The sequence below is a fragment of the Lactuca sativa genome, chromosome 5, assembly GCF_002870075.4.
Source record: "Lactuca sativa cultivar Salinas chromosome 5, Lsat_Salinas_v11, whole genome shotgun sequence".
Classification (NCBI taxonomy): Eukaryota; Viridiplantae; Streptophyta; class Magnoliopsida; order Asterales; family Asteraceae; genus Lactuca; species Lactuca sativa.
Window position 1 is genome coordinate 310783619 of NC_056627.2, and position 72089 is coordinate 310855707.

The 72089-nt window shown below is 37.9% G+C and overlaps 2 protein-coding genes and 1 long non-coding RNA gene across 3 annotated transcripts; 2 read left to right on the top strand and 1 right to left on the bottom strand.

Moving 5' to 3' along the window:
• Positions 1-35064: 35064 nt before the first annotated feature.
• LOC122198140 (uncharacterized) lies at positions 35065-37902 on the top strand. The gene is made up of 4 exons (XR_006192010.2): positions 35065-35823; positions 35927-36042; positions 37318-37480; positions 37575-37902. It is a non-coding gene; the product is annotated as an uncharacterized LOC122198140 (long non-coding RNA).
• Positions 37903-38706: 804 nt separating this feature from the next.
• LOC111890749 (probable LRR receptor-like serine/threonine-protein kinase At1g67720) lies at positions 38707-42527 on the top strand. Its single transcript, XM_023886836.3, has 8 exons — positions 38707-39544; positions 39777-40228; positions 40312-40447; positions 40553-40624; positions 40734-40802; positions 41143-41214; positions 41374-41445; positions 42289-42527. Exons 1-8 carry the CDS (start codon positions 38919-38921, stop codon positions 42329-42331), a joined length of 1542 nt encoding a protein of 513 aa, XP_023742604.1. The 5' UTR covers positions 38707-38918; the 3' UTR covers positions 42332-42527.
• LOC111890750 (uncharacterized) lies at positions 42505-43571 on the bottom strand. Its single transcript, XM_023886837.2, has one exon. It carries the CDS (start codon positions 43351-43353, stop codon positions 42664-42666), a length of 690 nt encoding a protein of 229 aa, XP_023742605.1. The 5' UTR covers positions 43354-43571; the 3' UTR covers positions 42505-42663.
• Between the last annotated feature and the right edge of the window lie 28518 nt (positions 43572-72089).

A 72089-nucleotide genomic window follows, 5' to 3' on the forward strand; every position in this document is an offset into this window, starting at 1 on the left:
GAGGCGCACAAATCCCGATTCTCTATTCATCCAGGGGCGACGAATATGTATCGGGATCTTTGCCTAGACTATTGGTGGCCCAACATGAAGCGGGATATGGCGTGGTACGTCGAGTAGTGTTTGACCTGCAGGAAGGTCAAGGCCGAGCATCAGAGACCACACGGCAAGATGCAGTCGTTGGATATCCCGTTATGGAAATGGGAGGATATTACGACAGATTTTATCACAAAGCTTCCACGGACGGCGCGAGGAGTAGATTCGATTTGGGTCATCGTGGATCGGTTGACCAAGAGCGCCTATTTTATTCCGATTCAGGAGAGTATCTCGACCGAAAAGTTGGCCGATATCTATATCAGGGAGATAGTGGCGCGGCACAGGGTGCCAGTGTCAGTGATATCAAATCGAGATGTGTGGTTCACTTCCAGGTTTTGGAAGAAGTTTCATGATGAGTTGGGCACTCGTCTGCATTTTAGCACCGCCTTTCACCCACAGACAGATGGTCAGAGTGAGCGGACCATCCAGACTTTGGAGGATATGTTGCGGGCATGCGTGCTAGACTTCGGTGGTAGCTGGAATACCTATCTTCCCTTGGCTAAGTTCTCGTACAACAACAGCTACCACACGAGCATTGACCGTCCTCCATTCGAGATGTTGTACGGTCGGAGGTGCATGACCCCGATATATTGGGGTGAAGTTGGCCAGAGGTTCATGGGGAGCACCGAGGTGGTGCTCAAGACGACCGAGAGAATCCAGCAGGTTCGGAGCAGGCTTCAAACTGCGCAGAGTCGGCAGAAAAGTTATGCAGACAAGCGTCGATCAGACCTGGAGTTCCAGGTCGGGGATATGGTTCTCCTGAAAGTGTTGCCTTGGAAAGGCGTCATTCGATCCAGGAAGCGGGGCAAGTTGGGCCCGAGATACATTGGTCGTTCAGGGTGGTAGTGTAACACCCGTAGATCAGGGCTAGTCAATTTAGAGACGATAAGCGTCAAAAATGACTTTTTGATAGAAGTTTATTTAGAATGAATAATCTTAACTAAGTTTTAGTATATGTTACAAGGATTCCGTATATATAAAGAACGCCGAAATCCGAGTTATAACGAAGAAGTTATGACTTGTCGAAGTTTCGCGACATAACCGGCACGACACAATGCGACGTAAAAAGTGAATTTACGTTAGAGCGATATTTAGCCTTAGCGATCTAAACGAAATTCGTAGAATACGTTAAACCGTGAGCGTGCATAAAAAGAACGTCCGAATCTGACTTCGTATAAGGAAGTTATAATTTTTCTAAGTTTCGACTTAGCGGTATGCAGCCCGAATACTCGATTTGAGATCGAGCTGTTTTTAGCCGAAACAATCTAAACAAGAATCGAAGATCTCGTTAATAGTAGTAAAACGATAAAAGATAGGAGAAAATGGACGTCAGACGAAGAAGTTATGAATTTCTAACGGAGTTTTCCTATCCCGGCCTACTAAAAATAATATAATAAAAATAATATCAACATTAGCCGACGGAGCCTATATGAAAGTTGTAGAGCATAGTCTCACCTACGCGTGGATATAAAGAACGTCAAAAACGGGGCTCGTATGCAAAAGTTACGCAATTTTGAAGTTTGGTATGTCGGTGTACGCTAAGAGTAATGGAGTACGCCCAGCGTACCCATATGCATGAACTGAAATGGGCCACGTCGACCTGACCCAACACTCGAGTACCCGAGATCGTAAGCGATAACGTATCCGGCCTGATCCGAAGCGTACGCCCAGTGTAACGCTTAGTACGCCCAGCGTACCGAGTACGCCCAACGTACTCCGAAATTACGCCCAGCGTAATTCCAGATCCAGCACCCTATAAATAGAATGCGAGGGCAGCCGATTCCTTTGCTCATTTTCTCTTCTCTCTCTCCTGTTTTGCATCATTTTGCGTGCAAGAAATATCCCGAAGCCCCGGTATCATTCCCGAGACCCGAAGCGAGTCCCGAGACCCCGAAGATCCCGAGAAGTGAAATTCCCGAGCCGAAGCTCTGCCTGCGAGGATCCCGGTTTTTGTGAAGATCTTCCAGAACTACCGAAGAATACTACTTCTACAAGTCGTAGTGCTGTCCGGGGATCGTCTAATCAAGTGAGTGTGTAGTTACTTTCTTCTAACACAAAAATATGAAGTATTTGCTATGAAATACGTGCTATGTGTTTATATATTATTTGTCTATTTGAGATGGACGTGGAATTGATGTTGTATACAAGTGTTAAATGATTTAAACTGTGTAAGTATTTATATCTACAAAAATGTTGGGTAGAACTTGGGTAGATGGTATAGTTGGTGACTATGGAGTTAACGCCTATTGTATAAACCTTGGCGACTATGGAGTTAGCGCACGTTGAGTAAACCTTGGCGACTATGGAGTTAGCGCTTGTTGAGTAAACCTTGGCGACTATGGAGTTACCGGTTGTTAAGTGAACCTTGGTGACTATGGAGTTAACGCCTGATAACTATGGATTTAGTACTTGATAAATAAACTTTGGCAGCAATGGATTTCGTGCCAATTCCTTAGGAATAAATGAATGAAGGATAGTTGGTTCTTATGGGTAAAACCTTAAGAAGATAATGGGGAGGGGTAATTGGGTTGATTGTTTGCTGATTAAATATAATAATTATATTATTGTGGGTTAAAAACCCTATATGCTCACCAGGCTCCCAAGCCTGACCCACTCAGTTTTCTTTTCATTACAGGTAATGGCATAAGGGTATAGATTGGTGGACTTGACGAGAGATTTTGGATTATAGATCAGTAGTCATAAATAACTGTTGTAAGATCAATTTTATATTGTTTATGCTTTTGGTCTGTATCAGAACATGACATCCCGAGGTTTTATTATTTAAGGAAAATACATTCTCTTTAATAGATGCTTTTGATAAATTCTTATCATATTTTATTTTGGGAACAAATTCCATAACTCTTTTAATCAAAAGATTACTCTTATTTTATAAAACAAAGCATAAACAAATCGGTCTTTTCTGGCCGTGAAATTGGGGATGTCACAGTTGATATCAGAGCATTAGTTTAAGCGAACTAGGAATTTGTAGGATTTTTAGACTTAAACTTAGAATGCTAAGCGATGATTGTGAGATGAGTGTCTACCATATTTTAGACACGAGCACTAGTTTATTTTAGGAAAATTGCCTCAAATGCTTTTATGTGCTAATTGTTATATGTTTTCCATATATGATATTATTTGTTCGGATCTATGATCTGTTGCCGACTGGATCTGGAAACCTTATGTGTGTAGGATTCTAAGCATACGTCTACGATATTAGAACTAACATGTAAACATTTTGGAGTGATAAGGATGATTTGAATATCTACCATGAATAAAGATCTAAAATCACCTTATTCGGTGTATAGATCAAAAAAATGACAAGAACCAGGAGTGGAGCTGGAAACGTGAACGAAAATAGGAATCAACCACCTGTGGTTGAGCGAGTAGTTGTGGTAGCAGCAACACCTGAACCAATCACAATGGCTGGAGTGCGAACCATGATTCAAGCCATGATGGTTGAACAAAAGGAGGAAATGAGACAACTGTTGCTGAACAACAGGAGTGAACCCTCAATACCAGTTGAACAGCCTGAGCTGAATGAGGGGCAGTCGGAAGAAGGGAACTATAGTGGCACCATTGGTCAAGCCAACCCACCAATAGTTCGCCGAAACAATCAGGATGGAGGCAATGATGGACGTGGATGCAAGTACAAGGATTTCATGGCATCCAAACCACCATGTCTTTCTGGGAGCCCGACACTGGTGCAAGTCATGGACTGGATCTCCGAGATGGAGACAATGTTTGAAAGTTGCGAGTGTAGTAACAGATAGAAGACCGCTCTTGCAATCCCTCTGTTAAAATTTGGAGTACTGAGCTGGTGGAAGTTACTGGCCGGTTCAATGCCCAAGGGGGAAGCTAGCAAGATGTCTTGGGAAGAGTTCGTGGAGCAAATGAAAATGCAATATTTCTCTGAGCATGATCTTCTGGAAATCAACAATGAGTTCTAGAATCTAAAGAAGGGAAAATTGAGCGTCACTGAATACGCTACAAGCTTTACAGAGAAGATGAAGCTTATTCCATACCTAATTCCAACTGAACTTTCCAAGCTCAACAAGTTTGCCAATGGATTACCTAGGGACTTTGGTCCGATAGTCAAGCAAGCAATCACTCTGAAAGCCGCCATCTGGGCAGCCAAGAATATTGAGACCCAAATAAAAGAAAAGGGTCTGGAAAGAGCTGAAGTTGGAGAGAAAAGGAAGCGTGAAGGATCTTCAATAATCGACAAAGAAAGCAAATTCTCGAAATCTGGGGGAAGAGATGAAGCTAAGTGGTGTGAGAAGTGTAAGAAGAAACACTTCGGGAAATGTAGCGAGGAAATGACTTGCTACAAATGTGGGAAGACAGGGCACTACGCCAACAAGTGCGCACCTATCAAGAAGGTGTGTTATAGATGTAACGAAGAAGGGCATATTTCTAAAGACTTACCAAAGAAAAACACACTGCCACAGTCAAGGGCATTCCACATGATCCTCGACGAAGCGAATCAAGGATGAGGATTTTATATCCAATAATCAAGTTATGAAGTAGCAGTGCGAATAGTAACTTATGATGTAGCCTATTAGAGGCATAGTATAGGGTGAACTTGAACTTTTGTGTAATAGTTTCAAGAATTAATATAAACCCTGGTTTTGTTATCTGATGTGTTGAATGATTATATGATTTATGTATGGTGACTTGGTTAACTGCGAGACAATACTTGGGACGAGTATGAGTAGGTGTGAATGGTAGTAGAGATCTATACTACCGGAAGCACAGGACTCACGATTGGATCATGGGAAGTCGCAAGGTTACCAAGAAGCTAGTAATTGATTCCATTTTATTCTAGTATGTCATTACCATTGTTTCGGTAATGACTAGTAAGATGGTTGTTATTCCGACCCTAGTGGTCATATCAATTGAGTCCGACTACGATGAGAGGTCATCGGGACACGACCCATCGGTCTATTACAATAGATAAAGGAATGTATTTATCCCAGGAAAAAGAAGGAGTCCGCAATAAGGATTTATTTTGTAACTTGAAGGTTACGATTGAAATTACAACATAGTACGAAAAGTAGATGCAAGATTTGGGCATCGTCTGTAGTTAAGAAAGCCATAGAGTTAAACACTCTTTCAAGGAAATGTAGAAGTTAAGGTTATTACCCAGGATGAAGAAACAACGTGTGGAATCATTATGCAAGCCCTATTTTGTTGATGATTCCAGGACGTAATCATCCTAAGGGGGAGATAATTGTAACGCCCGTAGATCAATGCTAGTCAATTTAGAGACGATAAGCATCAAAAATGACTTTTTGATAGAAGATTATTTAGAATGAATAATCTTAGCTAAGTTTTAGTATATGTTACAAGGATTCCGTACATATAAAGAACGCCGAAATCCGAGTTATAACGAAGAAGTTATGACCTGTCGAAGTTTCGCGACAGAACCGGCACGACACAACGCGACGTAAAAAGTGAATTTACGTTAGAGCGATATTTAGCCTTAGCGATCTAAACGAAAGTCGTAGAATACGTTAAACCGTGAGCGTGCATAAAAAGAACGTCCGAATCTAACTTCGTATGAGGAAGTTATAATTTTTCTAAGTTTCGACTTAGCGGTATGCAGCCCGAATACTTGATTTGAGATCGAGCGGTTTTTAGCCAAAACAATCTAAACAAGAATCGAAGATCTCGTTAATAGTAGTAAAACGATAAAATATAGGCGAAAACGGACGTCAGACGAAGAAGTTATGAATTTCTAACAGAGTTTTCCTATCCCAGCCTACTAAAAATAATATAATAAAAATAATATCAACATTAGCCGACGGAGCCTAAATGAAAGTTGTAGAGCATAGTCTCACCTACGCGTGGATATAAAGAACGTCGAAAACGGGGCTCGTATGCAAAAGTTACGCAATTTTGAAGTTTGGTATGTCGGTGTACGCTAAGCGTAATGGAGTACGCCCAACGTACCCATATGCATGAACTGAAATGGGCCACGTCGACCTGAACAAACACTCGAGTACCCGGGATCGTAAGCGATGACGTATCCGGCCTGATCCGAAGCGTACGCCCAGCGTACCGAGTACGCCCAGCGTAATCCCAGATCCAGCACCCTAAAAATAAAATGCGAGGGCAGCCGATTCCTTTGCTCATTTTCTCTTCTCTCTCTCCCGTTTTGCATCGTTTTGCGTGCAAGAAATATCCCGAAGCCCCGGTATCATTCCCGAGACCTGAAGCGAGTCCCGAGACCCCGAAGATCCCGAGAAGTGAAATTCCCGAGCCGAAGCTCTGCCTGCGAGGAGCCCGGTTTTTGTGAAGATCTTCCAGAACTACCGAAGAATACTACTTCTACAAGTCGTAGTGCTGTCCGGTCATCGTCTAATCAAGTGAGTGTGTAGTTACTTTCTTCTAACACATAAATATGAAGTATTTGCTATGAAATACGTGCTATGTGTTTATATATTATTTGTCTATTTGAGATGGACGTGGAATTGATGTTGTATACAAGTGTTAAATGATTTAAACTGTGTAAATATTTATATCTATGAAAATGTTGGGTAGAACTTAGGTAGATGGGATAGTTGGTGACTATGGAGTTAGCGCCTATTGTATAAACCTTGGCGACTATGGAGTTAGCGCACGTTGAGTAAACCTTGGCGACTATGGAGTTAGCGCTTGTTGAGTAAACCTTGGCGACTATGGAGTTAGAGCTTGTTAAGTGAACCTTGGTGACTATGGAGTTAGCGCCTTATAACTATGGATTTAGTACTTGATAAATAAACTTTGGCAGCAATGGATTTCGTGCCAATTCCTTAGGAATAAATTAATGAAGGATAGTTGGTTCTTAGGGTAAAACCTTAAGAAGATAATGGGGAGGGGTAATTGGGTTGATTGTTTGCTGATTAAATATAATAATTATATTATTGTGGGTTGAAAACCCTATATGCTCACCGGGCTCCCAAGCCTGACCCACTCAGTTTTCTTTTCATTACAGGTAATGGCATAAAGGTATAATTTGGTGGACTTGACGAGAGATTTTGGATTATAGATCAGTAGTCATAAATAACTGTTGTAAGATCAATTTTATATTGTTTATGCTTTTGGTCTGTATCAGAACATGACATCCCGAGGTTTTATTATTTAAGGAAAATACATTTTCTTTAATAGATGCTTTTGATAAATTCTTATCATATTTTATTTTGGGAACAAGTTCCGCAACTCTTTTAATCAAAAGATTACTCTGATTTTATAAAACAAAGCATAAACAAATCGATCTTTTCTGGCCGTGAAATTAGGGATGTCACAGGTAGCCCGGGTGGGCAAGGTGGCATATAGGCTGGATCTGCCAGCCGAGCTCAGTCAGATCCACAGCACCTTCCATGTCTCCCAGCTGCGGAAGTGCCTAGTGGATGATTTAGAGGTGGTGCCACTAGAGGATATACAAGTTGATGACATCCTGAATTACATTGAGCGCCCAGTCGCAATCCTCGACCGAAAGTCGTAGGATCTGAGGAACAAGAGGGTGGAATTAGTAAAGGTGCAATGGCAGCACCGAAAGGGTTCGGAATGGACTTGGGAGCCGGTGGAAGAAATGATGGAGCATTACCCATCGCTGTTTCAGGATCGAGCAGCAGATTTCGAGGACGAAGTCTAAAATAAGTGGGGGAGATTTGTAGCACCTGGTTCCTGGTACGTAAAAATTTATCTAAGTATTTTACATTTTGGCCTTGGACTCGGCGAGTTGTAGGCCTGACTCGCCGAGTAGAGACGAGTTTGGGGGCACGTTTAAGTTGGCGACTCGGCGAGTCCCCGTTGTCTGATGAAACCCTAAATTTCAAGGGATTGCACCCTATTTAAACCAACCTTATGCTCCCCAATCTCGCCCCCTTCACCCTCAGAGCTCCCAACATCGTTTAAACCCTTATTCCTTGTGAGATTGAAGTACTTTGGTGTGTTTCTTGAAGATTTTGAGAAGAAAGAAGAGTATATCAAGAAGAGAAGAAGGAGGCCAGGCATCCTTGTGCTATCTCAGTGATTTCCTTGAGGTATAACTCGGTTTCCCTCTTTTTTCATGCTTATTGTCCCTTATAGCTCCATGAAAGTCCTTCTTGAGCCTTTCCCCAAGCTTGAATGTGTATTAGGGCTTGTAATAAGTTGCTTAGCCTCTAGATCTAGGCATGATTGAGCTCCAGGAGCTTGGATCTACTGCCTTTATGGAGCCATATTGCATGAAAACCCTAGATCTACACTTTTAGTGCATTTTGAGCCCTAATACCTTCTTTGGTGATTATTTACACGTAAAGTTGGAAACTTTACGTGTTATTCATGCCCTAGAAACCCAGATATATGAATGGCAGGAGCTGGATTCAAGCAAAATTGAGTATATAGTATTTGCACATGACAGACTCGACGAGTCGTTCATCGGACTCGGCGAGTCGAGTCGCGAGTCCCCAAGTTTTCCCCCTTTTCGTGTTTGCGGGGTGGAGTAGTGAGTCATGGGGTGTGACTCAGTGAGTCTAAAGCCAGACTCACCCATGAAGGAACTCGGCGATTCAATGCCCTGACCCGGCGAGTTCAAGGCAATCTTCTTGCCTCAAGAACAGACTCGACGAGTTGTTCATACAACTCGGCGAGTCTCAGCGTAGCATGTTCTTCGGATGAAGATGAACTCAGTGAGTTGTTCATACAACTCGGCGAGTAGGATGAAGGACTTTTGGCCTTTGGTTTAGAAGGAAAACTCGTCGAGTCAATGCCTAACTCGACGAGTAGAGACGGGTTTATGGTCAGACAAAGGGATAGGAACTCGGCGAGTTGGCAAGTCAACTCGGCGAGTCGGGTCAACTGGCCGTTGACTTTGACTTTGACTTTGACTCTTGGCTTGGTCAGGGGTAAATGGTCATTTTACCCTAAGGTCTATTAGCAGTATTTGACTGAGTGTTTTGTGGGGGTTATAGCCGGAGGATTTCCAGGGCAGCAGCAACAACAGACAGTCAGTTCCCACGCAAATCAACAGCTACTTTGAGGTGAGTTACCTTCCAGTAGCGGTGGGTCTACGGCCACAATGCTGGCCCACCAGTAGGAGTTGTATGATAGATGATTGTCTCTGTGATACTCATCTAAGGTTGCTACTACCTGTAATATGTTTATGTGCTAGTATGATATGATGGTATGTGCTAGTGATAGTAGGGGGAGATAGTCCCCAGGTTACCGGTCGTAAGGACCGAAGGGGTAGGTCGGGCACCCAGATATGCCCGGTAGTATCCGGTCATAAGGACCGAAGGGGTAGGTCGGGCACCCAGATATGCCCGGCAGTATCCGGTCGTATGGACCGAAGGGGAGGCCAGCACCCAGATATGCTAGTCAGTATCCGGTCGAGAGGACCGAAGGGGTAGGTCGGGCACCCAGATATGCCCGACAGTATATGTATGTTATATGATTATATGGTATGTGGTATAGTGGGGGAACTCACTAAGCTTCGTGCTTACAGTTTTCAGTTTTGGTTTCGGGTACCTCTTCTTCGAAGGGGAAGGAGCTGGCGCGGTAGCGGTACATCACACACGTGCTTTGTATTCCGCATTATGAGATCTTCCTGGGGATTTGTACTTTGACACTTTTATATTTTATAAAAATGTTTTTCAGACATGCAATATCTTTGTGAAATGATATGATCGTTGAACGTTTTATTCCTAATGTTTTGCTAAGTACATGTTTTAAAAATGAAATTTTTGGCTCGTATTTTTGGGATGTCACACTTTTCTTATATAGCCCAAAACCAAGGCCCATCTCATCTGCTTAAAAGCCTAATTTACTAAATGGCATCCCAAGGCACAATATGGCACATCTTCCCAATTAGGCTCAAAACTATCATGGACCTATTTCCAATAAAGCCCATAATCTATCCAAGGCCTAAATTCAAAAGTCCAATGGCCCATCAAGGCCCAAAATGGACACTCTGGGGAGTTTGCCCTACGTACCAGAAATGTACGCCATGTGTACTCACCCCTGAAGCACCACGTACAAGCAGACGATGCATAAACTAGCATTACGTTGCTCTCCACGTAAGCCCAACGTACTCGTCAAAGGCCCAAAAATCCTTATTAAGCACTTACTGGGTTAAGTTAAGTCATCGAAACACAAATCTGATCCCTAAAAAGGTCTTAAACCATAAAGTTGCCTACTTTATTCCCTTGCATACCTCAATGGGACCCAAAACCCGTTTTTATCCTTCTAAACCCATAATATGAAAACCAAATTAATCATGACTCACCCAAACCCATCAAGATGACATTTTTATGCACCACAACCTCATAAGTGCTAAGATCCAACATTCTAAGCTCTTAGAGTAGCTCATAATCACAAGGATGACTCTAAGGAACAAAATAAACCCAAAACATACCATAGACTAGATCTTGTTGGATTAGTGTCTAAGTCCATAACTATTTTGGTATCTACTTGACCCGATGGTGCATGGTCCTTTTGGGTTGCCTTCACCAAAGCAACTTGATAGGATGAATTATGGAGAGAAAGGATTAAATATGATTTATTAATATATTATGAGAATAATATATTATAAGAGAAATCATATTGTTTAATTAATATTAGTCAATAATTAATTGGTAATTAGTTTTGTGACTAAAAGAGATTAATTAAACTTAAGGGACTGGAATTGTAATTATAAGATAATTGCAATTTGGGCCATGGATTGCCTTTTATTATAAGGTGGACGAATTCTATGGGGAAGCCCATAAGGAAATCGTCCAAGGCCTTAAGGAAAGGGCTCCATGGGTTGCTTAGGGCTTAAGCAACCAAATTAGGGTTTCCTTGTTAGATAACCCTAATTGCCTCCAATATATATGGATCCTTTATGACCCAAAAACGTGGCTAAGACTTCTCTAGGGTTTGTACACGTATTTGGGCAGCCTCTAACCTCTCTCCTCTTCATCCTCTTGCTTATGGTGTTTGTGAACCATTAGAGGAGTGACAATTGTGACTCTAAGCTTTCTAAAGTCGATACAAGGAGATTTGGGATTGTTATTACTACATAACAATCAAGGTAATATCTTAAACCTATTATCATGTTAATATGATTACTTGAATGCTAGAATTAGGGTTTATAGTCTTAGATAACTTGCATGTACAATAGAGAAACCTAGATCCAAGCATTAGGGTTTGTATGAGCGCATAGGATGTTCTTAGGACCAAAACCCATCAGTGGTATCAGAGCCATGATTGGTTTCTATTGTATTGATTCCTTGTTAATTTGTTCATGCTTGAAAAAAATCGTTTTTTGCCTCCTGCATGATGTACTCGGCGAGTCCCATTGTGGACTCGGCGAGTAGGCCCTTACTCGACGAGTCCATATGGGGACTCGGCGAGTTTAGCTGTCAGACAGGTGGATTTTCGGGATTTTTACCTATTTTGACTTATGATAATTGCCATAATTGTTTAAACTTAATAAAATTCGAATTTTGTTAATCCCTTATGATTATCCTTGTCAAAATAAAAGATTTTGGTCATCTAATTAGATAATTGTTACCTTATTTGATATATGTTAAGTTATGGAAATTATTTGATCATTATCTTGCAAAAATTTGAACTAGATCTAATTAGATAACCACCAATTATAGTTAATTACCTTATTTGAATTATGTGATCTAGAATATTCTTGACAAAGTTTGGAATAGTTTCAAATTAATCCCTTTAGGTTTTATAGTTTAAATTTGAACCCAAAAGTTTTGTTGTTTTGAAATTTAAATAGTTAAAACCCTAATGTTTTGAAAAAGGTTTCAAAACTTGCCCTCAAGTTTTGGAATTTAAATTTTGAATTAATAGGTTAATTTTAATGTATATTTAAATTCTAAACCCTAATGTTTCGAAATGTTTCAAAACTTGCCCTCAAGTTTTGGAATTTAAAAGTTGATTAAAAGTTTAATTAGGAATGTTAAATTCTAAAACCCTAGTAATGTTTTGAAAAAGTTCAAATCACTCCCTTATGGTTTTATTAATTAATTAAGGTGTATAATTAAAAGAGGTTTAATAAATCCATAAAAGTTTAGGTTAACAATTTAATTGAATTAAAAGTATAATTGTTAAATTAAACCACCTAGTATTTTAAAAGTTGTAAAATACACCCTATACTATATATAACATTAAAAGTCTAACATTATATATGTGTATGAGTAAAAGTCAGTCTTACCGTTAGTAGGCCTCATTCACGAAGCTGGTCTACAAGGGGTGTTTAAGGAAATTGCCTATAAAATGGCGATTGAATGGGTATCCACTCTTACCCACCGCACTCTTGACTAGTGGAGGGTCGTTAGCCGAACGGGTAGGATAGGACGAAACCTTCCATTATAAGTATAATGAATTATTAAAGTAACTAAATGTTTTCATAAAATTCCCAATCTTAGTTACTTAGGCAAAGTGAATTGATGCAATTCCATGAAATCACACTTTGTGCCCTTGCGAAGGCGTTAGTGGAGCGTGTGTGGTTTACCGACACACTAAATGGTTCTAAGCAAAGGTAGCAAAGGGTGACTCAATGTTTGTCATAGTTCGATGGAGCGTGTGTGGTTTACCGGCACATCGAATAGGTGACTGTAACATGTGAGGGCGCCATGTAAGTTTGCATGGTTATTCACACCCGCTTTGTGATCCTCGGCATCCCAGTCACAAACAAGAGGGGCATATCGAGATTTAAACATGCCATTGAAAGTTCAATGAATCTCAAAGGATCTAGGAGTTTTCAAAGATTTAAAACTTAAATTTCTTTTTCGTTTTTCATGGTGGAAATTAGTGAATCGTCATTCATTTACCTTTAAATGTTCTGCAATAAGGGTTACGACATCCCTCTCCCGAGTTGTAGAATATTGTGTTGGATCCTAGCCTTGGAATTGCATTTGGGTGATTTACCAAGGACTCTATCAATCAACTAACTCGAATTCGTTTTTCTCCCGTTTTGTAGATGTCAAAGTTCGACAACTATGGTCTTCCCAAATCCCGTGGAACAAGCATTCCACATGAAGATGATATTCCACGATTCGATCGAGGAACAAGAGATCATGCTTCGCTTCCTACACCTCCTCCAGTTATTCTCCCTAACCCACAAGATCGAAAAATTGAAAGGTTCAATATCACTCAAGCCCTTTTGGAAAGTAAACATAAAGAAGGAAAGTCGGTGTGTGCACACGTCCTAGGGATGAAGTCACACATTGATAGGTTAAGAATGTTGGGATCCGTTGTCTGTGAGGAAATGGCTGTTGATTGGGTTCTTCAGTCACTTCCTAACTCATATAGTGAGTTCGTAAGAGAGTACTATATGATGAACCGCGACGTGACCCTTATAGATCTCACCTATATGCTTATTGGAGCTGAATCAGCAATGGTTTGGCGCAATAGAAAAGAAAAGTTGATTGGTGAATTTGCCTTCAAGACCTCTATGGATGTAGACGATGGCAACAAAAGACATGCTATGATCGAAAGGTTTGATCATAATAGAAAGGCAATGTCTGAAGTAGTTCCATGTCCTGTTCCAAGAGAGTCAATCTGCTTTTATTGCCAAGAGAAATGGCGTTGGAGACGAAGCTGCCCCATTTACCTAAGAGATCTAAGAGATGGGAGAGTCAAAACGTATGGCTTTGCTTTAGGTAAACTCCATTGACTAACTCTTTTAAGCTCCTATTCTAAATTCTTAATACATAATGTGATAAGATTACAATTAATGTTTTTGTAGGATCGAAGAAAAGAAAGGAAGCTTAAGGGAAGAAGTGAGCAGAATCTAACCATGAAGGAATGGATTTCGATCGCATTTCTTGAAGATTAGATTTCTTGAGCTACTACTTAGAGTTAGAATTAGATTGCTAAGAAAGATGTATTAGCATAGTTTTTCAATGAATTGCATTGTAAGGACAGATTGTTTCTGCAATAAAATAAATTTTGATTTTATATTATTTATTTATCCTTGCAATGGCGTATATGAAAAATTGATGTTTGAATGTTTCTATTATTACCAATAATGGATTTGGTTCTTGTTATGTTATTTATGGAAAGTCGAGAATTTACCAAATAGGGAGAGTTTCTCATCGCCTAAGTTTCAATTGGACAGAAACTTGGAATCATGCAACTTGGTTGCATGATGAATGAGAAATTTCATTTTTGGAAATTAGACTAATTCATTGACAAAGTGTCAAGTGAAGGACTAGGAGATCGAGCACACAAAGTTGCGTATTTATCAAGTCCACCATAAGAGTAACAATGATATTCGTCATGATTTACTAAAGGATTAGTAAATATGATTATACTTACAAGATTAAGTGTAATTATGAATTGATTTAAAAGGTTTAAATCAATAACAAAACAAATAAGAAGAATCAAGTAGGCAGAAAGATAAAAGTTTCTCCATTCTAAGAAGAAGGGAGAGTAGCTTTTATGCTTTATGATAGGTCTTAATGATTAAGAACCATATCTCAATTGATCCTCTAAGTGAGTCTTAGTACAATTGTATGTTTAAGAAGAGGAATCAAGGATTGTAGAAATGGTTAAATCAAGAAGTCAATCATACTTCATTCCAAAACAAGTCTTAGAGTTAAGATTGTGACATTGAGTGAAAAAGTATTAAGAAGGTTTATAACATTCATCAAATGTGGAAAGTTGTGATGTCTTGGATAAGACAAAGACCAACTAGGACCAATTTATGAAGTGTTTTGATAAAAGCTACACTAACTTCTTGAATATTTGTTTGTCAAGAAATGTTTATTGACAAAAGAATCTTATATGTCAAGGAGTCAGTGGGAGTCTTAATGGTCTTGAAAAGTTTCAAGAACAAATAAACCTTGTCGATCATCACTAGCACACGAGTTGAGGTTTACAACCTATCGTGTTGACATTATTTTGTTTTTGTGATGTTCCAATTAAGTTAATTATGCACATGAGTCCTATGAGTTCTCATTTTGAACGCATAAAAGGCAAGGCACCTTAATCAATGAAAGGTACATTGATAGGAAAGGGTGAGCTACTTAACTACTTGGAAGACATGGTGGGCAGTTGTGCTACCATAAGGCAAGAAATCAAGATTAAGAAAGTTCGGTCCATATGAGTTTGAATTTGTCGTAAACTTTGGTTTTAACAAATTCACATGGATATGAACACATACACCGTTTAACATCTAAGTGTCATAAGATTTCCTCCTTCATGAAAATGATTGTGAGGAAATGCTTTCACTAAGAAAGATTTTAAGAAGATAGTCATTGTAAAATTGCATTCTCGAATTCGATTATGGTTACGGTATCCCTTTCCATAATTTGAATTGTGAGGTTTGGCAATTAGTCTTAAGTGTTTATACATACATATGAACTATCTAAGGCACAGGTGTATAAGTTCAAGAAGCCTTGATAAAAGATGATCAAAGCATTTAGTATTAGAAACATGGACTTAAGAAATTGAATAGGTATTGTTTTTCTGAAAGTTAAGATGTTTATGAATACATGTCGAAGCTAGTGGGAGCATAAGTTTTATGTTTTATAGTAATCATCATGATAGTGGGAGCATAAAAGTTATGATTGTATGATTATTATGGAAAGTATTGCAAGTTGGCAAAATTAATTATAGAAAACAAAAGTTATACCTTGCAAAGTCGTAAGGGTTGTAAAGTTGTTTTGTTATAATTAAGGGAGATAATATTATGCTTCATTTCAAATCTAAAGGCTTAGGTCGAGAAATGTTAATAAATTTAGTCAAAAGTACATAGTGTGTTCTTAAAATTTCGATTATGATTACGGCATTCCTCTTCACAATTCGAATTTTGAGAACATAGCAAATAAAACATTGTGCGTCATGTCCCATACGCTTCGAGTATAGGATCGATTGCAAATGTTTTAATGTTTGACCATTCTAAAATTTTCCAAATGTCTAGCGCATTTAGAGGGAAAAAGGACTAGAATCGGTTTTGACTAAAATAATTAAACAACTATCAAAGGACAATCCAAAGTTCGACGAGGATTGGTTGCTTGTGAGTAGTTGGAAGCATGGTATTGGATGGACCATATCGACATCATTACGAATAGATAAGATTCTATTAAGAATGAGTTGTCATGTGGAAAATATGGAAGCGTGTCCATATTGGGAATTGAATATTGAAATCTATGTCTAGATTAGAAACCTTTATGCAAAAGGATGTTCAAAGGAATGTACTTTGAGTGAGAGACATCATATCTAAGGAATTGTCTTGTAACAATGTCCGATAGAGGACTTTGTAATATCATTGGCAATAGTCTTTGTGACTTTGGTGCAGTGACATTACGAAAGGATCATTGTATAGAATGTTAGAATCTAGCATATTTTGTAAGTGACAAGAATTTGATATTCTCACACTTATGAAAAAGGATTTGGAGTTGTGAAATGAGAATGATTGGAAATGTGTTCAATTTGATCTATTTCACAAAAGTAAGAATCATAGGTAAACATTGTGTACATGCTAAGAGCATGGGACAAGTGTAATAATTCAAGTAAGAAGTTGATTACCCGAAACGATAAATAATGAGTAATCGATATGGTGATAAATAAAAGGAGTTTTATTTATACTCAAAGGTTTGAGCCTATATGGGATTAGTATTATTCTTGTGTTTCACTTTGCATGTTTTGACTTCCAGAATAATTGAGTTTATTAAGAATAATCGAATTATTCGAACGGGCCACAGTCGTTCATATGTTGGAAGTAGATATGAATGAAGACTGTCGTGAATTGGTGTGTGGATTGTCTAAAAGAGTATTAGACATAAACAAATGTTTGCTGCAACGTTCATGAGTGCTTATGAATATGAATTTGAGCATTGGATTAAACCCACGCTCACTTGGATCACTCCATGAATTGTATCACAAGTGATTGGTGAGACGATAACATCTTATATTCTTGAAACCGAGATGTGTGAGTTATATCTTGCAAATCGGTTGCACATTGATAATATGTAAACGCACTAGTAACTTGGTGTTATAAAACATATTGTTGTGTGTGATTCGGTGAGTAAGTGCAAGCAAGCATTGTATCAAAGTTTATCCGTTCCTTTTATCCAAAGTAGGATAAAAGCGATATCTTTGGGCCCCTCGATGGTTTAGTGATGACAAACGTAAATGCTCGGCCGGGCTAGGGGTAATTTGATTTGTTCAATTAGCAGTCGTTATAAATCGGAAATCGAGATATAGTACAAAGAGAATGATTTGAAATCATATCTCATATGATATCTAGAATGGAGGAATATATGATCCCTTATCTAAGGACACGCGTATCTGATATGATCAGAGTTGACAGTGGCTTTGGAAAGCTACGATTACAGATTAGGATCTGAAGTCATACGCAGAATACTTATTAGACTTATCCAAGTGGGAGACTGTTGGATTAGTGTCTAAGTCCATAACTATTTTGGTATGTACTTGACCCAATGGTGCATGGTCCTTTTGGGTTGCCTTCACCAAAGCAACTTGATAGGATGAATTATGGAGAGAAAGGATTAAATATGATTTATTAATATATTATGAGAATAATATATTATAAGAGAAATCATATTGTTTAATTAATATTAGTCAATAATTAATTGGTAATTAGTTTTGTGACTAAAAGAGATTAATTAAACTTAAGGGACTGGAATTGTAATTATAAGATAATTGCAATTTGGGCCATGGATTGCCTTTTATTATAAGGTGGATGAATTCTATGGGGAAGCCCATAAGGAAATTGTCCAAGGCCTTAAGGAAAGGGTTCCATGGGTTGCTTAGGGCTTAAGCAACCAAATTAGGGTTTCCTTGTTAGATAACCCTAATTGTCTCCAATATATATGGATCCTTTATGACCCAAAAACGTGGCTAAGACTTCTCTAGGGTTTGTACACGTATTTGGGCAGCCTCTAACCTCTCTCCTCTTCATCCTCTTGCTTATGGTGTTCGTGAACCATTAGAGGAGTGACAATTGTGACTCTAAGCTTTCTAAAGTCAATACAAGGAGATTTGGGGTTGTTATTACTACATAACAATCAAGGTAATATCCTAAACCTATTCTCATGTTAATATGATTACTTGAATGCTAGAATTAGGGTTTATAGGCTTCGATAACTTGCATGTATAATAGAGAAACCTAGATCCAAGCATTAGGGTTTGTATGAGCACATAGGATGTTCTTAGGACCAAAACCCATCAGATCTAACACATAGATTCATCAAGTTAGAAACTTTATACCTCCTGGAAGTTGATGAAGATAATTAGACCTTGGATCCACAAACTCCAAGCCAAGCAATGCTTCCAACAAGAACTCCTTCCTCTCCAAGGCACATCAAAATCACACCAAAAGCCTCAAAATGCTCAAGTGGAAGCTAGGGTTTCGAATCTATGGTTAAATGGGATGGAGGCTGAAGATAAGGGGGTTTGGAGTTGAGTTAATATCATTAATTAGGGTCCAAGACCCTAAATTAGGTTTTGCATGAGGCTAGAGAACGCCCCCACATACTCCCAGTATGCCCGATGTATTACGTGAGGTGGCGCAATCCCCCTTGCCTAGTACGCCTTCCATACTCCCTATATATGCCCCGCGTACTAGGCTTAGCTTAAAGCCATAACTTCTTTGTTCCAACTTTGTTTTCGACGATCTTTATATCCACGAAAATGTAATAAGAAGCTCTACACTTCTATCATCCCCCCTTTACGTAAAACTTTATGAACTAAAAGCAAAAATTCATAAAATGGCCCAAACTGACACTTTATAGATTTACCCTTGGACTCCAAAACACAAACCGAACCCCCAGATGATCTAACCCAAATTATCCACACTCAAATGGATCTAAGTCTCTTTCCCAAAGGATCTAATCATTATGATAACCGGTCTTCGGGTCACGGTCCCGAATTATGAAACGATTCGAAATAAGGTGTTACAACTCTCCCCCACTTAAATTAGATTTTGTCCTCGAAATCATTCCTTACCACTTCCTCCACCGCTAGTCGGTCCTACCCAGACTTCTTGAATTATAATTTAGACAGAAGAATCATCCAATACCAACGAACGTCTCCTAAACCCGCCATCCAAACCCCGTCGTGGTAGAAATTGCTTATACCTCCAAAAGGATGAACCTTAACATTTTGCCCTCAAACAAAAGGAAGGAAGCCCAATAGCCCCACATGAGAACTGAAACAACTACCTTACTCTTGCCAACTGGAAACCCTCTTAATACCGCGACAACCACTCAATGCAGGAACTTCCCGAAAACACAAACCCATCAATATAAACCGCAACAAATTATTCCCTACGACAACTGATCATTCAATCATCGCACCCACCCCTAGCCCCAAACTAGGAATATCATTTTACTATGCAAAATGATTGCTTAAAATACATTGATAGCGAATTACACCAAATCCAAATTCGGAGGTTGCACCTACAACCTCAAATTCACGCATGACTTCCTGACAAGTTATCATCAACCTACTGATCTCACGAGCATAAGGATGTTCAATCCAAAAATTCTCAGGCTGCAACCAAATCCCATGCTAACTTAGTGTTGGGTTATGAGCATAACAAAATTCTTATGGTGTTCATGCAAACCCGAATGCTTGGATCTAGTTTTTCTAATTGTACATGCAAATTGTCCAAGACTTGCATAACCCTAATCTAGCATACAACAAAACTAATTGGAAATCAACTAAACAAGTTGGATGAATACCTTGATTGTTGATTGTAGATCTTGAAGCTTTGAGAACCTTAGCACCCCAAATGTTGTGCCTCTAATGAATCACAAACACCAAAAGCAATTGGATGAAGCAAGAGAGAGAGGGGGAGAGGGAATTCGGTTCCAAGACTTCTAAGGTTAGGTGTAGCCAAATTCTCATGCCCAAGGGGTCTTTATATAGGTGTGGGAATTAGGGTTTCAATCATTATCCTTATCTGGTTACTCGGCCACCAAGCAGCCCATATGATTCGTCCACCCTATCCTGTAGGGTTTCCTTGCCCAACCTTGTAACTATCACATAATTACAACTCAGTCCCCTTAGTTCAATTAACTTCTTTTGACCACAAAATTAATTCTTAATTAATTCTTGACCAATGTTAACTAAACAAATATGATTTCTCTTTTAATATACTATTCTTATCATATATTAATAAACCATAATAACCTCTTTCTCTATTATTCATCCAATCAAGTTGCTTTGGTGAAGGCAACCCAAAAGGACCATGTTCTAACCGGGTCAAGTACATACCAAATATAGTTATGGACTTAGACACTAATCCAACACTTAGGTGTACCCCCACCTAATGAATCGCTCTAGACATTCATAATGACTTCATGGCTCAAGAAACCCAAGTTCATAATTCAAACACTCATCAAATGGCTACCGGTGCACAACCATCATTCCTAACAACCTTTAATTACCCACATGTTCCAAACTAGCTGATCACCAAATCTCCTAACAACTATAGTGCGCTAACACCCAAATAAGCCAATAAAGCTTGCGACTTCAGACCTAAGAATCTTAATCAAATACTATGGGGTCTTAAATCATACATCCACTGGCTTACGATACAATATGACACCTTCTATCCATTGAATAATAAGCTCATGACACTAAACCGATCTTGCCGTCATCACATCCATAGCCTGAAGGTAACATCCCATAAATCCAGGGTAAAAAGTTCATTTTTGTTATAGCCAAACACTAATGAAAACTTATCCAAACATTGAAAACATTTTAAATAAAACAATTATCAGAGTTCATTCCCAAATATCACATATTGCGGAAAACACGGGTGTATGCGCTGCGATCGTCCCAAACTCTTCATTTGAAAACTGGAGTACCTGAAACAAACGGAAAATTATAAGCACAAAGCTTAGTGAGTTCCCCAAAACACACCACACATGAAACCACATAAGTCCACATGAAACCACATAAGTCCACATAAATCATGCATAAATCATGCATACAAATATATAAGGATGCCATTGAAACCCTCCACGGTCTTATTCCGGTTCCATGGGAACCCCCACATGGTCTTAACGAACTGCGATGGGAACCCCGACATGGTCTTATCCTGGAATGCCATGGGCTCTCCCATGGTCTATTATTCAATTGCCTCAGGCACCCCCGGGGTCTTCAATGCAAGTATCACAGAGACAACTAACATACCACATATCACAAAAACAACTAGCATACCACATAATGGACCGAAATTGGTGCCTTCAACCCGTGGATATGGTGAGGAGACTCACCTCGACTGTAGAAGCTTTCAGAAAGAATCCTTAGTTGCTGCCTTGACAACGTCCTGAGCTAACAATACCAAGAGACACCCAATTAGAAATTGGGTTCTAATCCATAGCTATTACTCCCTCCGTCCCAAATTAATTGTCCACTTTTGACTTTTGAAGTGTTTTTTCTTCAACTTTGACCTTAAATATTTGTATTTGTGTAATATATTAGTTGATGAAACTTATAACAATAAAAAGACATTTAAATTACAATTTGTTCATATATTTTGTATTAAGTATTATCTATCAAAAAGAAAATTATTTAAGGTTAAATTTTAAGAATAAAGACTGGAAAAGTCAAATGTGGACAATTAATTTGGGACGGAGGTAGTACTTTATACCCACGCTAAAAATACCATTTTACCCCTACCATATCCCTGTCACAAACTATGGCCCAAGCTATAATCTAAAAGGCCTAAAGGCCAATTAATCAACAATGACCGATTTTTCCAAATTAGGCCAAACCTCTACATGGGCCTTACCTTAAGGCTCAACCATTATTTCTAGTCAAAACACTTGGCATTCCGATGTCCCATTAACCCATAATCATCAAAACCCAATTATGGCCCACTTATGGCCCAATTTTCCAAAATAGGCCCAGAACTTTCCAATGGACCTTATCTTAAAGCCCAATCATTTTCTTAGTCCAAGAAATGGCCAAACCCAAAACCCAAAAATGCGAAGTCCAATTGTATATTGGCCACAAGGCCCAATAGACCCAACCATACCAATATTGGCCCAAAGATACATTTGGGCCCAATCACCAGCAAGTCCAGGCCCAAAACCATTAGGGCCTAAAGGTCCGAAGTCTGCCAAGGCCTAAATCTTCCTGAGAGCGTTCGCCCACGTACCTCTTCTGTATGCTTAGCATATTGTGCAAAGGGGTTGTACACGCAGCATACTATGTGGTACGCCCAACGTACAAACAACTCATACACAAAATCCATTAAGTGCTTAAAGCATGTAGATTCATCACTCAAATTCCAGATCTTTGTTGGTTGAATGATCCTAAGGCATAAAGTTGGCAACTTTACGCCTTTGCATGCTATATAAGGACCCAACAACTCAATCTACCCCATTAAGACCCTTCAAAAGGTCTTAACTCGTGCATGAAACCATATAAGACGTCAAGATTACATTTTTATACCATAAACAAGTCCAAGAGTCTCATATCTAACCTTCCAACCCTCTGGAGTCCCAAACTCACAAGAGATAATTTATGGACTCACAAATGGACTCTTTGAAAAACTTAACTCAACTAGAAAGGAGGATAGACAAGATGCAAGCTTTTTACCTTCAAAAGCTCTCCAAGAGGCTCTAGATGCAGGATCCAAAAGCTCCTTCCATGATCTAAACTTGAACACCACCTTCTTGTTCTTGAACACCCTCTAGAAAAGCCACCAAACACACTTTCAAGCTCAAATCTCACACCTCCTTGAAAAATTAGGTTTTAGGACGAAATGAGGCTATGGAGGCTGATTAGGGTTAGGCTCAAATGACATAAGGTTGTTTAAATAGGGTGCAAGACATGAAATTAGGGGTTTACACTGAAGGGAGTATGCCTTGCGTATCCCTTAGTATGCTATGCGTACTCACGAACCATCCGCGACCATGGGACCCTCTACGCCCCGCGTTCAGAATGAGTATGCTCAACATACTCATGGAACACCCAAAACCCTAAACTCTAATTGGTCATAACTTCTTTGTTCTAAGTCCATTTCCGACGAACTATCTCTTCGGTATTGGTTGTAGAAATAGAAGGAAGGCAGACACCGATTTACTTCGTTAGCACTCATCTATGCGACACGACGTTTGAGACACTATTTCCAAGTGCATATGATAGAAGTGCTAACAAATTGTTCGATCAAACAAATACTGCTCAACGCTAAAACATCTAAGCGGCTAGCGAAATGGGCAATCGAGTTGGGGAGCAAGACATCAACTATCGCCCACGTACCAGTATCAAGGGACAAGCATTAGCAGAATTTCTCCTTGAAATCCTAGGTAATACAAAGATAGAAATTCAGACAAGAGAGTTATTGGGGATAGGCCAGTGTAGGGACGACTAAAAGTGGGCCATATCCACCGACGGAGCATCCAGTAAAGAAGGGTCGGGAGTTGGCCTGATCATAACAAGCCCAGAGGGGGAAGAGATCACATATGCTCTCTGCTTCGATTTTCACACTTATAACAATGAAGCTAAGTACGAGGCCTTACTAGCCAGCTTACGATTAGCAAAGCATATGGGCGCAGAAGCGATAGTAGCCTTAACGGATTCGAGATTAGCAGCTAATCAAATCAACAGAGAATTCGAAGCGAAAGACAAGTGAATGGAGAAATATGTGAAGGTCGTGCAACAGATTGTCGATCCCCTCAAAGAGTTCACCATTAAGCAGATCCCAAGAGGAGAAAATAGAAGAGTGGATGCCCTCAACAAGCTAGATTCAACATGTTTCGATCACTTATCTAAAAAGGTCTTAGTGGAAGTACTCAAAGAGAGAAGTATATATGAACGACGGGTACACACTCTAGTGTCATCCGGACACACATGGATGTCACTGATAGTCGAATACCTACAACACAACATTTTTTCAGATGGCCACGAAGAAGCTAGAACAATACAGATCAAAGCACCATTGTATGCAATCGTGAACAGAGTATTGTATCGAAAGGGATTCATGACACCATGGCTAAAATGCGTAGAGGAAGCCAAAGGCAAGGAGGGACTTCGAGAGACGCATTCCAGCTCAGCTGGTGCACACGGAGGGGCAAGGACCCTTACAGGGAAAATATTTCGAATATGCATCTACTAGACGACCATACAACGGGATGCGTTGGAAGTAACACGAAGATGTGTAGAGTGTCAAAATTACTCCCCGGTCCAAGGGAATCTACCGGCGCCTTTGACGAGTATCTCTAGTCTGTGGACCTTCTATCTGTGGGGAATTGATATCGTTGGGCCATTCCCAGACACCTCGGGCAAAGTAAAGTACCTGGTAGTCACGGTAGATTACTTCATAGAGTGGATAAAAGTTGGGCCATTAGCATACATGATAAACTTTTTGTGGAAAAATATTATAACAAGGTTTGGATTAGAGTTAACGGTTGGTGCTCATCAGTGATAATGAATTGCAATTTGCCGAGAACCCGTTCCATGGTTGGTGCGCTGACAAGGGAATTAAGCAAAGATTCACGTCATTAGCACATCCCCAAGCAAATGACCAAACAAAAGTGTCCAATAGGACTTTGGTAAATGGAAATAAGAAGCGCTTGGGAAAAGCCAAGGGAAATTAGATCGAAGAGCTATCGAGAGTGCTTTGGTTGTACAGGATGACGCCAAGAGTGAGCACGAAAGAGACTCCATTCAGCTTAACCTGCGGCACGGAGGCAACACTGCCAGTAGAGTTAACGGTTGGGTCACTCTGAACGACCCATTTCAAAGAAGCAAGCAATAACAAAGATCTAAGAGCAAACTTAGACCTCATCGAAGAGAAGCGTGAACGGTCAAACATTCGTCAGGCAGCTTACAAAAATGTTGTGGAAAGGTATTATACCCAAAGGGTCAAAGAGAAAGTTTTCAAAGTAGGGGATTGCGTCCTGAGGGGAATGAGGCAAGCCACACCCAACTGCAAAGAAAGTTAGGCCCCATGTGAGAGGGACCATAAAGGTCATTGAGGCCGATCGCAGCGGCGCATACGTGCTCGAAACGATGGAAGGAAGGCAAATCCCAAGAACATGGAATGCCATAAATTTAAGGAGGTTTCATTTCTAACTCTCCACTTGGACTGATCACCCGAGGGACGTTCAGCACTGAAGGATCAGTGCATTTAGGCATGTGACTTTGTCTTTCTTTTTACAAAGTAGTCAATGTAACTGCAAGGCTAAACACAGCCGCTTTGCTAAAATACTCAGTGTATTTAAATGGCCATCCTACTACAATACTCATCATATTCAAATTTAAATACTTCATGTATTTACAAGGCTCAAAAGAGCCATCAAATTAAAATACTTAGTGTATTTACAAGGCTCAAGAACAACCATCAAACCAAAATACTTAGCGTATTTACAAGCCTTAGAACAACCACAAAATTAAAATAATTAGTGTATTTACGAGGCTAAGAATACACCACATTATATGGTTTACATCAGTACCCGACGCCCTAGCAGGCATAATAACTAGTGAACCCGCTCCGCCCAACGATTGAAAGTAATCGCCCATCGCCACATTACAAACCTCGCATAACGAAAAGAAACGATAACATGGGATGAAATCAAAACTATTGGCATAAGATACTGATGGGTTTTGAGCATTCTAACACTTCCTAAGTGTACATGCAATCCTAATAACCTTGGATCTATGTTTGTCTAATTATCATGCAAAGTTGAATTCCAAGGTTATATTCCTATCTAGCATACATGGGGGACATTTTTATCTTGAATAAAAGATAGAATAACATACCTTGTTGTTGATTATGATCCTTGAAACCTTGTGAGCCTAGCACCCCAAGTGTGATGCCTCAAATGCTTCACACAACACCAAATGCAAAGGAGTAAACTTTGAGAGAATCTTAAACTTGCAAAATCGGCTCTAGCCCTCTTGTTTCTTAGTGTAACCGATTTTGGGGAGAACACCTTTGTTTATATAGTGTGTTGCATTAGGTAAACCCTAATGTAACATGACTCTTCATTTCATGATCCATGGGTTAACTCCATGGAGCATCCTATGGGTGGAACCCAACTTGATAATCCATGGAGCCTCTTAGCCCACTATATAAGATATGGAAGATTTACATAATCTACCCATATATTTAATTAGTTATCTTTTGATCACTTAATTAATTCTAAATTAATTCTTGATCAAAACTAATTAAATAATATTATTAGTATATTAGAACTTATGATATATTAATAAACCATAAGTGTTATTTCTCTCATTTTAGTTTATCCAATTGCATGGTGCCATGCAACCCAAATGGACCATGTCGGGTTAGGTCAAGTACATACCAAAAATAGTTATGGACTTAGACACCTTATCCAACAGATACAACATATCACAAGCGAAAACAGCAACAACGAGCATAAGCAAATAACATTCATATTACAAAAAATTGAAGAGTTATTACAAACAAGCTAGGAAGGCCACCACTAGCAACCACTATCACCATACAATAAAAAGTAACAAGAGCTTCATATATTTCTTCCACACCCCTAAGGGTCAGCACACGATACGAAAGTACCATAAGAATCAACTAGGTCACCACCACCACCACTGCACCACCATCAGCACCGCCATCATCACCATTGTTTCCACCACCGTTGTTGTAATCGCCATCGCTACCATCATCGCCGCCATCTCCACCAGCTCCCTCAATTAGAATGCCATCAGGAATTTCATCAACCTCATCCAGAGCGCAAAGCTATTGCATACCCTCCATGTCCAAATGCCCTAAGCCCATGAGGGAAGCATGATCCATAGTGGCAAACGCAAGCAGGGCCATCATTGAGACTAGTAGTGTGGCTGGACCAGGAATCACTAGCATTGGGCTCATAAGAGCCATAATCCACCTCAACTTTCAGCCCGCTATTGTCGGATTCCTCACTGGCGATGAACGCAGCATGCCGGATCCGGCTAACAACAATAGTGAACTTCGGATGCTCAATTAACTTGTCCATAATGTGCATAACTCCCACCTGTAAGAGCCAATCCCGGTCGCGTCGAACAGCCTCCGCCTCAACACGAGCCTCCTCAAGGAGCGTATCACGATCACAAACATCACGCTCTAGGCTCTCATTCTGAGTCATGAGCCCCTCATTTTCTTGGGTCAAGAAGTCTATGTTGGCTTCTAGGGCATATCGAATTTTTTCTGCAGCAGTTTTTTCCAAAGCAAGTAGGGCACACCTCTGGTCAAATCCATGAACATCCTTCTCGAGCTCAACAATCCGACGTTTCAGTTTGACCTCCTGAACACCGCAAACTGTATGGGTAATTTCCATCTTGTTAAGCACTTGGATACAATGGGCACCAACGACGAGATAAAACATGGCCTAGGCAGCAACATAAGAATTATTATGAGCCAATACGGGGCTGCCCAAGGCCTCCATGTCGGCGACGACAGTAGGCAGAAATGCATGACAAAAAAATTCTACAGCGTTAAGGACAGACAAACGAGACTCATTCTACAAACTCCAAGCAGGAACAAAAATGTTAGACCCAACATCACCCCCAGGGACCCCCTCACGAGGCGGGGTTTGATGCAAATCAGCATCCCCGGGACCCCTGGGGGGAGAAATATCAGAAGAAGACTGCGAGATAGGTTGAACAGAAACAACGGGTTGCTTACTCTCCCCTTGATCCCCTTCGGACTGTTACGCATCGTCATCAGGGATCACAACAACTTCCTGGGGCATAAAGGAGATCATGTTCAATAAACGAGTAAAGTTGCATCTCGATTGAACTCACCTCCCAATGTTAAAGATATCAGTGGAGGTGTCCCCCATGGCCAAGACGACCTTCCTCTTAGAAATGGCCCGCTGGACATCAGAAATGATGCCATCCTTGTTGCCTCGACTACCTCCGTATGGCCAAAGTCGATAGTAGAAGATGAAGCAACCGTCGCGATAGGCTGGGCATGCAGGGGCTCTTCCCTGACAGCCACTGATGACCTTTCCACAACTGGAAACACCGTAGGAGCAGTAACGGCGATCCGATCGACCTGAAAAGGCCGAGGAAGCGTTTTAACTAGATTAGTTTCACGGTGTTCCAGCTTCCCCCGATATCGCTTTCGCATGACTTCATCCATAGAAAGAGGAGATTCGGCCCCTGTAAACATAAAAGCAAGTCAAGATTATATGAACAAAATCAAAATGGCCAAACATGAAGCTCTACCCTACTCTTTTTCAGAAAAAAATGGGGTGGGGGAAGGGAGAAGGAAGAATAGTAGAACTACTCACCATCAGTAACAGTGTAAAAAATGGGCATCTTCCCTCGGCGCCTCCAAGAAGGATCATACCAACACCGGCGAGCAAAACCTCTAAATACTCCTCAGGAACAACCTGAATAATCTTGAGAAGATCAACAATAGCCTGGTTGTGAGGATATAGCTTATGAGTAACATCAACAAAGTTGTTTGACCGGTACCGCCCATGGCCGACCCGATCGTGGTTGACCCACAACCACTTGTCTTGCCAGTTCTTGGGGGTCTTACCATCAGGAACCAAGGTATGCCCCCTCGCCGAACAGAGAATGTATATTTGTCGCATGTAGCACAGAACCTGAAGATGTACTTGAAGATAAAGTAGTCGGGGAGCACCCCATTGGCTCGACAAATCATCTCAAACATCACTACTTTGGTGATAACATTTGGAGTGAGAATTTGGATACTACATTCGTTATTCTACAAAATCTCCTCTTGAAAGTCAGCAAGGGGAGGTGCAAACCAGTGTCGTGGGTTTTCATATAAACACCCACATTGCCTGGGGGAGGAGATAAGATCATCAAATCAAGAAACGGAAACTCAACCCCATCAGTCATAGAAAGGCCATAAGCATCACTGAGGAGCTTGAATTCGACTTCAGATGGAATGGTACCAGATTGAGTAGCCATGGAACCAAGAGAAAAGCCATAGAAGAAGAAGAAAGAAGAAATGTGAAAGAAGTGGCGTGAATAAGGAGTTCCCTTAACTTTATAAAGAATAAGGAAAGACGGGATATTCGAAATCCCTGAAGTGATGATGTAACTGACTGCCATAATGGACAGTCACGTCGCCGTAAAAATCAAAGCGACAATTGAATCAGAGCTCCACGCGTATACCGAGCAGTTAAACCCAGAACATCATAGCTAGTCTAGCAATGTTGTGATTACCGGACTAGGTGACTTGATGACATGACCCTAGCGCATACGAAGAAGCCGCACACAAACGCGCCATAGAATGCCCCAAAGCATGTAGCGCTCGATAGGTTAAGCTCGACGAAACCTATTGTCGACAGCGCCCCTAAGAGCAGGGCGCTCGCGGAGAAAGGCTCGGCCCCGCAAGGGGCGCCTTCCACTCTATGACAAATGTAACGGTCTCAGCCGACAAGGCATATTCTCAGAGCATTACCGCCTGAACCAATCGTTGGCTCTGACAGATTAAGGAGCACAATCACCTAATCATTATCCTCGATCCTGTAGGGTCTAACGCCCTTGTCCCGTATGGACTAGCAGAAGGACTCAGTATAAAAGGCCACCCAAGGTGCCTTGAAAAGTAAGTCGTCTTCTCTCAGTTTACTCACAATACAACCTCAAGTCTATACACTGACTTGACTGTCAAAGCATTTTCCCAGAAGCCTCCTCCCGGAGAACGGCTGACGATCCTTTCTCATTGTGACTTCGCAGGTTCATCGGAATCACTACATGCATAAACCATTGTCATGGAAGAACCGGGTCACATCAAGAAGGTTGTTCATCAGCTTTAGTTTTCCAGATCATGATTTTTAGAAAACATGGGGGAGAAACCATCGTAGGGGAGGTGTTGCTGGTGTAAGAATTCAAGAGACATGTCTTTCCGACGGCGCCATCACCGGTTGTAACGCACTTTATGAACCTTGATGCGCTTATATTTCTTCATATATTTGTGTACCTTCAGAAGACCTGATTACCGAAGACTCAAGAATTCCCCTTTTGTCCTTTTCTTTCATTACCTTTTAGAAAATTTCGACCTTGTTTTGTTTAAAATAAACAATAAATTTCAAAGTTTTCCAGCGAAAAACTAAGAACAAACCCTAAGAAAAAAATACAAAAGGGGGAATTTCCATGGATGTAGCTTCAAACCCATTTTCCAAATTTGACCTTCAAATCGATTTCATCCATGGAGTGTGTGTCGGATCCGAGGAAACAAGCAGGCGTGTGCATGTATGTGTCTGTCGGAAATCGTTCCAAATCATTCCATATTGTTCATCAGCTTTGGTTTACGATTTCTGAGGTTTCATAAATTGTTCCAAAATCCATGAATACAAATCTGAAATCATTCCAAAAATCAGATGAATCAGATGAACACACATATGAAATCAATTTTTGGACAAAATCTGACTCTGAAACTTGTTTTCTAGGTTGAAGTGGTTGAATGATTTTTGGGTTGCCAGAGAAGATGATTGGGACCTCATCAGAACTCACAAGAACGTCGAGAACCTTCTAAACCTCCGATAACAGATCATAAGAATGTTTTGTGAACAATTCAACAAGTTTAATGGGAAAATACGGACAAAAAAATCAATAACTAAATATATATTAATCAAAAAATATGTTACCATTTTAATTCATTTATATACATACTAATTTACAAGTCTTGGTGAACAGGACTTCAATATGATTGGTTGATTTTTTTTTTGTTTTTTTTGTTTTGTGTATTTGGTGGTTTTCTTTTGTGTTGGATTACAGATGTAATGAACTGGGTGTCTACCATCTACGTCTATGTGTTCTTTGTAACGCCCGAGTTTTGGGGCTAAGCATTTTTAGACGATGTAATAGTCTAGGTCAACTATTGTAACTCTTTTTGGTGTAATAAAGATGAAATATTTTAATTCTATGTGAATTATGTGTATTTGTGTGCTTATCACTTTATTATAAATATATATTTAATAAAGAATAAAAATAAGCGTCAAAATTAAAGTGTAAGATAAGTCCGATATCTTTACATAAAGTTGTATTGGTCGAAAAAAGGATTCCGGGGATATAAAAAACGCCAAAATCCGAGTTATAACGAAGAAGTTATGGCCCGCCGAAGTTTTACGGCAAAACCGGCACGGCTCCGGGAGACGTAAATAGTGAATTTACGATGGAGGATTTTTTAGCCTTAGTGATTTAAACGAAATTCTTAGAATATGTTAAACCGAGAAAATCCATAAAAAGAACGCCCGAATCTGACTTCGTATGAAGAAGTTATGATTTTTCTAAGATTCGGCTTAGCAGTGCACGACCCGAAACTCGAATTTTAGTTCGAGCCGTTTTTGGCTTACGCGACCTAAATGAGAGTTGAAGATCTCATTAATAGGAACTCAATGGTAAAAAGATAGACGAAAACGGAGTCCGTATGAAGGAGTTACGAATTCTTCGCGGTCATTTAACAGTCTAAACGCCTCCTACTGTTAAATTTGAGATCGGTCGAGAATTGGGTGACGGAGTCTAAATGAAAGTTGTAGATTTTGATTTTACCTACGCGTGGATATAAAGAACGTCGAAAACGGAGCTCGTATGCGAGAGTTATGATTTTTCTAAGTTTGAAGGCTGAGGCGCGATAGGGGTGACGTGGCACCACTAGAAGGGTGCCACATGCACCAACTCGGCGAGCCCACCAGTCAAGCCTCCTATAAATAGAGGTGTCGGGCATTCACTTCTCTTCACACCTCTCCAACATTCTTTCTCTCTCTATACTTCTCTCTTTAGCCCCCTTAAGCCCCTAAAGCCTAGGGTAAACCCCTTAGCACCCGAAGGAAGCCTCGAGGCTCCCAGAGTGCCTGACGGCTCTGACGAGAAGAGCCTCCGGCTCAGAAACTCTGCTCCGGCAGAGCCCGGTTTTCGAGAAAACCCGCTGTAAGTGAGCTATGTCTAACCTATCTTTAGTATAGCTTATGTTTTAATATAGTAACATTATTAGGGCCTTAAAATAATTATTTGGGCTATTATTATGATTTATATAGAGTGTTGTTTAATGCTTATACAATAATAATAATAATAATAATAATAATAATAATAATAATAATAATAATAATAATAGCTAGACTATTAACTTGTCGCGATTATCGTTAGACTAAACACTAGTGGTATTGGTATTAGGTTTTATCGAACGAAAATTGTTTTGAGAGTATCGAAGCGCAGCCCGAGTGCTGAGTCACAACCTTTCAGGTGAGTGCATAGTTACTTTCAACTTACACATAGATATGAAGTATTTTATATAAATTCGTGCTATATGTGCATATTATCTGAATACTTGCTATCTATGCCGGATGAACATTGTTATACATGTTTTCAATGATTTAAACTGTATATGTATTTTATATCTACGAAAATGTTGGGGTAAAACATGGGTAAATGTAATAGGTGATGTGTGATAAAATGATGAGAGGTCTCGATGTTGATGTTGTTGATTCTGTCATCTAGCGGACTATGGATGACGACCACAGATTCTTCTAGACAGTCTAGTGGAACACTAGCAGGCTCGCAACCTGTAGGTGTTTGTGAATGATGTGTTCACCGTTGATTGTTTTCATCTCTTACCTTCTCTCTCATTCTCTCTGATTTCTTCTTTCGGTTTTGCCATACCCATCTCCAGCGACACTAGCTTCACCACAGCCTCCGCCATCGATACTGTTATTTTTTTGTTTGTTTGAAGATAGTGTGAAAAGTCTTAAGATCCCGAAATCATTACCATATCAAACTTTAACAAAATCCCAAATCGATTCATCGCTCGAATTATTAGCAGATTGGGTGTATGAAAATTGTGGGTCGGTTCCTTTTTCAAGTTTGGAACACCCAAAATTTAATAGTTTCTTAAACCAAATCGGATTACCAGCAGTGACCCGGAGTGACTTAGCCAAAGAACAACTCGATTCCAAGTACGAAGAGGCAAAACGAGAATCCAAAGCTCGAATTCGCGAAGCCATATTTTTCCAAATCTCATCAGATGGGTGGAAATCAAATAGTAATAATCATCATCCATGTTAATTCGCAAATCTGGTGAATTTATCTGTTAATTTGCCAAATTGGACTGGTGTTTTTAGACAAGCTATTTTCACAGGTGGTTACGTTTTCCCAAAGTATGTGGAAGATGTTTTAATGGAACAATTAGTGAAATTTGTGGCAACAATTTGCAACAATGTGTATGGAAGATGTTTTAATGGAAACAATGAGGGAAATCTTACGTTTTCCCAAAGTATGCTGAAGATGTTTTAATGGAAACAATTAGTGAAATTTGTGGCAACAAATTGCAACAATGTGTAGGGAGTTTCTGATAAATTCAAGTCTACAGTTTTAAGAAATCTCGAAAACCAACATCATTGGATGATCAACATTTGTTGCCAATTTCAAGAAGTTTATGGTTTGATTAAACTGAATACTAATAGTTTGTCTATGAAATTTTGCTGTGTTTCAAAACAATGAACACCATGGAAGATACAAAGAAAGAGGCTCTTAAAACTGGTGAGTTTTGCAATTGTGTATTTCCCTGTCTGCTTTCTATGTATTATTAAAGAGGTTCACTTGTGAATTTTGGATTTCAGATTGAAATGTCTCGATTTTCATAGTCATTTTTTTGAAATGGTCTAAATTAAGATTATTTTGATCTTACAATTTCTAATTCTTTACCCTTCTCTCAATCAGATTCAGCTAAGGGTGAGCATGGTGCAGTTTGGTGTGGTTTTCAGACCAAACCGAACCGCAAACCGCATGGTGTGGTTTTTGCATTCTTAAAACCGTTAGGTGCGGTTTTGCAATGGTTCGGTTTTTCGGTTTTTAAATGAGGTTTCGGTTTGTATTGGTGCGGTTTCAGTTTTTAAACCGTGTTAAGAATTTGGTGCAGTTTTTTTATGTTTTTTGGTGCGATTTTTTAAAACTGTAAGAACTGAAAACCATGTGCATATAAGCTTGTATTGTGCTGTTTTTTTAATACATTCATTTTCAGCTCAAAACAAAATTACATAATCAAAAATTGTAAGTCGCTTAAAATACAACTTGTGACCACTCTTACAAACTAATTAATAATTGAAGGTTGGTTGATTTTGACTTAATTTGTTACAAGCTTATTACATGTAATCGATTAGTACGTTTGGCTAACAATAGAACATTTCTTTTGCACCCCATATAGTCTTATACAAACACAAAATAAACATATAATAAATATATTATCGTTTATAACTATTTTAAATAGCATGTATATAATATACATTGATTGATTTATTACTATACACGCTTGCGGTGCGGTTCGGTTTTGGTGGACCAGTTTTTAGGATAGAAACCGCATCGCACCGTTGACCTTCGGTTTTTGCAAAGATTAAATCCGCACCATTGGGTTTTGCATCGGTTTCGGTTTTTCGGTTGCGGTTTATTGTGGTTTTGTCGGTTTTTCTTTAGTCAGTTCGGTTTTTTCTCACCCTAGATTCAGCAGCCACTTCACCTTCTCTTCCAAGAAGTTTAGGGAGGCCTGATAATTTAACTTACATCGGGGTCAAGATGGAAAAAAGGAAATGTTATGTGTAGAGCCTCAGCTGGTCCTGTTTATGTTAGTTTTAATAAGTATGAACTATGATTACTCTTTTTTTTATTTAATCTCATTGTCTTTTTAGTTTATTTTCTTATTTGCTCTCATCTCTTATGTTGTTGTTGTAGCAAAGTGGGTGCTATGAAGGAAGTTTCATTATTCTCTAATGATCCAAAGTCATACCATATGGATTTGCTGCATGTGTTATGTACTCTTTCTTTATCTTGAATCTATATATAAGATAGTGTCTGATATTGATGGAATGATGGAATGGAATTGTTCATTCCATTGGAATCATACAATTAATCCCAATCGAAAAAAATGTTGCATTCCTTCCTTCCAGTTTATTAATTCTCATTTCTTAAGTCGAAGGTTTTATTTATTTTTCATTCCACCATGAAATGGAAGGAAAAAAATGCAATGTAACCTATTTTTATAATGTAATTTTCTATGACACATATCCTTTTTTTTTATTATTTTAATTAATTACTTATATGAATTTTAGAGTAAATTACAAATTTGGTCCTTATGTTTAAATAAAAGTTCCAAGTTTATTTCAAATTTTAAAATTGTGTCGACGTCATAATTAAATTTGGATGGAACTTGCAATTTTAAGTGTAGACTCAGTGCCGGCCCAAGCCCAGGGCGAGAAGGGCCATGGCCTAGGGCAACAATTTCTAATGAGGCATCAATTTTTCATAGCCTCTTATAGGTATTATGTATTAGGGTATATTTGGGCCTGTGAGGCTGTTAAGAAGACTGAACACTAGTCCAGTAAACCATCACGTTCAAGACTTGGGGCAACAAATTTTTGGAGACCTAACAGCAGCAACTACAACGGTACAACAATTACGACTCTTCGATCTATACTTCTAATAATTGAAGATGAAGAACACGAGGCGTCCCTAGCGTCCCTGCTGGAGAATGGAGATGGACAATCAAGATTTAGTCTGCATCAATTCAATCGCCTACTGCCCTATTATCTCTTCCAGTCTTCCGATTCATTGCTTCAACACTCAACAGTTCAGCACTTCTCTTGCCCTCTCTCTTGATAAATCGACTTCTCCAGTTCTCATATATTCTTCTTTCTTTCTTTCTTGAATCGTCCTCTACTGAATGTCTGAATCGTCCCTACTAGTTTATCTATTGCTCTAATTCTATTGTGCTAAAGACTTAAAGTGAAGATTCAAAGGTGGAAACAGTGATTGAATGAATACTTCTCCTCTTAAGGTCCTAATCCGGTAAGTTTTTTCTAGTATTTCAAATTTCTTGCATAACCTACTTGAATACTTTATGTTTCGAAAATTTGATAGTGAGTATTGGTTAAATTTTTTGAAATTTCAGTTTTTTTATTAAGGTTCCTGGAGTCTGGAGAAGTGAAATTTTCGGTCCAACTCATCCAAAATTGCAGACTTGCATTGTTGTTCATCTTGGATTACACTAAGCTTCATTATTTCCAGGTAATTTCTTTCTTCTCTTGTGATTTATGATCAAATTAAGTTGCTGATTTTAATTTTTTTATATAATAATATAAGTTTTGTCTATTGTTGAATGTGATATTTTTAGTTAATTTCTGAATTAAGTTATCACAATTGCTAGAAATCTGATGTAGTGATATGTATGAACCTGATTTTGATTTTTCTGAGATGTGAATTCAGAATTCTGAATAATTGGATTTATATAATCTGTTGATTTCTGAATTTTTGAAAATCTGATGGTTTTCTGAAATCTGAATAATCTTATTGTGTTTTTGATTTCTGAATAATATCTTAATTTAATTTCTGAAACATTGTGAATTTGTGATATATATGAATCTGATTTTGATTTTTCTTAGAAGTGAATTCAGAATTCAGAATAATTTGATTTATATAATCTATTGAGTTTTTTAAATTCTGATTTTTGAAAATGTGATGGTTTTCTGAAATCTGAATAATCTAATTGCGTTTTTGATTTCTGAATAATATGTTAATTTAATTTCTGAAAATCTAAAAGATACTTTTTTTTGTTTAGGTTGTGGATATGGATTGTTAACTTCAGGCTTTGGATACGGATGTTTTTGAATTTTATGTATGATTTTGTTTCTGAAAATCTATTGAGTTTTTTTTTTTTTTTTTTGAATAATAGATGTTTTTGCTTCAAAAAATACAAGGAGACATCGTTTTAGATGAATTTTATGTATGATTTTGTTTGTATAACCTTGTTTTGGTTTGACTGTAAAATTTATTTCATTTTTGCTATTTTTTTTAAATAAATAAAGGCATTAGTTTAGAATCTCGCCCCGGGCATTAAAAATCAATGGACCGGCCCTGAGTGTAGTATAGGTACCAAATTTGTAGTTTGCTCTAATTTCTATTATACCTTATATCTTTTCAATAAGCTTCTATTATCTTTAGCTTTTAATTTCTTTTTAAATATAAGTTAGTTAATAACTTATATAAAAAATATATATTAAATAAGTTTATTTCATTTCTACCAAAACAACATTGTTTATTCCATTTCATCCATCTAAAGAGACTCAAATTCCATTTTTATTCTGTTATTTTAAATCATGGACTGTGTTCTTTTTCTATCTTTTTAAAACTAATTTATTTTCTACTAACAACTTTTAGGATTGACCAATTGCATGAGATATAAGTTTTGGCCCCATGGTATATTGCTGAAGAAGGATTTGTTTTTCATCTGTTTGTTTAAAACATGCTTGCTTTTCCGTTTTATTGACTCATTTCATCTCCTAGGGTTTTTAAAGTGTTTGGACGACGTTGTGGCAATCATATGGAAGCCATACGTGAAGTTAATGCCAAGCTATAACGTTGGAGGAAGGAGCTCAACCTGTGAATTGTTGTAATCTACAGCAGCTCAAATTTCAAAATTGTTTCTCTGTCCCATAAATAATCCATGGTACTTTGTAAGGTTATTTTTTTTTACAAGGATGAGGGCATTTTTGTCTTTTTGCCCAAATTGACATTATTATTTGGTTTAATGATTTCAACAGGGGATGAGTCTAAGTGGAAGACAAACGAAGAATTTGAAAGAGAAATAATGACAGGAATAAACCCAACCCTGTTTTAATTTGATGTTATCATGTTAGTGTCAAGGAAATTGAACCATGGTCGGCTAGACTTCTACTTTGAAGACACGTTAGTTTAATGCGGACATGACTTAATTTGATAACCTTTATATATTATTGTTTTCTTTTTCTTTTCATTTACAAATTTGCTCTTATGGCGTGTGTTTGTTAATGTGTAGTTTGATTACATTGTATTATTATCTACATCGGTTGGAATCATAGATTAGATTACTTTTCTCTTTTGAAATTGAATTTTGTAAATGCAAATTATGGTTTTGTTTTCTTTTGTGTTAGTTGTCTAGCATCATACGACTTTAATTTGTATACAAAAGATAAGGGAGGGATGATGTCAACGATCTATAAGTGGCCATCTAAACTGGTTTGATAATATTCTCAGATTGTAATGATTTTATTTTATTTTAAAAATTAAAATACATTATTAGTTATCGGTATTTGTGAAAATATTGTTCTCGCATTGTGTGATGTCGGGGATTCAATTGTTATTTTTGCACCATACCACTTCAATGCTTTAATGTCATTTTTAGCATCAAAAAGCAATGTAGTTTGACTTTTTTGGTTTTTCATCTCCTGATTATATAAAAAGATTTTCGTATATTCAAACCAATCTTGACCATTCAAACAACAACACTTGAGGATATAATTGGATTTTTCAAACTACAATGGTCTAATAAGAAAAAACCCGGGGAAGTTGTGATTAGAATAGACGTTTCTACATGTGAATGTGGTCTGATTTGTAAATAACTCATCATCCATGTATAAATAAATATTTAGTAACAGTAGTAAAAGGGTATGAAATACCTGTTTACCTCTGCAACTTCAACCCCACAAGGCAGGATTTTTCATTAGTTATCCCCTAATTTTAAATCAAAAAAGATGTTACCGTTTTAAATCATTATCCCCTAATTTTTACGAGTGGAAGAATTATTAGAAATATACCAAACATTTGCAGTCAACTCTATACCAAATTTTTATCACATTTGTTGGAAACGAAATTTGCCGCTTTTGCTCAAAGAAACAAATAATATAAATATTTAAATAACAAAGTTGCCGCTGTTTGTCGTCATCGTTGCAATTAACCGCGTCGATTCCTTCCCCAATCACCTTCACCAACTTCACATATTCCTTGCTTCCATTACTGAGTCAACTAACGACCCTTTCAACTCCACTACATTTCTCATTCTTCCCACTCCATCACAATCAAAAACCTATGATGACCCTGCAACTCTTCAATCTTCATCAAATTCAACCATGCTCCTCTACCTTTTCCCTCTTCTCCTCACCCTCTCTCTCATCCCCTTTTCCCTCTCCCAACCACCCAGGGCTCTACTCATCGACTGCGGCGCCACCGTCGCTTCTGTGATCGACAATCGACAGTGGGTTCCAGACACCGCTTATATTTCCACCGGCACCTCCAAACACCTCACGCAAACGAACCTCTCGCATACTCTCTCCACCCTTCGATCGTTTCCCCTCCTCGATAACAACTCACGCCGCAGAAAATTTTGCTACGTCGTGCCGGTTTACCGCACCGCCAAGTATCTTGTTCGGACGACGTATTACTATGGCGGAGTGAACAATCAAGCTTCGCCTCCGGTGTTTGATCAGATTGTGGATGGAACCTTCTGGAGTGTGGTGAATACGACTGAAGATTACGCCAATCGATCAGCGTCGTATTACGAAGGGGTATTCCGTGCCGGCGGGAAGTCAATGAGCCTCTGCCTCGCTTCCAATACGTATACTGAGTCTGATCCCTTTATATCCGCTTTGGAGTTCGTATTATTGGCTGATTCCTTGTATAACTCGACGGATTTTGGGAATTTTAGTCTTAGATTGGTTGCGAGGCATAGCTTTGGATACAATGGACCCATAATAAGGTATGGCCACCAATTCTCATCAATCAATTCCAGTAATTAAACTAGATGTTCTAGTCTTGGTTGTCTTCATTCTGAATTGAAAAGTGAGATTGATAACTTATCAAATAAGAACAAAAACGACTCCGATAGTTCCAATTACATGCTTTTGATTGTGATGCCATGAAATTAACATAATAATGTGAAGATTTTTGTAGCATATATACTAAATCTAACAGATTGATTGTAACTTCAGATACCCGGATGATCAATTTGATCGTTATTGGGAGCCATATGGTGAAAACAATCCAACATCTTCAAGAGGAGAAAACGTATCCATTACTGGTTTCTGGAACCTCCCTCCACGGAAAGTGTTCGAGACACAGTTCACAGTCGGCCAACCACAACCCTTGGAGCTTCAATGGCCTCTTTCACCTCTCCAGCTCTCGACCTACTACATCGCTCTCTACTTTGCAGATGACACCGGGACTTCTAGGGTTTTCAACATCACCATTAACGGTATTACATATTATAGTGATCTAAAGGTTCCTCAAACAGGCGTCGCTTTGTTTGCTAACCAATGGCGACTTTCTGGTCCTACAAAGATCATACTAACTCCTGCTCCTGGTTCTACTCTTGCCCCTTTGATTAACGGTGGAGAAATCTTTGAAGTGCTACGATTTGGTGGAAGAACTCAAACGCGAGATGGTCTGGTTCTTTGCCCTAATCTCATTATCTTCTTGGCATACTGCTGAAAGAATAAAAATTAATTTTAATTTCTTGTTTTGTAGTGATTGGATTGAAGAGTTTGAAGGACGGATTTCAAAATCCTCCATTTGATTGGAATGGCGATCCCTGTTTACCCCGGGAAAACGCATGGACTGGAATTTCATGCTCTAATGGATCTAATGTTCGTGTGATTGGAATGTAAGTACATCACAATCATTATAGATTCTATTCATAATAAGTCAATAACAACATGTAATCTGTAAAATCGTGTAGTTTGACTCCTTTCTTTCTCTTTCTTTGCAGAAACCTTACAAGCATGAACCTTTCCGGATCTCTTTCTCCCAACATTGTAAACTTGACTGCGTTAAATGACTTGTAAGCCCTTCATGTATTTATAAAAATCCTCCCCTATTTCTAAATTAAAAGACCAATATCCTAAACGTACGAGTTTAATTTTATAATTTTATAATTTTGGTTATGGCAGATGGCTTGGAAACAATAGCCTATCGGGATCTATTCCTGATTTTAGTACCTTGAAGATGTTAAAAACCATGTAAGTTTTTGCAAGACACTCTTCGATATTTTTAGGTTTAGGTTTTTTAATGTCAACCAGACAAGAAGTATGCAAGAGTTAAAATCAATCAATGTCTTAGAGTATTATTGGTGTTATTTTAGATCAGTCACAAGTTACATTTGAACGTAAAATCATGATGAAAAGTACAAGTACATTATTAGATGGGTTTAGCGTGAATATATGAGAAAATTGATTGATATTGAGAAGGGTTGAAGTTAAAAAAAAAAATGGAGCCCATTATAATCATTCATCGAATATATCCATATGGTACATATGAATGGGTTTTTATTTTTTTTACCCTTTTTTCTCTTTGAAACAGACATTTGGAGGACAATCATCTCAATGGACCGATCCCCTCGTCTTTGGAAAATATTGACAGGCTGCGTGAACTGTAAGTTTATCTCTTATAGTACTACAATCCGTATGAAGTTAATGTTACATCAATTTGCTTTTCTTGTGGGTCATATTACAATCGTCTTCTTTTGTGCTTTTTATTTTTTAACAACTGATTTATTTAATGTTAATTGTTTCTAATATATGTTTATTTTAGGTTCTTGGAAAATAATAATTTCAGTGGTCAAGTTCCACGCGGACTCACAACGAAACCCGGATTGAATTTCAGGTATAGTTTTCGGATACCGGGTTAAAATTTAACATGTTAGTTCGGTTGCATGGAATGATATTTTAAAGGAATAAAATGAAAAAGAACAGAATATAAACAAGATAACGAAAAGTATTATTAGATTCTAAGATCATGTTTAGTTTGTAATGACGACTTACAAGTTGTCATATTATAATATAGTTGTTTGATTCAATTTTATACGAGTATACCCTATTTACTAAAAGGGTTAGTATAGTATAATAAATAGACAATGATTTATTTACTTTTTCTATATATATCAAAACACTATTACTCATAAATGAATAACTAACTATTTGTTAAAAGTTATCTATATATTTTGGTACATAATTTTTCAGTGATATTTTTTTGTTAAAATTTGTCAAACTTTATATTAATAAAAATAAATAAATAAAATGTAAAGTTTATCAACTTTTTATTTATAAAATATAAGAATAAAAAAGATATTTTCTAGTTATTAAAAAAAAAAATAAAGTTATAATCTAATTAAACAGCTTGAAACTTTTAAAAGATTGTTGTTATTGAAAATTAAGTAAATAAAAACTAGGCTGCATTTGAATTTATAAAAACTTCTTAGCTAGGGAATCAAAATTAACAAACTAAAAAAAAATCAGATATTATATATTCCATTCCTTTAGAAAAAACAAACTTCTTTTTCATTTCAGTGAAATAGATTTATTTATTTTCTTCACGATTCCATCAACCCAGCATAACTCCAAAACTCAAAACTAACGTGAATCGATTCTCTAAATAATAAATCTATGGAATCTTTTTGTTTATAGTTCATCTTCAACCTCATCATATTATCTGTTTTTTTTTTTTCAGGTTTTTACCTGGTAATCAACTTTTGGTCCCACCAATTGCTTGAAAATAAATGTACTTGGAAGAAATGTACAAGATTCTTTTTTCTTTACCCAAGCAATAGCTGTGTTAATAAGTTATGAAGCTTGTTAATCGATTTTTTTGGATTATTTAATACACATTGTGGATTGATTAATGTAAGTAAACACTGATTGATTGGATCTTGAAAAAAAAAAGAAATGCATTCAAAAAGACATTAATTATAGTTCTGCATTTACATTAATACGAAGATTATGCACTAGAAAAATAAGAATCATCAAAACCAAATTACACCCAAATTAATCAATCAAAATCCAAACACATAAACGAAAGGCAGTAAATTAATACCTAAAATTATCCCTACCTGTCCAGTACTCCGCTTCCACTTTTTCTCAGCGCAAAAAGAGGCGGCAGAGAGTTGCTCCGCCCTCCTCCTTGACTGCAAATCGGAACGTTAATCATCGGTCTGATTTTAATCCCCGCCGATCTGGTTCTCTCTAGCCCCTTTTTAACCTTCTTCACCTGATGTTTCTCTTTCTTCGAATCATCATCAATGGAGGAAGCCGACGAAGACGAAGAAGAAGAGGAAGAGGGCGAGAGAGAAGACGGGCGTTGTTTCTTCAACCGTAACAACTCCTTCCATAAAACCGTACATTTCGGTGGTCTCGGAGACGGATCTTCATCGATAAACCAACTCATTCTGTTATTGTTACTACTATCTTCTTTCACCTCTTCCGGTTTCCCTTCCGTTTTCAGGTTGATTTTCGCTAGCGTCTCGCAAAATTGCTTCTGTCGGAAAGGTAGTAGTCTCCCTTCGAAGAACAGCTGGTCCGCCGTCAGCATTGTCGTCGGAGTGTTTGTATCACCGGAGAGAAACTCAAACTCGCCGACGTTCCTTGTTTTCTCCTTTTCTCTCTCTTTCTCTTTATCTTTCTCTTTGTCGTGTGGTGTAATGCAGATGAAGTTAGCATCGTCGAGGAAGTCGGCGGAGAAGGAAATCCGGGGACTGGAGGTTACCGGAGGTGGTTCGGAGGAGAGGGTGGTGGTCATGGTTTTTTGGGGGAGGTGTTAAATGGTGTTTGAGTTTGGAGTGGTGTGTGTATATAAAGGAAAAAGGGGCGGTGAGCTGTTACTTTGAATTGGAATTGGACGGACGTCAGAATATTAAAACGTTGGTGTCCGGTGAAGCTGAAACAGGTGAGCCACGATGCTATGAGACGAGCACATGCAAACCTAACACCAAAAGGGTGACTGACCTATGTTAAAAATATAGTAGTTATTAAAAAGTTAAAAAAAAAAAAAAATAGAAGAAGTTAAAATGATAATGTTTTGATTATTATTAAGATAGTTAATTTGATAACTACTTACATATATACTTATATTTTTCCTGTATATTTGTAACCAAAAGTTACGGATTTAATATGACATGGGTATTAAATTAGTTACTATAAAGTAAAAAGTTAAATGATGATGCCTTTAACCATTGAAAATTGAAACACGTTGTAATAAAAGCTTGGATGATTTGTTGTCCTATATAGAGTAGAGTAGAGTGGGAAACAAATGAAGCGAATAAATTCAGGCCAGCCCCTTTTCCAGATTTCAAGCAATAGATGCTAAAGCACTAACTATATTATTGATATATACAAATTAATTGGATGGATAGATTTTTCTTCCATTAAAGTCCACAACCTAAATTTCAATAACCTATTATGAATGCTAAAGTTTTAGATATTAGAAAATAAATATATCCAACCGATAAAGTTTATTTAGTTTCTTATACATAAATAACAATACTATAAAATACAGAAAAACAATAAAAAAAAAAAACAATAATTTTGATCATTTTAACACTTAATAATTTCAAAACTTTCAGTAATTAAATATTTATATTTTTGTCATAATTATTTAATTATTGATGGTTGAAAGCTAGAGGGGTGGCACGATACCGCCCCTCAGCATGCTTATACTTATATGGACTGTGAAATATCGTTGGAAAATCATCCTTAGACCATGGCATGACACGAAGCTCGGCAACTCTTTTTAAATGATAGAGAAAGTCAAAATTCAATTTGAGGTGCAACAAAGTTGAGCTAATATGTTAAATAGTGATGTGAAAATGTAACATATATGACACCATTCGATCTAGTCTAATAGGTTTTCTCGTAGATCATTTATTTTCAATAAGACATAAAATATATATAAAAATTAAATTATTAAAAAAAACTAATCAATAAAACAATAAATTAAAATACATTTGTAATGCAGTCCTAAAATATGTACTCTTTTACGATTTTGTATCATACAACGGAAGCATTAGGCATACCAACTCTTGCCATTGTTTTTCTTATAAAAACCATGGCAATTAACTAACTTTAATATATGATAAGCTAAATTATTACCACGGTAATATTTATATAATAATAAGCAAAATTATTGCCATGATAATGTCACACAGTTATATATAGTTTAACAAAATCCGAGGTTGATCTTCTCAAAAATGATATTATAAAGCCACTGTATATTGAGATTAATTTTCTAATGACAATGGTGACTAATCTTTTAATCACTTAAAATCAAACTTATCTTCGCATATTATTCTTTATTCATAATCACTATGTATAACAAAAATATTAAAACGGTTTACAAAATACTCAATATATAACTCTAAATTAATAATTCTAACAGCCCAATCTATTAAGGTACGTTCGGTAAAAAGTCTTTAAGAGTTTTTAACTAAACGTTTTTAGGAAAAACTCCGAATTATAAAACAAAGAATTGTTCATTAGTAGGAACTTAAAAAATTTTATTTAAACAAAAGAAATTAATTCAAAATCTATTTCGGATAGCTCTTAACGTTTATGTTTTAAGTGATTTTATTTATTCCAAAAGCTTACAAAAAACTTTTAATTAACACTTATTTATTCCAAATAATTAGAACTGGTTTTGCCAAATGTATTGTGAGTATCAAAAATAATTGACCGACAAAAATAGAGTAGATCCATAATTATGGACTCAATTTTAATTAAAGGATAATTAGTCAAGGGTTGAGAGGTTTGACCTAATCCTGCTGTGGCGCTGGTATTATTATGAGTGATCATAATAACATGGAAAGACTCTCTCATTGCATGTGGACTGGAGGCCTCACATGACTGCCATGTGCCACAGCTCCACTCCCAACCAAATCAAAGATTAATTTTACTTCATTACCCTTCTATCCTTTTGTCTTCATGCAGGTTTTTTTGTAATTACTTGGATATTTGGAGTTCTTAACAAGTTTTTATTAATGTTTTAGACAGCTGCATATTAACAAACACTTATGTATACACTAATTTCGACACTACACTCCCCTTAATTCTTCTATAACTTCCATTAATTTTTTTCCATGAAATTATATCATTTTCTTATATATCCAAGATCTTAACTAGTGTACTTACAAATTATAATTAACCACCATAGTAAAATACTTTTATTTCAATGAACCATTGGTTTTCTTAATCAATCACATATACAGTATTAACTAAATGTTATAAACCTGTTTTGGATGAGAACAAGTCGAGAAAATGTTTACATAATCTCTCTCTCTCTCTCTCTCTCTCTCTCTCTCTCTCTCTCTCTCTCTCTCTCTCTCTCTCTCTCTCTCTCTCTCTCTCTCTCTCTCTCTCTCTCTCTCTCTCTCTCTCTCTCTCTCTCTCTCTCTCGTTAGAAAAGAGGGGTAAAAACACTTGGAGATTCTGAAAATCACGTATAACACTTTTAGATTAAAATATTTTGGTGGTACTCTCATTCTTTAAAAGGATAAGATTCAGAAAATGAGACAAACAGAAGAAAGAATATTAAAGATGCTATGAAAAAAAAGAGTATCAAAACTCATTTTGAAATGATCATATAAAAAGAAAAACTTCCTGTCTTAAAACTGCCACATGACAGTTTTATGTTCTAAAACTATCCAAAAACGGTCATAAATCAACTTAAATCTGGGTCTAGAACATGGATCACAAAACCGGGTGCATTTACCGAAAATCCGGATTTCAGCTCGACCCCAACCAGGGCTGCCACCCCTTGGTCCCGCTCCTAGGGGCGCTGCCCCCGGACCCCCGTTCGTTCAGGGGCTTCACCCCTAAATAGCAGTGTACTTTCAACCACGACAAATTTAAACAAATGTACACTCCACACCATCCTAACTTGTTCAGTATTTATTAAGGTGACATTGATCAACAAATTAATCCTATTACACTTAAATAATATTAGTGATATAAAATCACCAACATCTGTGTGTGTGTGTGTTGCGTTGCAGAAATTTAGCACAGTAGCATTATATTTTTGTGTGTTTCTATGTATAACCGAACACCTCTTTATTATAGAGAAGGAGGAAGTTAGATTAATTATTTTTGGAGAGAAAACACACAACTATTTCTAATAGTCACCATGGTTCATTTTTATGGGAAATTAACTACCAAACTATACTTCTTATATATGGATTTGATTTCAGGCTAGGGTGCTGACTTACACTCCATAAGGGTGCCCCCTTGTCCCCTCCTACTGATAAGCTAGCAGGACTACCATCAGGGGCTCTGCCCTTTGTACTCCGCCAAGGTGATTCCCTCTCTAGCCCTACCAGGTGCACTGCCCCCGGACCCCATGTTCCTAAGTTCACTTTAGTTTATCCGTATGTGCACTTTGCACCTCCACTCTTGGGTTATAGCTTAATTTGAACTTAGTTTGTCTCGAATTAGTGTTGACGATATAAAAATGATTGATAACCTTAAAATTACCACTAATCTCCCATCTCTATCTTCAATGGATATACTATTACCCTTGTGGAATTTGTATATAAAAGATTGCACCAAACCTAGAAAAATTCAAAAAAAATAACATAAAAATAAAATTTAGAACATTTGCATCAAACTCAAAAAAATCTAACAAATCCATAACTAAAAAATAGCATATATGCATAAAACCTAGAAAAAAAAATCATAAATAAACATAGACCTAAGTCAAATCCAAAAATAAAATATGTTAAACAAACATAAAACATCTAGCAAGTATGCATCAAACCGAAAAAACTAAGAGATGCCTTGAGACAATTTCAAGCTTTTACTATAACACCCGATTTTCAAAATGAATCAATTAAGGACTTAAAAGGATCAAAGATAAGGTTTTTGGGAAAAAACTTTATGCCATGACGTGGTGTATAGAGGACCATGACGTGGCATGCCGATTATAAGGAACACATATCTGATGGTCGCCACGACGTGGAAGTTATTGCAGCCAAGCCTTAATTTTTAGGGTTTTCTTCTTATTTATAGGTTTTAACTCATGGATTAAGGCATCATCCTCAGCCTCTAACCCCCCAACACGAAACCTTAGCCTCCATACATGTTTGAGAGCTTGTTTTCTTAATTTAGAGCTTATTCTTTAGATTTTGGTGAAGCTTAAGGAAAAAGGAAGTTCATTTTTGTGCGAGGAAGCAATGAGTTGGCTTGGATCCATCGTCCTCTTTTGATTTTTGAGTAATTTGAGGTATATAGTTCTTACCTTGATCCTTATTCTTGTTTCAAGTTTGAGTTCATTTTAGAGGATTTTGGTCCATTTCTTGGATACTTTGGGAGCTTGAGGAACTCCAAAGCTTGTTGATGGCTCTCTTTTGGTCATTAGGTTTCCGAGAAATGAGAAAGGAGTCATGTTTGGATTTACCTTGTGTCGATGCACAAGTTTTGGTCTCATTAAGGACTTAATAGGATTAAGGTTGTAGATCTTGCCTTGTGGTGAAGTCCTAATGGATAAAGTTGGAAACTTTATCCATTAAGTCATTGAAAAGGACTAGATTTGAAATTATGGGTTTAGATCTGTAAGGATTAAGAACTTAATGAAGATTATGACATTCTTCCAGAAACCATGACATGACCAAGGGCTTGCCACAATAGGGTGGTGCTCAACATCTCGATTGTTTTGTCCTTTATTGGCCATATCGTGGCTAAGATCTTGCCACGATGTGGTGGTTGTTGACCTATTGACCATTGACTTTTTGACCAGTTTGACCTTGAGTTTAACTTGTAGGTTGGGGTTTTTGATCAAGGTGTGACCTTTGTTGGGTGATAGTCGGTTCACGGGTGTAACATCCCAAAAATTTCAGCAAATTTAAACATTTCAAAACAACCCATGTATTAACAAAGTGTTTACAAAAACATTGATTCCCAACACATGATCAAAAATCAGAGTCTCCCAAGATACGATCTGTTGTAAAACCAAGGATGTGTACGGTCACACCTTCGCCTTACCACAAGTCATCTGAAGAACCTGAAACCATAAACAAAACTGTGAGCACAAAGCTTAGTGAGATCCTCCAAAGTACCAACACACAAACAAATCATATATACAAATAACAGCATACTATGGGCCCAGTCAACCATCGAGTTGGAATACCCCAGGCCCCTTAACCATCTGGTTGGAATGCCAACATACTATGAGTCCAATCAACCATCAGGTTGGAATACCCCAAGCCCTTCAACCATTGGGTTGGAATGCCAACATACTATGGGTCCAATCAACCATCGGGTTGGAATACACTAGGCCCTCAACCATCGGGTTGGAATGCCCTGGCATGTTTGCTTACGCACAAAGCAGTGAAGCCTCAGCCACCAACCAACCATGTGCACATATAACAGATAATCATATAACAGACTACAACTAGTCAAGCAGATCTACGTATCACCAAACATATCATCATCTTATATAGCAGGACGCCGATCTAACAGATCCTAACAGTATAGCAACATCCTATCTATCAGGATACCGATCTAACAGATCATAACAACATAAAAGCATGCATAACATGATATCAATCCAATTGGCCGACATTGGTGCCTTCGACTCGCTAAATATAAGTGACTGTATCCATAAAGTCGATGGCTTTAAGCCTTTGCATGGCTTAATGAAATCACCAAAGATGAACTTCAAAGGTCAAAATCACTCCAAAAGTGTCTTAAATTTTCTTAATACCTTAAGACCTCAATCTAAACTTCCAGATCTGATTTCAAGGGACTTCTCAAGTCATTAAGTTTCCAACGCTTTGACTTAGCATAACTCAATGGGACCTAAATCAAAACCCTAAGTCCCAAACTTCATCAAATGACTACCAAATCATGCATGGAAGGTCTCTACCCATCAAGATCCAAACTTTATGACTCCATAACCTCAATAAGGACCAAATATGAAGCTCAAAGGTTCTAGAGTAACTTTTACTCATAAGAACCACCTCAATGGACCAAAACCATAACAAAATACCACTTAGCTAGATCTACATGAAAGAGTTGTGAAGGTTGAGACTTTATACCTCCAGAAGATAGATCTAGGTGCACAAAGCGTGGATCCAAAAGCTCCAAGTCAAGAAATGACTCTTCAAGAAGTTCCTTCTTCCTCTTCAAGCACCAAAAATACTCATAAATCACTTTAAAGCTCAAGAATCACCCAAATGGAGGCTAGGGTTTCCCTCTTAGGGTTAGAGAGGATGGAGGTTGAAGGAAATGAGAGTTGGAGGTGCGTTAAGGTCTTTAAATAGGGTCCAAGACCCTAAATTAGGGTTTTAATCTGACGAGGCCTTAGATCAGGAGTATAGTTAGAGTATGTTACCTTATGTGCATGTTTATATGCTTGTATGTGTATAGCGAGCAAGGCCCACAGACAGGCGGGGCCTAAGAGAGACATAAATGTATACCGAGCAGGGCTCGATGACTGGCGGGGGCTGATGCCGGAGCGAGTCTGGTGTCGGGCAAGTCTCGATGCAGCGGGCGGGGGCCCAGTGCATGATTATGTGTATGGTATGCGGTAGATTGGGGAACTCACTAAGCTTTGTGCTTACGGTTTTCAGTTTTGGTTTCAGGTACTTCCGGTAGCGGAGGGAAGAGCTCGGGATGACTGCATAGCACACACCAAGAATATTAGCCTTTGGGATGTTTTACTCTGATAAAATAAGCATGTTTTGAATTACTACTCTGTTTTAAGAAAACAACTTATGTTTATGAATGAAATGATTTGGTAATTATGGTTTGATTAACGATTTAAAAATGAAATTTTTGGACCATATTTTTGGGATGTTTCAAGTTGGTATCAGAGCCTTGGTTTGAGGGATTCGGACACGCTCTCGGGTGTGTCTGAACTAAAACTAAGGAATTGGTATTGAAATTTTCAAAAAAAACAATTTTTATAAAAATAATTTTGAGAAAAGAAAAGAGTTTAGAAACAGCAAAAAGAATTTTGAAAAAGAGAAAAGGGTGTGGTGTATGCAATCAATCGAGCTCAAGTAAGTTATCCCAAATTACCCATACAAGTTGTAACGACCGAAAAATTCCAACTAATTTAAACTTTTCAAAAACGACCCGATTTCATTAAATTATTACAAAAAGGTTTTCAATACAATTTATTTAGAGTATTCCCATAATCACATCACAACATAAACATGAGGAGCGGTACGATCACGCTTTCGCCTTGCCACGGTCACCTGAAGAACCTGAAAAACATAAAACCACAACTGTAAGCCCGAAAGCTTAGTGAGATATCCCCAAAATACCAACCACATATACCATACATGCATAACATGCCATATCATATCCGATCACGGAACATCCATACACTTCGGGTCTACTGTGTGACTGGTCCGCCGCACCGGCCAACAGTCCACCTGGTCCACCCTCCGAGTCTAGCCATATACATCGAGTCTACAGTGTGATTGGTCCGCCCACACCAGGCCTTCAATCCACCTGGTCCACTCTCTGAGTCTACAGTATGACTGGTCCGCCCGCACCGGGCCTTCAGTCGGCCTGGTCCACTCTCCGAGCCTCGGCACGTCTGGTCCGCCCTCTTGGGGCCTACAGCCTATCCGGACCGCTCGCTGGGCCTTCGGGACAACCGGTCCGCCCTGGGTATCTTGGCCTACAGCACAAAGCAGGACCCACCTCAACCCAACTCCATTCCAAACAACCATGTGCACATAAACATACAATCATATAAGAATTCACAGTCAACAAGCCGATCAAACAGACCACATAACATATCATCATCCTAACCAGGATACCGACCTAACCGGTCACTAGCATAGCATCACCCTACATATCAGGGAACCGACCTTAACCAGGTCTCTAACATATACCATCCTAGCTACCAGGATGCAAACATATCAAAGCAATAACAACAAATACCTGGATCTCAATCCGATAAAGGGCCGGCCTTGGTGCCTTAGACCATGTCGATATAGTGAGGATAACTCACCTCGCACTGCCGAAACTCTGAACTGAAGAGCAGGTTCTCGAATCACCAACTCACCGCAAATCCCGAACTATCCATCAACAAAATAAACATTAGGCCAAGCATACATCCACTTATCGGGCCAAGGCCAAAGTCCAAATCTTATACAAAGTCCAATATTGGCCCAATTTACCAAATTGGGCCCACCTCACCAAATGGGCCTAGATCCAAGGTCCATAACAATAATTGGGCCCAAAACACTCTATCCATAATTTCCAGACTTGGCCCATAAACCAACTACCCATAAACGGACCAAACTTCAAGGCCCAATATTAAGGTCCACTCAGGGGGAGTACGCTGGGCGTACCCTCCTTGGTACGCGGGGCGTACACACTAAAACGCAGCTGAGGATCGGGGCCCTGACCCGCTACGCGGGGCGTAACTTCGCTACCCATGAAGTCCTTATAACCTCTTAATGGCTTAAGCTCTTAAGCCCAAACTTCAGATCCCTAGGCTAAATACGCCTAAGATTCATAAAGTCTCAAACTTTATACTTGGGACGTCCAAAAGCTCTTAATCTAAGGTCTAAATCCATTAAGACCTATATATCTCACACATGGAACAACTACAGCCCTTGGGACCTCATTTTTCTCACTCAAGACTTCTCCAAAGGTCTGAAAGGACAAATAATCTCGGCCAATACAAAACATGAATACATATGAGAACTTTGGGACAAGAAAGATGCTAAAACTTCACAATACTTAGATCCATGCAAAATAAATGGCAAGCAAGAAGCTTTATACCTCAAATAAGCTCCAAAGGATGATATCTCTTCAGATCTACAAGCTCCAATCGTTCCTTTCCTTCTTTGACAACTTCTCCTTTCTTCTTCTAGCTTTTCTTTTGCCAAAATGAGCTTTCCAAGGCCAAACACACCCAACAATGGAGGGAATACGGGTTTCTATGGTTTATGAGGTTAGGGGTGAGCTTAAGGAGGCTAGGGTATGAACCAACATGTTCCATATATAGTGGCTGACCCTAATTTTAGGGTTTTAGAACTCTGAGAGTACGCAGGGGGTACCTCTAGTACGCTGGGCGTACTCAGCCTTGCACCCGCGTCCATATACGTCGGGCGTAATCCCAGCTTACGCTAGGCGTACTCGGCGAGTTCCCAAACTTCATACTTGACCCTTATTATTCCACTTTTCCCACAAGAAGATCAAAATACCACTTCTCTTAAATCTCGGGGACTCACAATTAGGTACTCTAAGGAACGGGGCGTTACATACAAGTTTATGTTATGATACGATTATGTGATCAACATGCTAGATTAAGGCTAATGATCTAGGAAGGATGCCTTATATGTATGTTATATGTGTTATTGAGTTGCATGCTAGTGTTGAGTAGACAGTGGTAGGATAGCCTGTTTAGGTTAGGCCTGATAGTATGAGCGTAGAATCGTATGCTAGTACAGATTCGTGATATGTGAATAGAATTGCTTGGTTATGTGCGGGTTAGATTTTCCTTTGTCTGAATGTTGCTTCCTTTGTGCTTTATGGGACTCTGAGCAATGGGAGTTAGCTATTAGGTGCATACGTTAAGTCATATGTGATCAGGGTTGAATAATCTTAGAGTGTTGGGTTTGACCCTATTGCGCAACTCTCGTTTGAGTCTTAACCGTTGTTGGGATGAGCCCTTTACTCAAAGGATTATCTGAGCCTCATTACATGTGATGGTATTCATGTAGTAGCTAATTGGAATTATGAGGAGACATTCAGCAGTTGAGGATTGGTTTAGGATCGTAGATTACCCTAGGGTAAGCCTAGGATGAGTTTAGTGTTGGGAGCAGAGGTAGTAGTAAAAGGGACTTGGTGGAGTCAAGGCAATTCTTGAGGAAAGTACGGATAGATATGGAAGGTAGTATGGGCCCGTACTACTAAAAACAGAGGATCTGTACTCTATTCAAGAAGGGCTGAGATAAAACCAGGGAACTTGTAGTGCACGTGTGATCCCTCAGTAGTGATGAGTATTATGATGGTTGTTATGGTATGTTTCCAGCATGGTGACGTTGCGTGAGAGACCAGTGGGCAGTTCAGCCATCGGCGAGGGATCAGGCTCAGGTTCAACAGCCGAGAAGCTCAGGGAGCAGATGAGAGAGTTTATATCAGCTGAGATTACGCACAATATTCTAGACCAGACTCCTGTGATCTTTGGTACGGTCAATGAGGGCATTTTGGAGATTTTGGATGAGAAGTTGGACGCGTTGGACGTGTTATTGGGGATGATGTCGTGTTGGACGCGATAACATGGAGTGACTTCTCAACCAGATTCAAGATCGAGTTTGCACCAATGATTGAGGTGAAACGGTTAGCACGAGAGTTCCAGGACCTCCGACAGACTACAGAGACAGTGGCGGAGATTACCACCAAGTTCAGAGAAAGAGCTCTTCTGGTTCCGTAGTATGTGGCGGACGAGGAGATGAAGAAGGCTCGGTACCACGAGATGCTGAGGAGTGATATCAGACAGTTTGTGAGTCGGTCCAGCTGTAAGACACTGGAAGACATGATCGCTCGATCCAGAGAGAGAAAGATCGACTTGGAGTCAAAGAAGATGAGGAAGTCGGATGAGATTCAGGTATCTACGGGTTCGGGCAAGAGGCCCAAGACATCAGATTCTAAATCGAGAGGTCATCAGGATCGTAGCCGATGTGGCAAGTACAGCAGGATGCACGAGGGTGCGTGTAGGAGCGGTAGTGGTTTTGATTCGGGTTGTTTCAAGTACGGTTGGATCGATCATTTTAGTAGAGATTGTACTGCTACCACCACCCTGGGATCAGACCTGATATGCTTCCATTGCAGTCAGAGGGGCCACAAGAAGGCCCAATGTCAGAGTTTGCTTTCAGCAAGACAGGTGATAACACATGCCCCTGCGACCTTGAGGATCACCGACGGCCGTTAGGGCCGGGGAGAGGCACCTACGATTAGGAGCAGGGTGTTCCAGTTGATTTCAGAGGAGACGCAAGCAGCCCCTGATGCGGCAGGTGCGTATCTTTCACTTTTTCTATCAGCTTTTGTTTATGATTTTATTGTTATGGTACTGCATCGATATTGGTAAGATTATTTCAGATTTTTGTGGCCTGCTTGTGATTGAGTTATATGCCATATGCATACCATAGATTTTAGAGTAGTAGTTAGACGTCATTCCTCTTTAGAGCAGGTTACTTAGGATGTGGTAACTGTATCATGCATATTTAGGACACGGGAGTGTTTTGCTAGTTTTCAGGGGAGGTATTGATTTTGTATTGGTCAGTTAGATCACTATCAGTGGTAAGCGTGAGTTGACAACCGGATGCTCAAAGGATGGTGAGAAGAATTGGGATTTCTTTTCAAGCTGCAAGCTATAAGGAACTAGTTGAATCGAAGTGGGGGAGAACCACCCAGTAGTCAGGAGCTGAAGTAAGTGCGCAACTAGGATGTGTTCACATCCTTGTTGAGAAGGAAAGCAACCTAGGTGGTTGTTTAGATAGAGCAATGTGGAAGTCGGGAGTTTGGGAAACTTCCCAACGTTGAGTTCATGTATTCACAGTAGTTGATGATTGGTTTGGGAAACCAGATTGGGGTTTCTCCCGGTAACACACGAGTTAGTCAGAATGCTAGACTGTGGAGCGCTCGTTGTTGGATGTTTTCAGGCTGGTAGCCAGCAGTTAGATAGTTTGGGGAAAGTGTTGTAAGACTACGGGATAGCCATAGCATTCATCAGCAGTTTAGTTAGAGGAGTGTGGACGGGGCCCGTATCTCCTAGTGAGCGGAGTGTGGACGGGGGCCCGTATCTCCTAGTTAGCCGGATAAGAATCAGGAAAAAGATAATTGTATAGCCCTAAAAGGGTGAGACCTAAGAGAGAGGCCGCTTCGAGATATAGTTGGGTGAGACCCGTGGGCGAGGCCCGTGTACTTATAGCAATGCAGGTGGGACCTGGTAGAAACCTTTAGGTCAAGGTAGGGGATCGAGGATCCTAGGATTTCTAGAGACAGAGTGACTAGGTAGATAGAGCGGTTTCGGGTAGCCGAAGTTTTCTTCGGGAGTCGCTGGGAGCGACTGAGAGATCGAGCTTGAGTCCAGTAACCCAGATAGTGATAGAGCAGTTGGGACCAGGGTGGTCTCGAATCATCCGGAAATCGGATCAGAGGCAGTAGGGTCTGCAGTCATATAGTAATGAGAGGAATCTCGCGCGGAGCAACCAGTTGACCGAGAAGTGTTACGCCACTCACAACAGGGTTAAATAATCTCAGAGGGAAGGATTTGATTATGTAGCGCAACTCTTGTTTGAGTCCTAACCGTTGCAGGAATGAATATTTTACTCGAAGGATTATCTAATCCATTCGTTGGGTGGGGTGTTCGGCACCAGTACATGATGAGAGGAAGCATTCAGTAGGTAACAACGAAGGGACCAACACTGGAAGTGGCTGGAGATTTAGTTACAGCAAAGGGGTTTGTTCTGCACAAAAATAGGAAATGTTTGTTGCTTATGGAAAGTTGCCTTGGGAAGGCGGGTGAACCCCTTGGATGTCAAGTGTAAGTGCTCGGGAAGTACCGAAAGGAATACCGGTTGAGTAAGAGTGTTGTACTCGAGGGTTGTAATGATTAGATTGTTCTCAAGATGGTACCTTCAAGGATTGTTAGATTGGATTGTTCACAAGTACCACCTGCGAAAACCTTGACTATTTTGGTCAATCCCCTAATTTTTTTTATTAGATTTTGAAAAGTGGTAAATATGATTATCCCATATTGTGTTTTTTTTTCTTATAACAAAGAGATTGGCCAATCTACTATTAAGAATATTAAAAGTCTATAGAAATATATAATAAAGAGATTGGTCAACCCTGGGAGGGACACATGTCCAACTCCTAATACCGTTAGGCCAAAGGGATAAATTTTATATTTTAGCATTGTTAATATCTTATTTGCTAGACTTGATGATAAATGACCAAACATGTAAGGAAATGAAGTGACGGGTACCAGTGATGCCATGAAAAATAAACTTGGACCAAAGTTATGATTTTTTTTACTATACCACTTGGATCATTTTGTAATTTCATCTATAAAGATTTAAAAAAAAAATCCCAATCTAATAGTTTATTAGCACTATGCGGATATTAAAATGGTGTAATAGGGATCATCATTCATTTGGGGACAAGAGGAAACTTACAAACTATGCGGCATCTTAGGGTCACTCTAAAAAAGAGGAAGGTCTTGACGACAATATATATGTCAAGGATTGATTTAGAATAGAAACAAGGTATTCAACACAGTTCTTATTTTCCCTACCATGTTGGTGGATAACATTGTTTCTTTGGTGTATGTTTAGTGTAAGGGTTTTAATGGGGTTTGTAGTTGGTCAAGTTGGTGTTGCCCCCCACCCCCTTGTCCTCTTCAATTAGATTTATGTTTTGAACTATAGTGTTGACCATAAAAAATAACGAACCAATGAAACTCTCCTTATTGACTTGATTTTTTTCTGTGACTATCAGTAATGTATCAACTACTTTTATGCTTTTCCAAGTCAAAACCTAGGGTCTTGAATCATAAAGCTCGATGGTATGTATACTAAGTTGGGCATGTACATAATATGTGTAAATAGATCGGGTTTTTCTTTATTTTTTTTCCTAGTTAAGAACAATAAAATATTACGAAACCAGTATTTTATATAATCGTTAATTTTCCAGTTTTTATAGATAGCATTGAATAAGTTATAAGTAAACTGATGATGTCATAAATGTATGAAAAATACAGAAAAAGATGCAACCTATGTTTAGTATTTTATGTTTTGAATTAATTAGATATACTCTATGTATATATTCAAAAATATACACTGTTTCAAGCACAAAAGGTATCGTTTAATCACTCAAAGGTTACATACTTTTAATAAGTAAAAGCTATATAAAGGCTCAGTACTTTTTTTTTAACTGCGGTATTTTATTAAGAAAATAAGACTAACAAGAAACTAAGCAAAAAAAAAACAAAATATTAAATAATAGTTTGTTTTGAGTTTTCCAGGAGACTATTCAATTAATTTTTTCTTACATTAACATTACACCAAAGAAAAAACCTAACGAACAAATTTGTCAAAAAGGTATGCCTCCATAGACTTTGAGAAAGCGAATAACCAAGAACTTCTTAAATTCCATAAGTACCACCAAGAATAATAAAACATGTCCTCCAAAATATATAAATGTTCAAGTACTACAAATATAAATATTAAGTAGGAAAAATGACTTGAAATGGTAAGATATATTTTGTTTTTATATATTTAGTCACTGAATTTTCTTTTGTATGTATTTGCTCGTAAAACCTTCTTTTATCCATATCATATCCTTATGACGGTTGGTGTAAATTTAGCCGGTTTGTGGCGTTCTTTGCAAACAAAATAAAAATTAATATCTAAATTTGTATGAAACAAAAAATATTTCTTCTTTTTTAGTCATTTTTCTTATTAAGTAATAAAATGATAAAATGTTTTGTGTCTTTTCTTCATGTGTTGAACCATTTTGACTTCAGTTTTTCAAAAAAAAATATATCAGAATATGTATGGTGTATATGACTATATGTTATGTTTGAAACTTGTAAGTACAATTTATACGGAACGAGTGACAGAAAAGATAGTAGTTTTAAACACCAAGAGAACACAACAGTAGAGTTGATGGGGGCCAGGGGCCACCTCATTTTGTGGAGTATAACACAGGTACGTGGATTACAATTAAAACTATACTACATGTTATTTTATTTCTATCTCATTTTATATTTGGAAAAATAGTTTAGAAGGATAACAAAAATGATTTTTGATAAAAAAAAAAATACAATGAAATTTTAATTTTTTGCATATATTACGACTAAACTTCATAAGATATATTAAAAAATATTATATCATTATTACCTGTAGTAGAACTGTAGTAGAAGGTTATGCGATAATATTGCAAAAAAATATATATATATAAATATATAATATTGCTAAGGAAAACATCTTATAAGAATAATTACTCTGTTATCTGTACAAAAGATATCACTAAAATAAGTTTTTGCAAATATTATCATTAAACTTATAAAATTATATAGGGATATAAATTTAATCATTTTATGCATAGAGTTAAGTTATGTATGAACTTTATATATATTGTATGAACCTAAATGTTTACCAATCATTTCATAAAATAATTATAATAAATTTTTGATTAAAAATTAATAAGATTGCAACTATTTAGGGATAAAGTTATTAGTTTCAAATTACATTTCCTTCTTTTCTTCATCTTCTTTTCCTACGTCATCGTCACTTGTTCCTATGATCTTCATCACTTTATGCAGAAAAATAGTTCTCTTGTTCGTATATGGAGTGGGAAAAAAAAGTGTTATTGTTCGTTATAATCTTTAAAACCTAAAAGGGGTTTAAATTAAAAAAGTGATCTTATTCATTAAAATCAAGGAAACCTCGAAAACATTTTATTCAATTTAAAATCTAACATTATGTATTTTTTTTATTTGTTTTTTTGTTTGACAAGGTTTTAGTTATTAAAATTTTCATTTGATATTAATTCACCTCATTCCAAAAGTACTTTTTATTGTTAATTGTATTTTCTAGCTTTTAAAACTGTGTTGATTATCATATCCGACCAAGTTTCTATAGAAATTATGCCACTTTATATTTTTAAAATTATCAAATTCAATTTTTGTAAAAATAATATAATTTAGTTGAACCGTTTTGAAACATCCAAAAATATGGTCTCAAAAATTTCGTTTTATAATAGATAAAAATAGTGTTTTCAAACATTATTCATACATCTCGTCAAAACAATGTATCCAATGTATCAAAATCAGAGTACATATGAAACGTGGAATCTCTGTGGTGTGTGCGACGCGGTCAGCCCGAGTTCTTTCCTTTGGAACCGGAAGTACCTGAAACATAAACTAAAAACGTAAGCACAAAACTTAGTAAGTTTCCCCAAGATACCATATATCATCATATCACATAACGGGCCCTGCCCAAAGAGATACGGGCCCCGCCCACCCTCGAGAAACGGGCCCCACCCACACTTGAAATACAGGCCCCGCCCACACTCGTAATACGGGCCCCGCCCAATAAGCATACATATACAAGCACATACAAGTATCACACAGACAACAAGTATATCGACATAATCAACAAGGGTCGGCCTTGGTGCCTTAGACCCGCTAAACCCAATGAGGAAACTCACCTCAAAAAGCTAATCGAAACGAATGATCGTTGCCTGCTGGTCCTACGGCTCTCTGAGCTAACAATTTCCAGATAAAAGCTAATCAATAAAGGGATCTACCTCATTAACCAAAGATCCCTACTTGGGGTAAAAGACTATTTTACCCCTAACATTACTTGGTCCTTAAATCACAACCCATGGCACAAAAAGATAAACAATCCCATGAAGCCCAACATATGGCCTAATTTCCAATTGGGACCAATCCTTTTTCATGGGCCTTAAGCCTAGGCCCAATAATGTTTCTCTAGCCAATTGGTCTAGTTCCAGATGGTTCACCACGACTCAAGTCACTAATCCATGGAAGTGACCCAAACTGAGGCCCAAACAATGTAAAGCCCAAATTAGTGAGAATGCGAGGCATACTCATCTATACTCTAACCGTACATGATGCATGGCTTGTACGATACACGTACGAGCTTATACACGCAGCGTACTATCCTATTAAACCATAATCCTAAATAGAACATAATCCCTTAAGATCTAAGGCTCCAAACACAGATCTGAGTCCAATGAAGGGTCTTAACCCATAAAGTCGACCACTTGGTGGCTTGCATGCCCCCAAATAAACCCAAACTTGGAATATGACAACCTACTTCCTTAAAAATGACCAATACTCATGCATGGATGCTTCAAGACCTCCAAGATGGCAACTTTCTGACTTAGGGACTCAAATAACACCAAGGGTGGCAACCTAAGCTTAAGAAACGACCTTGACCAACAAAGCTTCATCCATGGGACCAAAAAGGTCCAAAAATTCAAACACGAGAGATGTAAGCGTTCATAAGTCAAGTTTTGAACTTTATACCTCAAATAAGTGTTAAATGTTGATGATGTTTCGAATCTTCAAGCTCAAGCTTTACTAACTCTCCTTCACCAACTTCCTCTTTTTCTTTCCAAGGCTCCAAGCTACCAAAAGTGATTTCCAAAAGGTCAAGAACACCCAAGGATGATAAGGGTTAGATTTTAGGGTTTCTGAGATAAGGAGACTGGGCATGAGACATAATGACGTTTATATGGTTTGAACCCTAAAAATTAGGGTTTTGAGTCAGCACACGTATGTTACGCGTACCACCATGTACGTTGCACGCACGTGCATGGCTCTGCGTTTTCCTTGATCTAACTACGCCCCATGTACGCCAGACTTATGCACAGCGTCAGCTAGCTCAAACACGAAGAGACCCAACCTCTAAGCCCAAACAACTTCACGGACTGAAACAAATAACTGCAAGATTAAATAAATTAACAATACCTTGGAATCACGGATGTTACATGTTTGTCAGTTAAATCCAAACTAATTTGACTAGTTTGAACAAAATATTGCAAAATATAGATTATTTAGGCATAAAACTTAGATATATGTGGGTAAATCCATCATGTCCTCTCAAACTCGTTTTTCTTCGATTATGATTTTATGTTGTAAAAATTAAAAAAATTCAAATTGTTTTTTTTCCTAGTTATGAAAATGGCATGAAATTTTTTTTCCTAATAACAATTGAGAAGTTATTTGTTGCTTTTTTCCAAGAAGAATTTAGTGCCGACAATTCTTTAAGAATTACGGTATGAGAATAGGGAATTTATTACTTATTTTAGAAGTTTACAATTCAAGCTACACATTTTTAAAGCATACGATGTGTTCATCGTTTTCACGTAGTTGAACCGACTTTGTGTGTGTGTATGTGTGTGTATATATACACACACACATTCTACAAGAATTCATTCACTTTACTTATTTTTGTTTGTATTCTCAAAGAATATGGAAATTCAATGTAGTATGTATTCAACCGTTTTGTAGATGCTGGAAAATAAAGGATTGAAACCAACGTATATTTTTAATAATGGAAGGCTTGAAAAAAATGACTAACTTTTCAAGAATGGTACAAATATTAAAAATTGAGGCATGGAAAAACCATCAAAAAAACAAAGACAATGGCATACGAAAGCCATCAAAATGCAAAGACGGATTCTTCAAGAATCTTTATTCTTCAAGAATATATTATATATTATAATTTTTTATATATTCTTCAGAAATGATAAAAGATTCCTAAAGAATATAGTATAGAAGTTTTATGACATCCCCATTTTTACGATGAGAAAAGACCGATTTTGTTTATGCTTAATAAATCAGAGTATCCTTTTAAAAATATTTACTTTGCGGAAATTATCCCAAAAACATGATAATAATATCATCAAGACATTGCCAAGAAATGTATTTTATTTATAAAACTCGGGATGTCATCGTCAATATAAAAAACATAAGCATAAACGAAGGCTTACAACATTTCTTTACACTAATAGTCTACATCTCCTTGAATCTCTCAGCAGATACATATATCACCATATATAATTTCCTGTGATACAATAAACTGAATGGGTCAGGTTGGAAAACCTGGTGAGTACATAGGGTTTTCAACCCACAATAATGTAGTTAATATGTTTAATTAATCAAACCATTAAGCCAATTACCCATCCCCGTTTTCTTATTTATTCTTCCCTAGGGTTATATCCTAAGGGTCATCACCTACATCGTATTAACTTATCATCTCCTATATCAAATGGGCACGAAGTCTATCGCTGCCAGTGTTTATCTAATATGCATTAAGTTCATAGCGTTCAATGTTTATAGGCATGAAGTCCATTGCTGCTAGTGTTCTACGGGATTGTCACCAATCGGTACGATAGTCATCACCTATTTATCACCAATCTGACATCACCTATTTTTCATCACCGGTCACTACCCAATTCATGTTATAAGTGTAAAATACTTATATAGTTAAATCATTTAAATATCATCAGATATTATTTTATCTAACACATATCACATTCGGCACAGATAATAAGCACATAAGCATGTAATTATCTAGATACTTCATATCTATGTGTAAGATGAAAGGGACCATGCACTCATTTGTTAAAGTGGTAACTCGAAACTGGGGCAGAGCTTTGCCTCAAGAAATCGACCTTTCCTTTGACGTGACCAGGTATTATTATCACTAAGTTTTGGTTTAACGTTCAACGTAGCTATAGATAGTCTGAACCTATCAATCATTCCAATGAACAGAGATAGTCTAAATAAGGATCAACCAGGCAAAACAGTTGTGAGGCAGGATCATTTCGGCCTAATAGTTTTTCTCAAATCCAACAACCAAGACAACATGACCATTCTAGACATCTCTCTCGTAAGTAGATCAGTCAGTATAATGACATGGAATAACTGATATATCTTATTTATAGATTCATAATGACGACTTATGACTATAAATATAAGTTACACAGAAAAGACTAGAGTGTAGCTTAACTTACAGAGGTTCTTCCTGACATAAGTTAGGAAATTGAACTAGCAGAGCTTCTACTCGCTAGCTACTACTTCTTTAGGGATCCCAGGGCTTCGCCGAAGGCTAAACCTAAGGGAAATGGGTAAAAATCGAGAGAATTTCGAGAGAGAGAGAGAGAGAGAGCGGATGAGGAGGAGGAGGATGGGGAGTGAGGAAGCAAAAGAGCATTCGAAGTCTATTTATAGCATAATTGTGTGTCGCACCTAGTGTGCACGCCGCGTATACCTGAGACATCGCTCCTCCCATTTTCTGCCATATATCACAAATATGGTGGTACACACCCCACCTTGTAGAAGTTGTGCGCCGTGCAACCCACATATGTGTGGTGCTTCTCGGAAAAATTCAGAAAATCATATCTTCTTCATATGAGCTCCGTTTTCGATGTTTTTTATATCCCAGAAAGCTTTCGACGAGATCTACAACTTTCATTAAGACTTCTTCGGATAATTTTGACTTTATTTTTAACAAACTTAGATTGTTAAAGTCCATTAAAATTTCATAACTTCCTCATATGATATTCGTTCTCGATTGCCTTTATATCGACGGAACCATATGGACAAGATATTCAACCCTCGTTTAGATTGTTTTTCCTAACAATCAACCGATTTCTACTTTGGTTTCTGATCTGTATATTTCTAAACTGAAACTTCTAAAAATCTCAACTTCCTCTTATGAAGTCAGATTTAGACGATATCTATATGCACGAATTCGTTTTTACAATATCTACAACTTTTCTTTAGATTAATAAGTCTAGTAAGCAACTCCAACTCACTATTTACGACATACTATTTGAACGTGAAACTTCGAAAGGTCGTAACTTCTTCACTCCAAGTCAGATTTGGGCGTTTTTTATATATACGAAATCCTCGTCACATATACTATAATTTGGTTAAGATTATTTATCCTAAATAATCCATCTTTAAAATTCATTATTATGTCTTATAATAACTTTATTGTCTAATCCAAATTTGCAGGTGTTACAAGTTTGTGTATATTCTTTAAAATATTGTATATTCTTGTATTATGTTATAAAAATGGTTCTTATTTTCATATTATATGTTATTGATTGTATTGTAATATATTTTTCTTAATGAATGATATCTTATTATTTTATATATGAGGTGTATTATTTAAGAATGTTACTTCTCAAAAAGTTGTACTCTTTAAGACCGAAAGACTAAATAAACTATTACATAAAATGTAACACCCAATTCAAGGTACTTTCATTTTTGAACCTTGGTATGTTAACACTTCGCAGATTTGGTCCCTAGGGGCCACTTTTTCCATTTTTGGAAAACTTATAGTACACGGGGCGTACTCCTCGTACGTTAGGCGTACACATGCAGGGGACAAATCCTAAATTTTAGGGTTTGGACCCTATTTAAACAACATTATGAACCTTAACCATCTCATATCTCAGCCTCCAAATCCCTTTGAGTCACATTTCGAAACCTTAACCCCTTTAGAAGAGATTTAACCCTCTTGTGTGTGTTTTAGTGTGTGTTGGTGAGGTTTGAAGAAGAACTTGGAAGAAGGAGCCTTGATCAAAGGAGAGCTTGTAGATCTAGACTTCTCTCCCAATTTCCAGCTTCATTGAGGTATAAAGCTTGGAACTTGTTTCATGTATGCTTAGATCTAGTCCTTATGAGGTTTTGGTCCCTTTTTGGTTCTATTGTGAGTATCTATAGGTTTTCTTCCACTCCAGAAGTTGGGAGTTGCTTCTCTTGATGTTTCTAAGGTCACTAGCCCATAAAATGAGCATATTGATGATTGTGGATCAACCATGCAAGTGTTTAGGTTCATTTGGTGAAAGTAGAATGCTAAAAGTAAGGTTTGGGCTCTTTTGAATCGTGCAAAGGCTCCAAGTTCATGAATTTGTGGATTAAGACGTTTAATAAGACTTAGATTTGAAGTTTAGGCTTTTGGTTGCAAGCATTAAGCACTTAATGGGACAAGTGCTTAATACGCACGTACGTTGGGCGTACGTATGTGTACGATGCGCGTCCGTTGCCCGGTCCCTAGTCATGCTTGTTTGGTAGTATGTTGTGCGTACCCAGCTCGTACGTAGTGCGTAGTATGGATTCTTGAGAACGTCGGGCGTGATCCTGAGTACGTTGGGTGTACTCAGTTGTTGTTGATTTCTGTTAACTTTCGCGGTTTGGGCCACTTTTGGACTAGAGGAGTTTTGGGCCTTCTTGGATTTAGGCCCATGATGGTTTTGGGTCGATTTTGGAAGTTGGGCCTTATTGGGCTTTTTGGTGCTTTTGGATTGGGCCTTGAAATTTGGGCCAACCCAATTCACAAATTGTTTACAACATAGTTTTCAAAAACAGAGTTTCCCAAAATCATAAGTCAAAACATGAGAATGTGTACGGTCAAGCCTTCGCCTTCCCGCGGTCATCTAAAGCACCTGAAACATAACCCGAAACTGTAAGCCAACGCTTAGTGAGATCCCCCAAGGTACCAACACACAAATAAATAACATATACAATAACAACACGTTGGGTCCAATCAACTATTCGGTTGGAATACCCCAGGCCCATCAACCATTAGGTTGGAAGGCAATTACACTATGGGTCCACTCAACCATCGGGTTGGAATACCCCAAGCCCCTCAACCATCGGGTTGGAATGCCAATACACAATGGGTCCAGTCATTTTCGGGATGTGTGACAACCCGAAATTTCTATTTGTACGAACAATATCTATTCAATAGAAGCCAGTCCAGTTTCAGTGATTTTCAGACTTTTCCGAACAAGTTTGTGTACATTAGGGTTTACGTTTAAGGAGATATCAGAAGAGTGGATGCTCCTGGGTTTGTGAAACTTGAACATTCCAAGTTTCATAATGTTACAGTCCAAGTTCGAGAATAAAAATATTTCCTATCAAAATATTTCAGGACTATAAATAGATTTCTGAATTAAATTAATTCATTATTCACAATTCCAACTAGAGAAAAGCCATTTTCTCTCTGACGGATCTTCGGGTTTTTGATCCCAAATTGTGAGTACCCTTTTCTAGTAGTATTAGAATGCTTATTAGATGCTTATAACATGATTTAGATGGCTAAATCATTAGATCTAGGAGTTTACACCCCAAGGTGTTCTTGGGCGGTAAACTCCCGAAACGAAGCCAAAACCGACACTTGTGTTATGATAAGGCCTTAGATGTTTATGTATGCATATTAGGGACAAGAAAACAAGCAAAAATCCACCCAAGATTGGGAGTTTACGGCCCAGAACTCTCATAGGCCGTAGACTCCATATTCACACCCTAAATGGTGTTTTAAGGCTCTAGGACTTTAAGGCTTGCATCTAGACTATTTTCCCAAGTAGTATAAGGTCTTAAACACATCAAATGACACAAACAAGGGTGAGTTTGCGGCCCAAGTGAAGCTTAGGCCGTAAACTCCATTTAAATGGACAAAAGGGTGTTTTCATGACACCTAAAGCCCTAGGCCTTTACAAGAAATTGTTACACACTTAATGGGAGGACCAAACCACAACAAAATCACTTAACCAAGTGAGTTTACGGCCAAGACATGGTTCTTGGGCCGTAAACTCCTAAAAAGGGCACTAAGGTGTGCCTAATGCCTTCAAATGCTAGGAATAAAAGTCTAGAACATATCCCACAAGTGCAAGAGGCTTGAAAGCAACAAAAACAACACCCCTAGGGAGTTTACGGCCATAAACTCCAAGGGGAAATGGCCTTGAGGCCGTAAACTCCTATTTGGAGTACTTCTAGACCTTAAACCCTTCTAAGAACTTAGCCACTAAGTTAGAATAATTCTAGAAAGCATTTGGGACTTCAAAACACACCAAACACACATGTTTGGGAGTTTACGGCCGTAAACTCAAGATTTTACAACCGTAAACTCCATGTGTGATGGTTAATGGAGAGTAAACTCTCATATAGGGTCCTTTGGAAACCCTAAACACAAATACCCTGTCCCACAATAGCTTAGATGAAATCCTTTCGGCTTAAAACACTTATATAAAGTGTTAATTATGTCTAGGATGTCTTAAACATTATCAATTAGTCATTTGAGTCTAATTGAATGCATATATGTGTGATTATATGTTCATTAGGATCGTAGTGTGTGCACAAGTCCTCGCTTGACACCTAGCCATCCTATACCGTTCAGTTCATTCCAATCACCAACTGCAGGTGAGTTCATACCCCTTAATCAATGTTTTAAAGGATTTTAAATGCTTTAATGGGGGGAATACAAGTAGAAAACAATATGTTATTAAATCAATCTTATGTATTTTATAACTGTGTTTTCACTCAGTAGATTTCACATATTTCAAAAGGTGTCACATAAGATGGTTTCCTATCTTAAAATACTTGGATAACAGAAGTATTAGTTTTGAAATGTTTAATGACTTCAAGTCACTCTAAATTATTGTTCAAAACTCCTAGATATCTTGCAAAACCATTATTTTTACTTTTTATTGAATCAAACTATACTTATGCGCATATGTTCATTTATATGTTAGAGATTATAGTTTTCATCCTTCGTTCAGTTTCCCGCACCCTGGCGTATCGAGGGTGCATAAATCTACTTGAACAACCACTTACTTTCCAGTTAATTATCATAGGGATAGTTAGAAGATATCAAATATTATTACTACTACAAGGAATCACACAAGAGTCGGTTCATTCATGAGTCTTTATTAGTACATTACCTGATACATGAGTACCTTTACATATGCTTACATGATACATGAACACGCTTACATGAACACGCTTACATGAACACATTACATGAATACTTTTACGTAGATACATCGACCTGTGTATACTTACATGAATATCTGAACCTCGGTTCGTTAGGACGAATTATTAGTACCTTCAGTAAATCGTCCTGCCCATCCCAGTTCAACGGGAGTCAGTTACGGGACTAACCATTCCTGGAACCTATTGTTCTTTACAAAGGTTAATTGGACAATCTTCGGATGTTCATTAGGTTATCTATTTCGCTTATAGCAAGGTAGAGTCAGTTACGGGACTAACCATTCCTGGAACCTACTGTTCGCCACAGAGGTTAATTGGACAATCTTAGGATGTTCATTGGGTTGTCATTACATATATTAGGAGACAGTTACGGGACTAACCATTCCTGGAACCTATTGTTCGCTACAAAGGTTAATTGGACAATCTTCGGATGTTCATTAGGTTATCTATTTCGCTTATAGCAAGGTAGAGTCAGTTACGGGACTAACCATTCCTGGAACCTACTGTTCGCCACAGAGGTTAATTGGACAATCTTAGGATGTTCATTGGGTTGTCATTACATATATTAGGAGACAGTTACGGGACTAACCATTCCTGGAACCTACTGTTCGCTACAGAGGTTAATTGAACAATCTTCGGATGTTCATTAGGTCATTTACTTCGACTACATCAATGTAAAGTCAGTTACGGGACTAACCATTCCTGGAATCTACTGTTCACCACAGAGGTTAAATTGAACAATCTTCGGATGTTCATTAGGTTATATCTTTCGCGTCAGCAACATTGTGTTACCTCCGGGTAACCCAAGAGTAATACTTTCATGGTTATATTTTCCTATTTACTTTATTTTGTGATACATTCACATAAACGATGAGTTAGACTAAGCACTTTTAGTACTAGTCATTACACAGGAAAAACTATCATTTTACAAATAGAACATTCCACTACTAGAAAAACAGCCTTTAATGACGCGCAAACAATGACACGCGGTGATTTACGATACGCAAAAGCGTGCGCTCTAAAAATAATGTCATCTCTTCAAACTTTTGAAGGATAGAGGTCACGCTTTTGTGCGTGCCCTAAAATTAATGTCCAAGAAAAAAAAATTAAAAACACGGAGGGCACTTATTTAAAAATGGGCGTCGTCTAGAAATGTCGCTTTATATTTTTTGAATGAAAGGCGCGTTCTCTTTTTTTGCAGCTGGGGGGAAACGAAAATCCCAAAATTTTGAAATGCCGCCATTGTTATCCTCTATCTTATTTCCATCTTTCTTCTCTCTCTCTCTCTCTCTCTCACTCACTCTCTCTCTTTCTCTATCTCTCTTACTCTAATACCCAAAAAAACCCTAATATCATCACAAATCCTCTTTTCTCCCACCAAATTACCGATCCCTTTGTTTTGAGATACAGCAACGATTTAGCAACAAAATTGATTTCTGTTTCGGTTTTTCCGTAAAAGGGGAATTTCAAATGTTTATGTTGCGTTACCAAATATAGAAGATTGGTTAATCTTCCACGTAATTCTCTTCAAATATCCGCGTTATTTCGATCATGTTACTAACTAATCTGTTTCAGTTTTCACAATAAATAAGGGTTTTCAGGGTTTTTCGTTTCAATCATTCACAATTTGCTTTCGAGAAACTGTTTTCTAAACAAGAATTTATCGAAACTCTATAGATTAATCAAATGGGGGGCAAGAGTTCTAAGAATTCAAAGCCAAAAGGAGGGAAGTATAGCCAATCGACATCATCTTGTTCAAACAATCAGTACGGCGGTTATCCTTCGCAGCCATCTTCCTCTACTCCGGCCTACGGCGCATAACCTCCTAAACCACAAAAGAAGCTCGAGAAACGATATTCACGAATTGCTGATAATTACAATTCTCTAGAACAGGTAACTTTTATAAACATTTCTTGTTAATTTGAATCGATTCTCGTATCCTGATTCCTCACATTAAACTGATTTGAAATCTTCTGTATCCATCGCGCGTTTCTCTTGTATTGATTGGAATCATACGATCAATTTGAACGATTGCAGGTGACACAGGCTCTTTCAAGTGCAGGACTCGAGTCTTCCAACCTCATCGTCGGTATATATAGTATATATATACTTTATTCATGATTTCACCTAATCTTCATTCTTTATAAAGATGTTAATTTTTTTTTGCTCTCAATTATCAGCAACAACACATGAGAAAGCTGTTTTCAGTTTTTATCATGAAGATAGATTCTGTAATGGATTAGAAGTTCTTGATTTGTTCTTAAGCTTAACAAATCAACAATTTTTGACCTAGTTTCTGAGCTGGGATCAGATCCTTCCACTTGTTCCCTTATAGCTTTTAAGACAATAGCCGATGGCTTTTCATATCCCATATGTTTCATTTGGTTTATTGGTTTGGCCTTCGATGGTGAAGAGGTTTGGCTGAATTCTACTAGTTTTGAATCTTTTAACACTATGGTTTTGTATCCAAATCAGGTGTCCATGATTCTGTTCCTTGTGAAAATTAGATTTGTTTTTTTGGCCATGTACCTATATATAATTTGGTTTATTGGTTTGTTTTTTGGTGTGCAGACTGAGCTGATATCTGATGATCAAAATGGAAATATTCTTGTATGGGACTTGATTGTAAACTCTCATTTCAAGATGGAAGATGGAGTTATACATGTTTATGCAAGTGAAAAGGGTAAGTCTGTAAATTAAATTATGATTTTACACTTATACTAATCATTTGTTTTCAACTCTTAGATTCTATTGATCTCTTTCCTGTTGCAAGCAGTGCAAAAACTTTTTTCATTGACATGCATCACATTCTCAAAATAATCTCTGTTGGAAATGTTCGTTTTGCATGCTATCATCGATTTAGATTTCTTGAAGAGGTATGGTTTTCTTATATTCTATATATATATATATATATATATATATATATATATATATATATATATATATATATATAGTGTGCAATACCTGAACAGGGAAATCCATTTGTGGTCTCCTGGTAGACTAATCCATGTTGTCCCAATTTACTATTTGTGGAAACATTTTATAGTCTCTCTGCTGAAAGAATCCATGGAAAGTAATGATTGATACACACATACACTATCTTCTTAGAAACATTTTACAAGTTTTTATAGTAGTAAAAGTAAATATAAATCTGAGCAGAGAGAGAATCTTGAATTTTGAATCAACCCTATATGTGAAAACAACCATTATGTTTTGAAAATATTAACTTTTTCACCTTAGAATGTAAGATCAACCCCATTCCTTGAATCTTGAATATTGAATCAACCCCATTTAAGATGTAAAATCTCTTTATTTCTAATGTGAAATTTAATTTTAAAATTAAAGTTACTGTTTACTAAAGACTGTTACTATTGACAAAAACCAAGTAATTGTTTCTTGTATGCAGCTCGAAAGAGAGTTCTTCACCGAATATGGAGAGGCAGGAAGATATGAAGTTCAAGACGTGGTTGGAAAAGGCAGTTATGGTGTTGTAGGGTCTGCCACTGATTAGGCTTATTGATAAGTTTCAACTGGTGCCAGGTTTATTTACTTAATTACCCCTCCCTCCTTTTATCCCTCTTTAATGATAATGATTAGGCTTATTGATAAGTTTCTGATTGATATTTATTAGGATAAGAATACGGTGATAGTGTTCAGGTGGTATCCAGTTTGCCACAGCCCAATTGCCACTTTTGGAACTAATGAATCACAACTGCCCGATCTATCTGCCCGGGTATTAACCAACACAGATACACATGCCCCAATAGTGAACCTGACACCCGAGACTAAAACACCCATAGTTGAAGTAACTGCATTGGAATTATAAGTTACATGGGCATAGTTGAAGGAATTTCACTGGAATTATCTCTTTTTTAGCATGGACAAGAGATGGTCTGATGGAGGAGATTGTATGTCTCAGGGTACCCTTCAAAACTTATACAAACTCATGACAGCAGAAATTGCAGCTTCTGACAAGAGCAAACTTAGTTTGTGCTTCATGTTTATCTTTAGGGGGAACGACAATGCAAGGGCGTTCTCATCAAAAAGGTACCCTTCAAAACTTGCTACATCACACTCTACACCTAAAATTGGTCCAAGGGCAAGTAATGTTGAATCGTCAAATCAAGCAAATGTTGATCTTCTAATGTTCTTTTACAATGTTGTTCTTTTACAGGTGGTTAGAATTGGACCTAAAG

Bases quoted from the DNA above. Each gene is read 5' to 3' on its own strand.
- LOC111890749 (XM_023886836.3), top strand. From the start codon at position 38,919: ATGCTCCTCTACCTTTTCCCTCTTCTCCTCACCCTCTCTCTCATCCCC. The intron at 40,229-40,311 runs GTCTGGTTCTTT...CTTGTTTTGTAG, and splicing joins AAGAACTCAAACGCGAGATG to TGATTGGATTGAAGAGTTTG. The intron at 41,446-42,288 runs GTATAGTTTTCG...TTTTTTTTTCAG, and splicing joins AAACCCGGATTGAATTTCAG to GTTTTTACCTGGTAATCAAC.
- LOC111890750 (XM_023886837.2), bottom strand. From the start codon at position 43,353: ATGACCACCACCCTCTCCTCCGAACCACCTCCGGTAACCTCCAGTCCC.